The 63,805-nt window shown below is 44.1% G+C and overlaps 1 protein-coding gene across 1 annotated transcript; it reads left to right on the forward strand.

The window, feature by feature from the left end:
- The first annotated feature begins 12,729 nt into the window (after positions 1–12,729).
- Positions 12,730–60,736, forward strand: PSME4 (proteasome activator subunit 4). The gene is made up of 47 exons (XM_029961660.1): positions 12,730–12,795; positions 19,093–19,233; positions 19,671–19,787; positions 24,110–24,154; positions 24,653–24,802; positions 25,420–25,483; positions 27,609–27,683; positions 28,160–28,282; positions 28,695–28,787; positions 29,757–30,022; positions 31,339–31,525; positions 32,182–32,271; positions 33,324–33,388; positions 33,482–33,632; positions 34,772–34,870; positions 35,216–35,285; positions 35,697–35,764; positions 36,283–36,498; positions 37,587–37,744; positions 39,466–39,561; positions 39,851–39,906; positions 40,191–40,247; positions 40,417–40,472; positions 40,555–40,653; positions 40,771–40,833; positions 40,998–41,093; positions 41,507–41,638; positions 42,179–42,388; positions 42,657–42,793; positions 43,117–43,170; positions 43,703–43,832; positions 44,425–44,506; positions 45,033–45,186; positions 45,559–45,628; positions 46,177–46,302; positions 46,643–46,795; positions 47,746–47,850; positions 48,294–48,385; positions 48,776–48,907; positions 49,774–49,982; positions 50,246–50,331; positions 51,017–51,145; positions 51,966–52,121; positions 56,004–56,166; positions 57,374–57,507; positions 58,460–58,594; positions 59,205–60,736. Exons 2-46 carry the CDS (start codon positions 19,193–19,195, stop codon positions 58,592–58,594), a joined length of 5,190 nt encoding a protein of 1,729 aa, XP_029817520.1. The 5' UTR covers positions 12,730–12,795; positions 19,093–19,192; the 3' UTR covers positions 59,205–60,736.
- Positions 60,737–63,805: the final 3,069 nt, after the last annotated feature.

The following is a 63,805-nucleotide window of genomic DNA, read 5'->3' on the forward strand; positions in this document are numbered from 1 at the left end:
TTCTATTTGCTTTCCCCATTAAGCAATTCCCTTCCACATACACATTTCTGTCCTTCAGCAATGCAGCAGAACCCAAACTGTACACAGGTTTGGATCTCAGCACTAGAGGGAAGTTAAAAATACATAAAGCTCTAGAGGAATAATAAAATTACTTTTTCAAGACACAGCAGTTAACTAGATAAACAACCACCCAATTCAGCACAGAACACAAATATTCACATAAATCAGAAAACTCCCAGTATCACAGCAAGTAGGAACACAACAGACCAAGTTTTATCATTAGCTATATGACACATTAACCCCCTGCCTTTTACAGGGGCCATACATTCCATCACCATCATCACATTTCACTACTGTGGAATCAGCACCATTTTGTTTTGGAAGAGGAGGATTCAACAGAAAGAAGAACAGGACACAGGGCAAATAGAAAATGCTTTGTAATTTGCTGCCATCTGGCAGCAGTGAAGAGCAAGACAGGTAAAAAAAATAGATTTACAACAGCAGCCTAATTACACCACAGAGCCACACTCCACACTCTGTCCTGTTTCAGAAAAGTCAGTTTAAGAGATTTTTTTATTTGTCATAGGAACATCTCACCACCTTTCCCCCAGACAAGCTCATGTCTCTCGTTATTTCATGGCAAGCAGCAGAGCCTGAAGAGCTCCAAAAGTTGAGACATTTGAACATTTCATATTTTACAGCCAAAATAATCAATATTAGAAATCAAACACAATTCAAATGCCTTAATTAACACGAAAGCTTTAGCACACACTATCAAGAAACACAGACATTCTGCATGAAGCTTTGAATTCCCTTCCCACTTCCAGGTGTTTATTCTAAAGTGGCAACACTGGCCTAAGGAGGATCAGTTGGTTGCAATTCCTAAAGCTACTGCCAACTGTAAGAGAGTCCTAAACAGCTCCAGCTGTTGAGGCACAGGACACACTCTTTGATTATACTGCAGAGGAATGCAAACAATTATGAACCTGCAACAAACAAACTGTATTTTTGGATGGACAGAATTCGTGCTGCAATAACACAGAGAGATACAACCCCAGAGTCTCAGAGTGCTGCCAGCTTCCCTGTTGCCACATGCTGGACTCAGGTTGTTACTCACTAAATCAGGGTAACCTATCTGTTACTAAAGCAAAGCAGCAACAGTCACAACCAATCAGAGTGAGAAATTCCAGGCTGCAGTGAATTCCAGCAACATCGTGGTGCTAATTTGCCCAGGCCTTTGCTACACTCACAAAAATTACTTCTTTAAGATTCCTCTCTCATTTCACCTCAGCAATTCCCCTTTTTTTGTTCTGATCACTGATCACATCAGGTCTGGGCTAACCAGCTTTTACTCTTCTGCCTCTTGCAGAAGACACTGTTTTGTATTCTCACCTTTGATACACAGATTGACTTTCACTCCCAGCACAGTGTTATCAAGGAACAACTATTGCTACAACCTCAGCTCGTACCCAAGGGTTCCTCTGTTCTGGAAGCTGCCTAGAACAGGCATTTCCCTGGCAAGTTTTTTTTACAATTGGGAAAACTCCATTATAGGTAAGGCAAATTTCACCACTAGGCACTCTGCTCCTCCTCTGAGCATTAAACCTTTAAAAAATTCCTTCCAAAGCACAGAAATATTTCCCCACAATGTTGGGTTTAGCCATTGCATTTAAAAAGGACATAGCAAGGAATACTATTACTGGAAAACACCCCAAACCTATAATAGTGCCATTGCAGCCAAACATTAGGGAACACCACAAACATAGCAATGCAAGGAGTAACCTCAGCACAGCAGTAACAACAATCTCACAGTACCTGGGCAGACAGAGCCAAGGGGTGGCAGCAGAATCCCTCCAGGAGCAGAAGGCTGGGCTGGAAACACAGCTACAGCTTACAGGTAAGGCCCAGCCAAGACAAAAAGCTGAAACCAGCACTGAAGATAAGCCTGCCTGTGACTTGTAAGGAACAGCTCTGCTCAGCCCTGAGCTTAAATACAGCTCCTGCACCAAGGGGCAGAGGGGGTGTGGTCAGGCCCCAGGTGAGCATAGTTGGGTCCAGATGAGGCTGGTTGGGCCCCAGGTGAGCATAGTTGGGTCCAGATGAGGCTGGTTGGGTCCAGGTGAGGCTGGTTGGGGAGATCAGACCTATCGTTGCCCTTGACACTGGCCATTACCAATAAACAATAATTTGATAAAAGAATCTGCCCATGATGGCATTTCTGCTCTCCTGCTGCCTTTTAGTGTGAGAGTCTCTTGATTTATCTTTAGCTGTGCAGCTCTTGTGTGTCTGAACCAAACTCTACACCTGGTTCACTTGCAAATGGTCCCGGTGTGATTTTGGTGAGTGTTTTCCCAAAGGACACCAAGGCCTCTGAATAAAAGAAGCCACTGCTGCCCTTGCCAGGTTTTTGCTGTTACTTAGGGAGCATGGAATACCTGGAAAGAAGGTTAGAAGCTATGCAAGCTTAGCTTGGCCTTTTCACCTTTTTTTTCTACCTCTTTTTTTGCAAACTGTATTGCTCATCAGTTTTTATTTTCTTTCCTTGAAGGTAATGCATTCCCCTTCTTTGATGTTTTCTTTTTCAAGCAAAATCATAAACTTCTTCCCTTTCTCTTTTCCTTGTTCCCATATGATGTTTTCCTCTCCTAAGCTGCATTTTCTCCCATAACTTTATTTCTGAATGAAAGTTAATAGGATTGCTGACTCTGATTCAAAGCTGTACAAGCTTCTTCAGGGCCTTTTTCGCAGTCCTTATTTACATCACATCTAAATACACTGAAAACCCTTTGAAGGCTTAACCTCCCAATTGTTTTTCCTGCAGTTCACTGCTTATCAGTAACTTTCTTCTTTCCAGCACTAAAGATAAGGTTTGGAAGCCTGAAGTGCAAGGCAAACTCACAGAGGGCTTCTCAGAGAGCTTTAGTCTGCCTTCTTCAGTCTAAGACATAAAACAATGGTTTGTTGCAGAATTGCTGAATAGAAACGTTATGACTGTGCAGAAATAAACACAAAATGACTTTTGCTCCATAAGCTTTAGCACCAGACAAGGGAGTATTGTTCCTGGTGCTGTAAGGGACCCCTGTTAGGGGTCTGCCAGCACTGCTGCCAACAGCCATGAGCCAGCTCACCTAGAGGGAATTAAAAACCAAGTGGAATGGATGTAGAAGTGTCAACTCAGGTCAAGCTTGAGGCTTTACATTCATATACCATAGGGAGTCTGAGCACTGTGTAGGAAAAGGGGGTCTGTTAAAAGAAAGCAGAAAGCATCTGGACCTAAGTTAATAGGCCACAAAACAAAGTAGTGCCTGGCAAAAACAAAGTCTCATGTTACAGCAGGACAACGCAGGAGGGAATTGTGTTCTTTACCTGTAGGATAAATGAAAACTTACTCTGTGCGGTAGAACTGCGAAAATTTGAATTCAAGCACTAAAGTTTCATAAAATCTTTGAGGAGGATCTACCTGGTTACTTATGTTTCAATTATTGCTGTGTGGCCTGAAGAAAAACGTCAAAGGAAAGGTCGAAAGGAATGCTGTGTTTGGTTTCGAAAGAGGATTTGATTGCCTTCTGGGCAAATAAAAAATAACAGTGGGGCAGTAACAGTGGGCAGGCAACAAACAACAATTGCTGCAATGCTGGCTTGGGGGTTGAGTGATTGATGACTCCCCAGGTGAATCTCCAGTGTGCCCAGAGCACAGGCAGGTGACCTGCTCACAACACTTGTCTCGTGATCCGTTTGTGAGACAAACTCCGGAGGCAGGAACCCGATCCGTGTGGGAGGACCCCCACCTGTGCAGCCCACTTGGGCAAGTGCAGGGGGAAGTTCTGCCCACACGGATCAGGTGGCAGGGCTGCAGCCAAACTTTGTGTGCAGGGGCCTAAATTTGTCCCTCTCGTGCTCCGAAATCCTGGACTGGTTACATAAAGTAACCCGAGTTCTCCAGTGACGGACACAAAATTGTGAGCCCCTTGTTTTCCTGTGGCCAGACTACCTGGTGTAGGTTTTGTGTTAGTCTAGGTTTATTTTTGTGTTATATCCTGGTTCTGTCTAGGGCATGAAGTCCTGTCAACTCTGTTTCTCTGAAAGGAGCTTTTATTTTTTAAGTTAGAGTAGCAATGCCCAAAGTTCTTTTGCTTGTGACCCTATTCACAGCTCAATAATTTTGTTTGACATCTTCTAAATACATGAATATTTGATGAAACTAAACTTCTGTTCACTTCTCAACATTTTTATCATTGCCTTGTCAAAGTCCTTGGTTTGTTTAACATTTTTTCACACTCCTCTAAGGCAACAAACCCTAAACCTCCACCAATAAAAGCATGTGAAAACAAAGTGCAGATTTTTTCAGTCTAAATTAAGCTTTTGAAAGGGGTTTTCACTGATACATAAAAAGAAAGACTCCTTAGGTAAGTAGTAAAATTTTAATCTGAAATCATAATAAGGAGCTAAACCACTAGGTAAAAATAAATACTTACTATAAGGAAACCAACCCTGGAAGGTTGCATCATCATTTGTAAGTTCTCTTAAACCATGAAGTGTTGGGTAATTAAAACATGAACATGTGAATTGATGTGTCCTGTGGCAAAAAGAATTCACATCAAACAGAAATGTGACTGACAAATTATTGAGTCCTAAAGCATGAGAAGCAGGTGTAACTTGGGGGTAAATCTGTCAGTCCTCTGCTGGCATAAAGGGTCAAGTCAGTCTTGGTTTGGTGATTAAATCTAAACACAGACCTACCTACTGTAATACCTCCATTTAAACTATTTCATTTTAAAGGATTTAAATTTAGTGGGGATAATGGCATTACAGAGGATAAGTATATCTTATTATTTTATGTAAAGCCAACTTTATAAGCAATTTGTGAACAAAGGGACAATTAAACCCTAATAATGCTTTGATTCTGTGAATCCAAGACCTGAGTGTTTTATATTAATTAGATTCTGAACTAACAAACAGGTAGAAGTAATTTTATTCGGGGAAAGTTTATTCTGTGTGCAAACAACGTTAAAATTCCCTCTTACATTTAGAAGGAGAACATTCAAAGCCTTAATCACCTGGTTTGATAGGAAAGCAGGAGAATCATCTGACATTTGATTTATGCAACACCCATTCACAGGAAACTCATTAAAATGTGAGGAGCACATTGAGGTGCTGCTGAAACTTTTATTTCCCCCCCCTTGCACAACATTCTGAGGATGAGATGTGGTCATTTAAGGCAGTGAGTTCTTTATTCCCCTTGAAATGTAGGAAATGTAAGCATCGCCCTTTCCACAGCTGCCAGAACAATACTGTCAGATATGGGGAGGATTTAGGGCTCTACAAAAGATCTAAGAATGCACAAAAGAGCGTGGGCTGGTAAAGGAATGGTTTCTCAGGGAGGTGGGTTGACAGCTATTACATTCTGCTGCTCTGGGAAACCATTTGACTCATTCTCCTTAACTGCATCAGACCTTTATTTCTTCTCACAAGCAACAAAGAGAAACCCTAATTAGTATTTTGGGGTCTTGAACTGTATCACTGCAGCCTGTGCCATCAGGGAAAGTCTCACTGAACTGACTGCTACTCCAATACTTGGAACTGGATAACTTCAAAGGCTTAAGTGACAATTTGTGTTGAACTGGACAAAATGAGCTCTCTGCTGTTATTACAGGATCTCAGATGGTCCATAATTCCCTGGTGCAGGACCTGGCACCAGGAAGAGGACACGGGGAAGAATCGCAGTTCTTCCCTGAAGAAGCGTTGTTTGCACACTCATTGTGTTCACCTTCCCATATCATTCTCTAAGTCTGAATCTGCTGATGAACTCCAGCCAAAAGTATGTTCTAAAGACATTAACTTGTGATGAATTTGGTGAAAATCAGCATCTGGACAAAGGAAGATTCCCTTGACTGTGATTTTTGTGGACAACACAGGTCTATGTAATCACGGATGGCGAAGAAGCCTCGTTATTTCTCCCAAAGGAAAACTCATGGCATCAAAAAAAAAAAAAAAATCACCAGATAAAAATTTTATGACAATCAAAAGGGAACAACTTTTCCTGCTGTGCATGAATCAGAAACTGTGGCTGCAGAACACGATGCCAGAACATAATGAGCTTAAAAAGCAGATGAATGAGGGGTTGGAAAACCAATTTAGCGCCATTAAGCACAACGAAATAGCCCGTGACTCAGGATGTCTGCCTGTGAACTGAAGCAAAGGGAGAATATGCAGGGGGGAAGTGAGATTGTGTGCACAGCCAGTTCTTAATCTTTAGTTCTCAGTTTTAGTCTTATCACAGGAAAATGTTCTTGCACATTTCCACAGCAAAGGCCGAGGTCAGTCTGAAAGAAACTGAAAGCTGTCCTGGAGAAAATAAATGTTTGCAGGGGCTGGAGAGAGAAAAAGGCACAGAGCCCGGGGAGCCCAGAGAGAAAATAGAATATCTAAGTGAATATTCAAGTTTTAAAAAATGCCAGTGAGGCAGCCAAGAGGAAATACCAAACAAAGCCACCCTGATGGGACCTGCTGCTCCCTGAGAAGCTCCTGGAGAGCTGGTGGACGCCACCATACCTTCTGTGCAGAGGTGTGATGGCATTGTTTGCTGGGGATATCTGGGGATAACCAGAGTGACTCTGACCCAGTTTCTTCTAATTTCAGAGCCCGTCAAGCCTCCTGCTAATACCATTCCAGAAAGGCTGATGGCTCCATCTTTCCTGGGCTAAGGGAGCTGGAATCTCCAAGGACAACCATTTCCCCAGCTATGTCTCTGGGTAAGCAGATTAATTCAGAGCACGGTTACAGGATCTGAGCGTGCACTTGGCAAAGCCAGGCAAGCATGAATCAGGTTCTGCATCCGTCCCTTGCAGTGCTACTGAGCAGGAAAACACGTGGGGGTTGGAGATAGTGGTATCACATCAACACTCGACGCCCACTGGATTGTCCTGCAGAGCCCTCTCTGCAGATTACAAGCTGGTTTTTTCTGCTCTTTTTGTTCCAGGCAGATTGTCTTTCTCACTCGAATTTTTAAACCCCCTTAGTTCTTTTCCCCAGTTCTTGGTACTTTGCCCAGCTGATGGCTTTGGATTAAACCCGGCTTTGGACTAAAACAGTTTTCCTCTGGGCTTGGCCTCAAAGTAACAACACACAAACGTGGCAAAACAGACTTTTCCCTCTCCCTGGGGTTTTTCTGAATTTACAGGCCTACAGTGTTCTTTAATTGGAACATTCCTTCTACCCTAAACAGCCTTTCTGACAGTTATATTTCCAAGGCTGTTAATTTACAGTCATTATTTCACCTTGAGCTCTTCTTAATGGGACACCTGAGACAATAATAAACCAATTTAGAGTTCCTTGAATCTCAGTGTTAGTCAGCAGGACTGGCATTGCCATAATCATGCTGCCGACACAATTACAGTTATTATCCCCACATTACTGGGGCGTGGGCATAAACAACATGCCACCTTAGCCCAAATGAATCCTAGACAGCTCTGAGTTTGCTCCATGTGATCCTCTCAGAGGGTTGTTAATCCACAACATCCCAGGAGAGAAGCTGCTGCTTTAGAAACGTGCCAGGAAGTCTCCCGTGCAGATTCCATGCACGAAACCCGGAGCAAAGGATAAGTAATTCTTGAGCAGGAGAGAAAGGACTGATTGCTTAAGGGAATGTTTAAGTGAGCTTGCTCCTCTTCCAGAATTCATAAATATTTTAATACTCCTGATCCACACGTCCAAACAGTGAACACTCAATCCACCCAAAGAATCAAAGCCTGAACAACCACGGGAGCCAAGGCCGTGACAAACACAGCAGTTATTTGTGCTGAGTGCTGCTTGAAACAAGGCTGGAAACCTGAGCAAAGGGTTTTGGCTGTTATTTGATTTATCCTGGCTTGGGAGAACAACTATTATATGGGTTTTTTTTCCTTTAATAGCCATTGCCAATGTCTCCTCTTGATGATGAATAGACAAACTGGAGGACTGGGAACTGCAGATGAAGCTGCAACACACATTGGCCACTGAAAAAACAATAAATATGATCAGCTACTCGGGTAAAGTGTGTCACAATCCTGCTCTGGCAAACACAGGCAGCTGTTTGGAACACCCCAGTCCACAAGGAGCAGTTTCTGTGTGAGTGACTGCAGGCTGCCAAGGGACTGTGCTTCCTTGATTTTCCTAGAACAGCAGAATCCCTGGGATTGACCTTTGGGAGTTCACTGTCATCACATGTTCCTCTGCAGCTGGTTTCTGTTTGGTAAGACAGCGAGATGCAAAAATCCATCTCAGTGGCTCAAAAGGAAAAGGGGGAAAAAAAAAAAGTAAAGTCTCTTTCCCCGAAGTTGGCTGCATTTCTGTCACGTCCAGGGAATTATTATGTATTTCAAATGGCTCTGAATAATTTGGAAGGAGCCTCTCATAATGAGGCTCAAGCCTCTTGCTTTTTCTCCCTGCAGGCACAATAGTTTCCAGGGATATCTTTGGGAGTTTCAGACATGTGGAGGAAACAGACTGTCAAAGGCAGATTCTCTTGTGTGGATTTGAGACAATTTTGCTTTCCAAATCTTGGGCAATAAGGCACCTAAAGAGAACAAATCCAGGAAGTGGAGAGGGAAAACAAGCTTTGCTGTAAATTCATTTATTTCACCCAGGAGGATTTAGGTCCTGTTTTTGTACAAGCAGTGACTGTCCATTGTAAGAACAGTAACCCACTAACTTCAGTTGGGAAAGAGTGGAGGCCAAACAGTACCTTGTGAATGGATATAACTGAGGGTGGATGAAACACTGGGAATGTAAAGTGCAGGATAACAATGTTGCACATATTTGGTCAGCCTTGTCTATGCAGTAAAGTTTTACAAATTATGTAGGTGCCCATAATAACACTTTAATCCCTTCCTAAGTGCCTCTTATTTCTGCTCAGCAGAGGCTGAACTGAGAAATGTTCCACTTGTACTGGAACATGGAGATTTAACCAGGCATTACAGAAACAGCCCAATGTTCAGCCTGTGTGCTTAAACTCCTCCAACATATTCTCTCTGAGAGGGGGTTATCCTATGATGCAGGTAGCCTCAAAGGGCTGTTAAATTGGGCCCGAGATAAGCGGTGTATCCCCACAGTAAATGCTGCCTTCGAAGTCTCGGTATGGGAAAATATAGGGAAGCAGCTGTGGGAGGAGATCACCAAAGGATCTCAGGACGCAGTTCGCTACCCAGCATTGTGGCCACTGTTAACCGATACGCTGCAATCCGTGAGAACTGAGAGGCAAGTTACATCTGTGCGGCATTAGCGAGCAGCGAAACTGAAAGCAAAGAAGGCGGGTCGGCTTCTCAGTTTTTATTCACCATTCCACAGATCCCGCTGCCGGCCAGCTCCAAACCGCAGGCTCCTGCCCGACCGCCAGCCAGCGGCCCCAGCAGTCCGTCCTCAGCCCCGGAGAGCTCCAGCTCCGTGCAGGACGCCGGGGAGCCCACTGCCAGCAGCGCCTCCCCCGCGGGTCCGGCCGGAGAGCCCCCCCAGCCCCGCCCTCGGCCAGGAGCCGCCGCCGCCGCTTCTCCCGCCGCGCCTCCGAGCTGCTGCCCTGGAGCCGTGCCCTGTCCGCCGCCCACCACGCCCGAAGCGCCGCCGGCCCGGCCAGCGCTGCGCGACCGCCGCCGCTGCCCGACCGCGGCTGCCGCTCACTCCGCCACTGCCGCGACTGCGCCTGGCGCTGTCGCCGCCGCGACCCGCGCTGAGCGCCGCGTCGCGCCTGACACGTCGCGCCCGCAGACGCCGACCCGACCGGTGGGAGCCGCGGCAGCGACCGCCCCCCGGCGAAACCCGGCGGGACGGCCTCGGCGAGGAAACACGGGGGCGGGAGGAATCGCGGACCTGCGGTGCCGCTCTGTCCCCCGCTGCCGCCGTCTGTGCCTTCGTCTCCGGATTCCGGAGAATCCGATTTCGAGGGCAGGCAGAGGGGTTCAAAGGACCAGGCGCAGCTACAAGAACTGCTGCGGAGATTGAAAGCTTTGGAGGCATCTGTGGCAGAAAAAGAGCCACAGGAGGGAGAGCTTTTGTTAACTCCTTTGTAAGAAAAGAGCTGAGAGAGTGGAAACCAGGGTTAAGGCTGAGTGACAAGTTCCCAAATCCCTGTGCCAGTGCTGGTGTTGGCTTCCCCAGGCACTGGCCGAGGAGGGGACGTGTGAACAACCCCCGGTGTGCCCTGAGCCACTGTCACCACCCAAAACTGCTCATGAATGGAAAGGTTGTATTTTCTTCTCAACTACAACGCCCAGCTTCATCGATTCTCAGGATTTAGTGCCAAAACCAACAGGTGGCAGCCACATTTGGGTTGCTGGCAACTCGCATTCTTCCTCCTACTTAATAAGAGAGGAAAAAGCTGTTGATGCAAGAAGCACAGACAGGTCCTGTGTTATGAAAGGCCCGTCCTCCATCATGTGACTCGGGAACCAAATGTGCTCTCACACACTGCTGCAGCCAAAACACATTGCAAACTCGAAGAACATGCTTATTTTTGACTCACTTGGCAAAATTTATCATTTTTGTACCCACTTTATGAAGCAGAATGGCAGCATAACGAGGAGGGGGAAAGGATACGTTTTTGAAATAATTATTAAATGTAATTATTAAATTGATCAATATGCAGGAAATACATTCAAAATGCAAGTACTGTATGTCTGCTTACTATTGTAACTGTGAGTAGACTAGGAATCTCCTTTTCCCTTGTTTCAAACTCTGAAAAGAGGAGTCATATTCCTGAGGAGGAGGAGTTAGTAGGATGACAGTCTGAAGGGTACACTTGGCATGTTTTCCCCCAACAGGTAAGTGTTTCATTCTGGTGGAAGGCATTTGTGTGTCTGAGGTCACAGGTGAGGAGGTGGCTTGTTGGTTCAGACAAAATATGCTCCCTGAGGTCAGAGGTGCTCACTCACGTTGCAAAATACTCCAAAATGTGTGAAAAAAATCAAGCTTCAGTTTCAACCTGAGTCAGAAAGGGGAGGAGTATTTTTTTATAACGTGGCTACGAAGCAACAGAATGCAGCTTTGAAGTTCCTTATGTATCTGCCAACTTCGATTGCAGAAAATTGGAGAGTATAATTTGGATTTTATTTTCCTCCAAGTCCAAACAAACTCTACCTGCTTCGAATTTACAAAACGCTTCCACCCACTGGAAATGTCTGCTTGAACAAATCACCCTTGCAATTGCATATTAAATATTAAGAACTGAGTGTGACAGAAAATAGGTAATTTTAGACTTTTCAGTTTCAATACATGCATATTTTCACTTATCCACAGATATTGGGTTTTTATTACAGCTTCTGGGCCAGTTATCCAATTTATCCTTGTGTGAATTGGTGATAAAACTACTCATTTCATATTTATTTTGCCTGTTGTTTTCACCAGCAAACCACTAAAAAGGTGCTCTTGATCCCCACAGAAATTTGACCAGGATCAAGTTTCATTTGTAACTGAGGCCAGAAAAGGGCAGAGAATTGTTTTGCCTCATGTGGATATGAGGCAACAGAATCGTAAAGTCCCTGTGAGAGATGGCAGCAAACACCCTCCAGATCACAACAAAAATGATAACAAAGTCCAGCTATTTTGTAATCATGTAAAAGTTGATGTGTATTCTCCAGGATCACGTGATAGGAGTTCTTCTAGGAATGGAGGGGTGTTTCAAAAGTCTGGGACACTGAACGAAATTACTGAGCTCCCTTTATTAAAAACACAGGTCTGGGAGGGTGAGAAGTACACACGGTGTGAGTGCACTCCTCAGGAAAATGTTGTGATGATGCCTCTGCTTGTCATATTTAGGTTTCCTGGGGCATCTCTCCTCCCCCTAACGTGTTCCAGCATTTAGTTAGCCTTTTTTTTTTTTTTTTTTAATTTTAAGCAGAGCTAGTTTGAGCATAAAGATCATAAAACAGGATTTGCCCTTGTCAGTAGCTTTAAATCTAATCAGTTTGCAGCTGTCGTATGGCCACGACGTAATTCTTGAGGGGAAATTCAATTAACAATTCGACTGAGGACAGCTGGAGATAACAGCTATCAGCAGTACCGGCGGCGTTATCCCATATCCATCAGCGTTTATCCCACACCCACGGCCCGCGGGCGAGAGCTCTGCCCTCCCGACTGGCGCTATTATTTCAAATAAGCCTCTTAGGCGGCCGCGCAATCTGCCATCAAACCCGCGGGGCTAATTACGGAACCGCCGCATCAATTAGGCCGGGAGGGACCCGTGAGCTCTCAGCGGGCGCCACTGTGACCGGCAGGGCTGTCCACCCGGGCCGTGTCACGGGGGCGCTCCAGCGCTGGCCGCGGAGCTCCCGCGGCAACGGGGCGGCTCAGTCCCTGGGGACTGTTGTCCGGGCGGGGAGCTCCGCGCTGCAGCCGGGGGGTGATGCCTCCCGAATTACGCGGCGGGCCGGGGCTCTCCACGCGCGAAGGGCTTCCGGAACCGCCCGCAAGAGCGCCGAGCCCGGGCAGAGGGCTGCCCCGGCAGCGACACGCCCCGTCCCGGCCGCGGCCCGGGCGCTGCCCCGGCGCTCCGGAGCCGCCCGTGGCCCTCCGGCGGCAGTGAGCGGAGCGGGGCGGGCGGGCGCGGCGGCCGCGGGTCACCACCCGGCCTCCCGGGGCAGGCAGCGCCGACAATGGCCCGGCCTGCCGCAAGAAGGAGATCGTCTACAACACACTGCTGCCCTAACGGCGAGCGCCTGGAGGCCGAGGCCGCCGCTTCCTGGGCACATACAAGGCACCTGGCCCGCGCGGTGCAGACTGCAGGAGCTCTGGCCCGGCGGGCTCTTCTGGACCAGTGAAGCTCTCGACGTTGAGTGGCCGGGGCGGGAACGGGCGCGGGCAAGCGGGGCCTCGGCTGCCGAGCGGGCGCGGCGGACCCTTCCCCTCCCTTCTTTCCCCTCCGTCCCTCTTTTCCTGCCCGTCCCCTTCCCGTCCTGCGGGCCGCTCCGCATAACGGCGCGGCGGGCGCCGCTCGGTGCGGGCAGGGCGCGGTGTCCCGCCGGCCCCCCGCCGCTGCCCGGCCTCAGCTCGCCCAAGGGCCCGCACAGGGGCGGCTGCCGCAATCCCCGGAGCGGGGAAAAGGTGGCATCGTCCGCCGCTCGGAAACTTCCCGGTTTCGGCGAATCGGCACTCGGGTTCGTCGTTTTTGTTCCGCCGTTTTTAATGTTTTTTTTGTTTTTTTTTTTTTTATTCTTCCTGCTCGGCCACCTGTTTCGCCTCCTGCCTTCTTAGGGAAGTTGTGGTTGGTGCCATCTCTGTGCCGCTTCTGCTGTAGGGGCACAAAGTCTTTCTGTTTGTTGGGTCGGTGCTGGCGGGATTAAGTTCTGGCTTAATGCTGTGTCAACACCCCCGGTGCCCTTGATATCTTGCTCGGTGTAGCTTATGCTGATTTTGGCTCTGCTGTGCGTGCTGGGAAGGTGGTTTTGATACAGATAAAGCCCCGTTGGTTTCACAGATAGCACCCGGTGCTACATACAGGTTTCTCTTCGTGAGTTTTACGAAGTGTGCTTGGCCCTTTTTCTTTTTGGGCACCCTGGCACTGGATGTGGCATCATATGACAGTGACTCCTGTAGCTTCAATCGGTAACTTCTGTGGATGTTTATCACGTTATTCTGCTGAATGCCGTGCGTGCCTTTATAACCAGCGTTTCCTACGTGCCAGGACCGATGGAATACCTGTATTTTATACCATTTCAAGATCTTCACTTACAACTTCCCTCCTTCCACGAGCCGCTTTTTTGACGTTAGCGAGGGATTTCGTACACATTTGCCAGCCCAGCCTGGCAGAGAGGACTGTATTGAAATGTAAGTGCCTTTCTGTTTCCCAAGAGGCAGCCTTAGATAGAATTACAGCGGTGGTTGCAAAATGACTCACATGTTTGGTTCTGTGACAGTTTGAACCTGCTTGGAACCAGTTCAACGCTGTTTCCCTTCCTACCCACCCCCCCCCCAGCCATCTGCTGCTTCCCACTGGGGTCACAGGTACCTGTTGCCTGCACCTGTGGTAGAGCTAAGTGTACCCCTCGAGTTAAAACGAACTTAGGAGTTCTTACTGTGAGGATAGATGGGCTTTAATTATTGAACTGTGGCTGAATAGGCACAGAAAGCCCTTTCAAAGTGTGCCGGGCTGTGTTAGAATCACCCCGTTACTCACTCTTGTAAACGACAATTGCTGTTCCCACTTCGTGCTCCAGGGCACTGAATTTGGCCCGCTGAGAACGGCTGCTGTGCTGCTTTATGAATCACAGGAAGGTCAGCAGGCTCTAATTTGTGGTTTTTTCCACCTCCTCTTTGAAGTTTGGAGTTCACTGTGTGCGTTCGCAGCTTGTCTGATGCCTGTTAGTACCAAGATCCCTGGGTGGCACATTTAGATGTAACGAGGCTTCTGAGTGTGTTTGGTGTGGGCAGGGAAGGAAACAGTGGGCTTGGAGTGAAAAATGAGCCGGTGTAGTTAATGTGAGAGATGTGTTGCTGCTTGGTTTGACTTGAGAAAGCACCTCTGTGGGATGAAAGGATCAGAGAATTGGGATTGTTCAGCCTGGAGAAGGCCCAGGGATGACTTAATTTGGCCTTCCAGTACCCATAGGGTGCCTGCAAGAAAGGTAGAAAGAGACTTTTTATGAGTGAGAGGACAAAGGGGAATGGCTTCAGACTGACAGAGAGTAGAGTTAGATCAGATATTAGGAAAAAAGTCTCCTCTGAGGGTGGGGAGGCCCTGGCACAGGTTTCCCAGAGAAGCTGTGGCTGCTCTGTGCCTGGAAGTGTCCAAGGCCAGGTTGGACGGGGTTTGGAGCAACCTGGAATAGTGGAAAGTGTCCCTGCCCATGGCAGGGGGTGGCACTGGATGGGCTTTAAAGTCTCTCCCAACCCAAACTTTCTGGAATTCTGTGAAATAAAACCCTAAAAGTTTAGGCCTGGATAAAACACTTCCAGCCATGTGGTGTCCTGGTGTCACACCCAAATTAAATTACAGAATAATGACAATAAAATCCAAGTTTTGCTGTCTCTCGATAGTCGGCGATTCGTCTCCAAATCAAATTGCTCCCTTTTTCCCTTCCGGACAGCTGTAATTAATAAATGAATTAAAAAAAAAAAAAGCTCAGAATCTTCACAGTGGTATGATGGTATGCGGCATTCTGTGAAGTAATTTATGTCTTTGATCTGTTTCTTGTTTAGACAGACAGATACAACTGTTAATACAAACAGGGTGATGTGTGTACAAACACACAACCCGGCCAGGAAAACAAGGGCGTGCAGGTGATACACCTGCAACAGTTACACCCCCCTCGAGGGCTCCCAGCCTCACTCAGCTCTTTGTGCCACGGCAAAGAATGAAAGTGAAACCCGGCTCTTTCTTTGAATTAATAATTTGAGTAGTATTTCACGGTGCCAGGGAGAATTTCTTACGTACCACCTCCCCCCAGCTGGAAGCGTGACTTGCACATGTTTATCTTGAGAGCAGCTGTTTTGGGCTGATGTCACGAGCTGAGCAGGGAGAGGAGGGGGGGAAAGAGGCAGAATTGGAGTTTATCAGGTGGAATGTCTGTAAGCTGATTGGCATAATTCTTTTATGGGTGATTTTCAGCCGTGAGAACCGGTCCTTTGGTGGGGGTGTGTGTGTGGAGGGTGGTGAGAGAACTTTCCTCTGAGGACAGTGAGTGAGTTGTGACTCGGTGAGGCTTCTGAAACAAATAAAACTCCTTGCCTCGAAGACTGGCACTCAAATCTGCAGTCATTACCCCAGGAGTCCTCCAGGTCTGGCTGGTAAAAACTGCCCCTTGTAAAGTGCTACCCCGGTTGTGAAAGCAGAGCAGGGAATCTCAGCTGTGTAACTTGCCCCCAGCATGCGTGGGAAGAGCAGGTGGCAGCAAAATAATTTGCTTCACTGGCCTTGCACCACAGCCCCTCATGGTCTCTAGGTCAGAAGTACACGCTCTTTCAATTTTTCCCTGTTTCGTGTTTTACAGATGGTTTAATTTTTTTATTTTATTTTTGGAACCTAGCCAATAAACTAGCGTATTAATAGAATATAAACACTTCGTACTTACTGTGCCTGGAGTTGACTCTGCAGCCAGGAAAAAACACACAAGTGCCTTTCTGTGCCTCCTGCTCCAGTGGACAGGGGTGTTTGAAGCTGAGGGACACAGCTTCTGTCCCTGACAATGTTATTTTATTGTGCTTGTCAGGCACAGACTTACTACAAAATGACATTTAACTGTCTTGCTGTAAGGTGTGGGGGAAAAATGCAGCTCAGCTGTTTGGAATGGGAATGACAGGACACGAAGTTACAGTGAGGATGGAAACCTCTCAGTGGGACTGCTGAGTGTTTTAACCACTATTGCCTAAAACTCTTGTTTTACATGTCTTTTTTTTCCCTTATCTTTGTCAAAAAAGAAATAGCAGCTTTCCTCTGGATGCATAAGGGATGTGTGTGCTGTGTGCATGTGATTTAAATAGTCCTGCTGAGCGTGATTCATTGTTTTCCATGTTATCTGTCAAAATCTGAGCTTTAAGCTGGTCGTGGTCCTGTCCCATGTGTTGGAAAATGCGAATGGACAGCCAGGAATTTGGGGGAGTGCTCCGTCCAGCTTAAGTGAGGGGAATTTTTAACTGTAGCAGAGCAGCCAACTTTCTAGGGCACTTCAGGGTGGTCACTTGATCCCACAGCACACTGCCTAAAAATAGGCCTATTGTACTTGTGGAGTGAGAGGTTGGATACCCAGCACTCCTGGATTAGGGAATTGGCTTTTTGGTAATCTCCAGAGACCCTGCACTCTGTACAGAAGGGATGGAGCTGAAAACAGTGTTTTCACTTCCAAATCATTTTTTAGGTTGTGTGAGTGGCTTTTGGTTGGTTGGTTGGTTTTTTTCTCTCTCCACGTAGCTGAACTCCAAATCATATCCCATGGGACCAGCACAATGAGGGACAATTAACTTACCCTTTTTGCAGGGCAGGTGGAGGCTGAGAGCTCATAAAACCTCCAAAGATCCAAAAGGGCAGTGGAATTGAGAGTTCAGGTCTCAGTGTAGTATTATCTGCTTTCATGTAACAAATCTTAATTTTATTTTGCAACAGTTTAGTTTTAGAATCATTCCCCCCCCCATAACCCAATTAACTATTTTTTTAAATCCTGAAAAACCAGCATATATTTATAAATATATGATGAACATGCCTATATTCTTTTAGTTAGTAATAGGGATATTTCATCCCTTGTGAGGGGATATTCTGAAAATATCCCAGTTCCCCTCTGTTAGAATTCACTCATTTAATCTTGGAGGAAAAGGCTAAGCACCCCTTTCTAGAAGTATTTATTTTCTGTCATTGCCTTAATGCTCAGCTGGATTAAGACAAATAATTGACCCTTTTAAACTCTGCCTCCCTCCTACATAAAGTAAAACACAGGAGCAATTTGGCATCTGGCCCTGCTGCCTGGGCCCAGTGACACCTCTGTGTTCAGCACGTTTCTGTGCACTTTACCCCTTCTTCTGTTTCTTAGTTAAACAGCATTTTGTGTAACAGAACTGTTGTTAGCAAATGTCAAGGAGGAGGACCAGCCAAACACTTTATTTTTGGTTATAAATAGCAGCTGACAGATAAATTGGATCTCTGTGTTTCTTTGCAGTTAAAATTTACTCTCCAGGCCTCTCCAGTTTCCTTTTTTTTTATATATGTATATATGTGTGTCTCACCCATTTTTCTTTCCCTGAGGATTCTTTTTGCATGTCCATTTTAGGCTTGTGAAAGGTGTAGGTGTTCAGCTGTTGGTGGTGTAATTCTGTAGGTAGGGATGTCTCTGGCCAATCCACATAATTTAGGTTCCTGGGGTGGGAGAGTGGGTTGTCTTGTATTTGGTTTGTTTGAAATAAGTACAACGTGTTGAAGTGAACATTAGTGGAAATGCTGCCCATCAGATGTAAACATTTAAAAATTCCCCTCTTGAAATCACTGGGAAAAGGGAAGTGGAAAGCAGATTTCTTATGAATCTTTAGGAGTAGTTGGAGCAGTAATAAAATTGAAAAGTTGTCTCCCAGTGGGTAGTAATTTATAGTTGTGCCACATGTTAAATGCTGCCCTGGAACCTTATATAGGTTTTGCTGGTGCAGCATATCTTTTAAGACTTAAAATATACGTTTCTTTTCAATCTCAACTTGAAAAGAGCAAACACATCTCCCAGAGCTTTTCCTGAGGGATCAGGAAAAACGAGGGAAGCAGTAGGGACACACCACCAGGAAAACTCAGTGTCTAAATCAGTTATTACTGGAAGCTACTGGGTTTGGGCTTGACTTGGTACTTTTTGGGTTGTGTTTTAGCTTGTGGACTGTGTCCTGTCCGTGAAGTTGCAGTATTTGTAGGATCTTAGGGGCCTGTAAACTTTATTTGGTCGTTCTCTTCCTGTAGCTGCAGCTGCCCATCTTCCCTTGCTGTGTGTCTTCAGGTTCTTCTTTGTTGGGCTCAGTGAGCCAGGTTTTAGTTTCATTTTGTGATAAACTGAGAGAATGATTCGGACTAATTAAAAGAAAAACAGTGTAAGGTCAATATGACCTGGAGAGAGAAAAGAAAAACAAATCGTAAAACTTAATTGGGCCCCTACAAAGACATAAGACAAGTTACCTCCCTTTTACCTTGTGTAAGATTTATAGTGAAGGAATTTCATTTAGTTAGCTAGATAATAACACCTTTCTTAAAAATTTATAACTTTGTGTGGATAACAAGCAAACACCTGCTGAATGTCTGACTTGACAATATATTATGGATGCTTATAGATAATATTCTTGTTTAAGAAAAACATCTGTCGAATGTCTGACTTAACAATGTGTAACGTTTATGCTTATGTATAAGGAATATTTGTGAATTAGCTGGAAATAAATGTAGAATGACTGTCTTCTTTGGGTGTGACAGGCGTTGGGAGTTGTTGAAACCCCTCCCCGATCACCCAGCGCTGCATTTGCTTTTATCGTATAATAAATTCTTATTGGAAATCACCCGACTCTGGGTTTCTATTTCTTACAGTTTCCTTAAGCAGCCCAGCCAGCTGAGCTCTGGCTCAGGAGCCAGAGGTGGGAATGTCCCCAGCCTGGCTGACTCCCGCTGTGTTTGGTTGGCAGGTACATCCGCCTGTACGGGAGGAAGTTCAGCAGGGAGGATCACGTGCTGTTCATCAAACTGCTCTACGAGTTGGTGACCATTCCCAGGCTGGAGATCAGCATGATGCAGGGCTTTGCACGGCTGCTCATCAACCTGCTGAAGTAAGGACACCTTTCTGCCTGCTGGGGACACTTCCTGAGCCCTTGCTCAGTGTTGTTCTACCTGTATGGAACTCAGCGTGCTGGCCCAGGTCACCTCACTCCCCTGCCCCGGGCAGCTGCTGTGGGTTCAGGAGTTCCCACTGTGCTTTGGGAGCGCTGTGGGAATGTAAAAATGGAATTTTTCCCCCTATAAGGAAAAGCAAACGTCTCAGAGAACCAAGTCTCCAGGTTTAATCTCAGCCGGGGGGGAGGTGAGGGGCTGGCTCACAACTCCATAATGTTTATTTCACTTAGCCAGGAAAACCTTGGGAATGCTGCCAGTGGCCAGCTTGTTCCTGCCTGGCCTTCCTGCAGCGGGTGCCAAACTGGGAGCAGGGGCTGGGGTGTTCCTTGTAAACGTTTCATCCTGAAGTGCTTGGTGTTCTGTTTCCTACCAGGAAAAAAGAGCTGCTTTCCAGGGATGATTTGGAGTTGCCATGGAGACCGCTTTACGAAATGTTGGAGAGGATATTGTACTCCAAGACAGAACATCTGGGATTAAATTGGTTTCCCAAGTAAGTTCGCCTTTTGAAACCTTTGCTGGGCCGTGAGTGCCTATAAGGCTTTAAAGCACTTTGTAATTTGCTCCTAATCCCTGGAATCTGATACGTGGGAAATACTCTGGTTGTGTTTTCATGAGCATATTTCAAATAATTTGCATGCAGGGCTGCACTAAGTCGTGGAGCTCCTTCTACCAGGGGCTTGGGTTTGTCATCGTGTTTCTTTATGAGTGAGATGAATTTCTAAATATGCTGGAACAGGGGTCCTGGTCAACTTATTTTGGGGTGGTAACCCAAGTTTTAACAAATTTAATATGGATTATTTAACAGTATTGTCATGGTTTAACCCCAGCTGGCAGCTAAGCCCTGCATAGCCACTCGCTCACGGGATGGGGGGAAAAGTGGGAAAACTCAGGGGTTGAGCTAAAGACAGGGAGGAATGTGAAGAGAATTAAACTTTATCCCAGTCAAAACCAGCACAGATATTAAGTTAAACCTCTGCTGCTCTATAACACAATAAGGGTTTGGGGAAAATATAGAATCTTTTTAAAATATCTGTGCTGTAATCACTCCCAGGATCTGGAATCCACAGGAAGCAAAGTGAAGTACCTTCCATAGGAAATACATGGATATACTCAGAGATGCCATGAGAGGGAGAAATAATTTCCCCCCTCCCCCAGTTAAAAATTTGAGACACGTTCTGGTGATGTGAAAAATGAGAACTTGTTTTCTTTGCTTTCTTTGCCTGTCAATCCCTGCCCATCTGTCAGATTTCCGGGATTTACAGTTTTCCTAATGATTCTAATTAGGAGAGTCCTGCTCTGTAAACCACAGATTATAAAAGGTAGCACGTGGGTAATGCCTTATGTTTGGTTGAACTGAACCTTCGTGTGAAGAAATGCAGGTGAAGAAATGTTTGATTTGCTTTTAAAAAAACAATTTTCTGAATAATCCTGAAGCAGTGATTCCTGAGGGGGAGATCCTCTTGCTGATAAGGGACATTAATAGAAAATATGTGGAGCCTTGACACTTGTTATGGAGCATTTCAGGCTGGATTTCTGTGTAGCTGGAAATGTCACTTTGCTCAGTTGCATTAGTTTGGTGGCTGTAGGTGAAGATGTGAAAGGGCAGAGCCTTCCTTGCTTTATTTTTATTTCAGTTTTTATCTTTGCACCTGCACACCTTGCTCTGGGGGTCACTTCTCATTTACTGTGTGAGGCAAACTTGGTGGTGGGGAGGGAGCTTTTCCAGGAGGGAAAAGGAGGGGTTGGGCTGGGAGGAAGGTCTGGGTTGGGATGGTCTGTGTGCAGCATCCAGCTTTGATTAACTTGATTTTATCCCACTCCATGCAGTGCGATTCCTTCTCATACAGTGCTCCTTCTTTTTTTGAGTTGGTTTTTTTTTTTTTTTTTTGGTGCAAATCAAGGGATACTTTAAAAAAGCTGATTTGATTTATAGCTGTTAAATTAACTCTCGTTTTAATTCTATTTTATTTTTTTTTTTCCCCACATTCAGTTCATATCGACCAGGCTGGTCCTCACCTAAAACGTTTGTGCTTAATGTTTTGCATAGGTGGTAAGAAAGACTTTTTGTTGTTCAGCTCTGGCTGATGTATCTTCTGCATGTTCTGTTGGACTGTAACACTTGGCACACACACAGAGGGGGAATTCTCTGCATAAATGGTTGTTTTGGAAAGCCAGTATTTAACATGACACCACTGGTGATGAGAATGTCGCACTGGATGTGAAATCTTCTAATTGGGGAGCCAGAGAACGTGTGTGAAGTGGCTGATCAGCGGCTCTAATTTAACTAATTTAACCAGCAAATGTATTTCAGGGGTCAAACGAGAGGTGGATTTTAGTCTGGAGTAGTTGTTGTGTCTGGTTAGGGATGAAATCACTGCTGGTGCAGGAGCAGGTTCTGGAGGGAACGTACCTTCCTGTTAAACCAGTGAAATCATGGAAAAGTGCTTTAGCAGTGAAGTCATGGCTGCTGGAAAATCCACCCAGCCACAGCCTTGGGGCTGTGAAGAGCTTCTTTGTCAAGGGTTTGCCAGGAATTCTTGCAGGGAAACCGTCAGGAATTTTTGGTGTGTAAGAAATGCAGAGAACTGGTGTAAGTGGCAGTGGAATCGCAGGGGGTTTTGCTTTGTTTGGGGTGTTTTAGAAAGAAAGGTTCAGTTGTACTGATCCAGTGATGGTAGGTAGGAATTCTCTCAATTAATTTGTGAAACTATAACTGGTTGCTCTTTTAATTGTCTTAATTTAAGCTCTGTGATGAGTGTCCACTTCAGGACTAGAATTTCCCTTACGGCCCAAACCTCTCCTGAAAAACTGAAATTCCTGCTCCTGCTGCTTTTTTCTAACATGAGTCAACACTGTCAGTTCTATGTTAATAATTTTAACTGAAACATGTTTCTCTTTGAAAGTGCAGGAAAAAAACCCCCATATTTGCAAATTGACATCACCATGCCCTTTTCAAAAGAAGAAAATAAATATGCAGTGCCAGAAAGATAACTAATGACAGGGCTTAAAATGGTGTTGGGTGTTTTTTAATACATCTCCCCAGCTGTGTTGTCCTGTCCTTTCCTCACTAGCAGTCCCCAAATGGGAATATTACAGGATGTCTCCTCTAGCTGGGCTGTGCTTGGACTGTCTCTTGGGTGGAGGTTCCTTGGGTACAAAATCATCTTGCTGTTGTTTTTTATTTCCTAGCTTCCTAAATTTGGGATCAGAAGCCAGATTGGGATGTTCCCCTCCTTTCTCCTTTGCTCTCTCACACTGGCAGGTGCTGAGATCTGGCTGAAAACTTGATCTCTGGCCTCTGTGTTTATTCAAACTCCCCTCCTTCAGGTTTTCCTCAGTGACACTCAAGGGGAGTGTGACAGTACAGGCAGAGCTTGTTTGTTTTGTCACACAAACATTTATCATGTTAATTTTTAATGCTCTTAAGGAATGCTGCTGGTTCATGCTTTATTTATCTACTCTTGGAACAACTGTTACCTGTTTTCGAACTCGTTCAAGGACAATATTCGCTTGAACTCAGAATTTTCCTGAGCCTCCCACAGAGTTTGGTCTGATTTTTGTTTAGTGAATAGCTGGTCATTCCTCTCCAAATGTTAGAGTTATCAGTCAGCTCTTTTCTGGGAGAGGTCCTGACTTGACTTTGTCACTGTTGCCTAAAATATCCCTAATTTTACATCTCCTAGAGAGCTCTGTTTGAACTGAAGTAGTGCTGTGAGGGCTGGGTGGGCTTCTGCTGGATTGCACTGAAATAGTGGTTTATCCATATTTTATTCCTCCTGGCTTGGATGGGATCAGTTTATTTTGTGTAGGACTGGAGAGACAGCGTGTGCATGCTCAGTGTTTGTGTGTCTCCAAATTAATTGATCTTTGGTAATAAAGATGATGCGTTGGCATCATCTTTTTCTGAGCAAAATGGCATTTCTGTATGTTTTGGATGATGAGCTAAAGGATGCAGTATTTCTGTTCAGGGTACAGAAAGCATATCTAAAAGATGTAGGAAGTTCTGCCAGAACTTCTATTTTTTTTGTTCAGGGAATGTTTTTGGATAAAAGTGCAATTTAGTCTTGAGGTGGTTGTGTGATAAATGGAAGATCTGAAGAATGTGACCATTTATTACCTTTATGGTTCCACTGGTTGGTCTCTCTGCTCCTCCCCCTTTTATTCTTTATTATTTTGAGATTTAGTCCTTAAGTGTTTTGATGGCATCCTGTGTTGAAATGATCTCTCAAATCATGTTCTTGCTGTGGATGAAAACACTTCTAAAATCAGCTGTTACTTTGTGAGGGACCCGAAAGAAATAACCCCTTGATTTGCAGACAGTTCACTTCTCTTTCTTAGAACCCCTGGGCAAAAACCAAAACCCCATTGCAAAGGTCAGATACGGTGTTTGGAGCCAAAAAATAACAACTTCCTGAAGCCTGCTGCCTTTATTTATCTGATTCATGAAGTCCATAAACCCGTTTTTTCCGTTTGCATTTTCAACTCGCCCAAGAAGTTCCTTTGTTCTGCCGATTGTTCACGGATAAAATGCAGGAGGTTACTTACAAGAAACGATGATAATTCTTCACTTCAAAGCAGGAAATACCAGAGTAGTACATGAAAAGCAGAGCCAGGAGCTGAGCAGAGCAGTTTTGACTGCTATGATTAGGTCTGTGTAGAAGGGAATTAGCTGCTGCATGTTCACAGAAGACAGTTAATTGCATCAACATTATCTTAAGCTCTCGAGAGAAAGGTCAGCAAAGGGTTGTTTGTTTTATGCTGCCACTGAAATTTGGTAATTTGTTATTCCTAATGTTTCCTTTCTTGTTTCAGTTCTGTAGAAAGTGTCCTGAAAACACTTGTGAAGAGCTGCAGACCGTAAGTGTTTGTTTCATGGCTGATATCTATTTTTTTATTTATTTTTTTTTTTTAGCTTTTTAACAGCCTTGGCTGCAATAATTATGTTGTATGAACAGCTGTATCTGCTGTGCATTTAAAACACTGCACTGCATCGGTATTTATTTATTTTAACAGCAATTAAATAACCAGCATTCTTGTAATGTTTCTATAAATGATCCTTGTGGATGGTAGTTGCTGGGTTTTTGTCCAGCCTTCACAGTGGGGTGGTTTTGCATTGTGCAGATTCTTTTCTGGTCCAACAAGACAAGAACCCTTCAATTTGTCTTCCCAAAATGATGCTTGGTTTACCTCTGTTCTGTGAAGGCTCTGTGGAGCTGAGGGCTGCCTGCAACAGCCCCTGGGCATGTGGTTTCCCTGTAAAACTGACATTTATGACGAATTAATAGCTGGTTTTCATTATGTCTAAAAACAGACCCAAACTTTAAAGCCGAGCCTGTGTGTATGTGTGGTTTCCAGGTATTTCCCAGAAGATGCCACTGGGGAGATGCTGGATGAGTGGAGGCCTTTGATGTGTCCCTTTGATGTGACCATGCAGAAGGCAATCACCTACTTCGAGCTCTTCCTGCCCACCACCCTTCCCCCCGAGCTGCACCACAAGGGCTTCAGGTGGGTGTCCTGGGACGTTGCAAACACAAGGAATTCTCTTTTTTAACTCTGAACCAGCAGAAGGGGCTGTGTGGGGCATGGAGGGAGGGATCACTGGGTTAGGTGTGCTGCGGCGCCAGGAGGGGAGGGAATGCGGTTTGGAAAGAGGAATGTGAGCGTGGAGGGTTTTCTCCTTGGCCTCAGGGGAACTCAGAGTGGGAGATGATGCCACTTGTGACTGTTGGTCAACAGGGACAAGTTTCAGGGTGTAAGGCAGAGGGGAATGAGGTGTGGGTTGTTCTCACCTGGGTTGGGATGTTGATACGTGATGGAATGGCGAAGCTGAGGAGGGTGAGGAAACCACTGGTGAAGCATTTGTGTGAAAGGGGGATCAACACAGACTAAGAGGAGGAGAAGCTAAAAAAAAAAAAAGCAAGGACTGAAACTCAGGATCAGACTTGGGGTGGAGGGATGCTGTGGGAGGTGAAGTGATACAAGCATTCCATGTTGATCCCTGTTCCTGCTGGATGGGTTGAGGGACAGGTGAGTTCCTGCAACCTGGCAAAGTGAGGGATACATTTTCAGTGAGGGAGCTGCTTTCTCAGTGTTGAAGTTATTTTGATTCTGTTCTCTTTCAGGCTTTGGTTTGATGAATTTATAGGCCTTTGGGTGTCAGTTCAAAATCTTCCCCAGTGGGAAGGGGTAAGTATTTGCTTTTCACCTACACTAGAAGAAACCCTCATTTAAATATTCCTACAATGTGCTTGCAAGGAATTGAAGCCAAACAGTCATATAATGGATTTTTTTTCTCTTCTGCTTTAACTAGTACAAGAAAGCAGAGACAATAATTTCATTGTTGGTAGCAAGCAATTACTGTCTGAATAAATGAGACTGCAGTTGTGCTTGATGAACATTATTTAATGGCTAGCTCAGACTAGCTTTTCTTTCCAGCCTTGGGAATGCTGCCTGCTGATACTTGGAATTGTTCAGAGTGCTGTTGTGGTTTCTATAAATTATAATTCTGTCCTGTCTTTATCTTAACACATCATTGGTCCCTCGTTTTGAGTGGTGATGTTTTGCCCTCACTGCAATGAGTTACTGTCATCTTTATTTGGGATACAGTGAAGAACCTGTACTCTCCTTGGCCAAAAATTCCCTGGGGCTCTGTCTTCCAGGGAAAATAGTCTGCCATGTTACCTGTGTGCCCTTGCTGTGTGTCTCATGTGATTAGATGCAAACTTGAGATATGAAAGGCTCACTGTTGAGCCCCCCAGCAGCAGCTCAGGTGCTGTCAGTGTGAGCTGGGCCTGGGCTTTGCTGCACTGAAACTTGGCCTATCACCAGGTTTTTTTCCCCATACTCAGTTTGAACATAAGCTCATTGACCATCTGGCTGCTTTTACTAATCTCCTGCCCTTGTCCACCAGGAGAACTCCTCAGTGTCTGTGGAGAAAGCTGATTCCCAGGCCACCCCTGAGCGCTGCCTTTGTCCCACATTCCGTAGGTGGTTTTGGCTTCAGTTGTGTTTCGTCACAAACCCAGGGAGGCAGTCCAGGTCCCAGCACTTGGCACTTGCCCACATTTGAACGTGGGAGATGCCAAAGCTCTGTTTGAGGTTGTCTGTATAAACTTTTCCATCTTCCTGATGGCCACCCCCCTGCCCCCCCAGAAATCCTAATTCTTTTTCTGGCAGAACAATGACAACCCGCACTTGAATATCGTGATTTGGTTTGTTTCTGACAAACAGTTTAACAAATAATCCTCAGCCCTCTTTCAGAAGTTATCTCTGATAACTGGATGCTGACAGTTTGCTTGCTTTTTTTTCCTCTCCAAGCTTTCACTTTTTTGTTTCCTTTGCTGTCTTGCCCACTTCCCAAAGTCAGGCTTGTTCACATCATCAGGCTTGGATGCAGATAATTAGACACATGAGTTCTGACTCTGCAATCCCATTTAAGCCTCTGTGTGCTGCAAGCTCTTCCTCAGCTTGCTGTGGCAGGAATTACACTGGCTGTTTGAAGGGGAACTGTGGAATCAGTTGTCTGTGTGCACAGCAGGGAGTTTTTCAGTGGGTATTTCCTCATACCAAGCGAAGGAGGTGGGTCATTTAAGAAAATGTAACCCCTGTCTTCAGGCTGGGTCAGGTGTGGCTTGTGGAGTTTTCCAAAGCTTATTGTGTCCTTCAGACAGAGAGGTGCCTGTTCCTCTGTGCCTGTGTGTCTCTGAATTAGGCAAGATTCTTTCAGGCCCTTCCTTTTGGCTTCAAGATACTGAAAGAGGCACCAGGAACCTGTTTGGTATGTCCTGACTTGGACAAGCTCCTACAAAGGGACTTGCTGGTTAATGTGCTCTTCCACAGCCAGAAGAGTGAGACTTCATCTCCTTTCTGATTTAGCCATGACAATTCTCTTCCCTGAGGACATCTCTCAGTTCCCTTGGATTCATGAGACTGTCTCCTGGTGATGGAGTGTCTAATTCTTCCTGGACAGAAGCTGACAGCTGATGCTTCTGACCTTTGCAAGCCACAGATGTGTTTAAACCAGAGCACACAAATGTGACAGCCAGCACACGTTGATTAGGATGGATCCTGCAGAGCTTAAATAGTCCTAAATAGCTCAATATTGGGGAAAGCTGAACAGAGGCCTTGGGGGGATTTTCTGCCGTGTCTGTACATAGGAGCTATTTTAGGGCAGTGATGGTTCTGATGGAGTGAAATGTCCCTTTACAAGTGCTTTTGTGCCAAGGGCAGCTTTTATCTTGCCTGTGTGAAGTAGATATATTATTATCCATATATTCTAATGAACATTCCCTGTTTTTCTGGTGGTTTTCAGCATCTGGTGAATCTCTTTGCTCGCTTGGCCACGGACAACATCGGGTACATAGACTGGGATCCGTATGTGCCAAAGGTGAGAGCTCTCATCTCAGGAGGTGACTTTGCTTGCTTAGAGACAAGTCTTCAGTGTTCTCATGCCAGGAATAATTCAGGCTCCTTGTGTGGGTTTTACACTGCACTGGCCCAGTTTTTCAAATTAGGTGCATCCATTGAGCCATCCTTTTGGAAGAGGCATGTTGGAAGGTGTTACTGTCATCACCTGGCTCAACCAAACCAACCACAAACCTCACTGTACAAATGCTGTCTGATTGTGTAATTAACCCCATGTTCTTGTGGGAAGGCCCTTAGTCATGTTCTTGTGATTAAATAATATGTATGACCTTTGGAATCTTTCTGCTTGTAGATTGATTTTTTTTTTATTTTTTTTTTTTAAACACGTTCATGGTACTTACGTGGTTTTAAAAAACCAAACACCTTTTGATTAGAAAATTAATGCCAATTTTATGGCATAAAGTAATTGATGCCAATGTTTGTTTTTCATTCTCTCAGATTTTTACTAGGATTTTGAGGAGCTTAAATCTTCCAGTGGGGAGCAATCAGGTTGTTGTTCCAAGGTTCTTAACAAATGCTTACGATGTAGGACATGCAGTCATGTGGATCACAGCCATGATGGTGAGTAAACTTCTTCATAAAGGGAACCACAAACCCAGGCAAAGCTTTAAGTATGTTTTTAAGATGAATGTTTGTGATGTTGAGCCCGCTGCAAAAGAGTGGGTTCAGGCTTTTTTCCCCAAAGTTTTGTTTTCAAGTACATCATTCCACTGTCAGCGTGGAATGGAGGTGGAATTGTTTATTCCACAGCTGGAAAGGAACAGGCAGCTGCAAATGCCACTGTGGGGACCTGCTGAACCCCTGAATCCTCTTTTAGGGTGAACCTCAGCAGATGGGGTGGAGAAAACTTGCTGTTAGTGCTGAGCTGAGGGCAGGATGGGATTCGATGCTTTGAGGGGAGAGTGCTCCGCTTGTACTTTGTGTGCTGTTACCTGTTCATTTGAACTTGTTCCGTGGTTTATTCCTTCTCCAGGGTGGCCCAAGTAAGCTGGTGCAGAAGCACTTGTCTGGCCTGTTCAACAGCATTGCCTCTTTCTACCACCCCTCCAACAACGGGCGCTGGCTGGTGAGTGTTTGTGTGCTGCCACGAGAGCTCTGGCTGTCATTTCAGCCTGTCACACCTCTTGGTCAATGCCCCATGTGCTCCAACAGCCAGGTTCTGCTGCTGTGTGCTGCTTGGATCTTGAAAATTCAGGTCTCTGTGACCACACTGTCATTCAGACCATGCTCTTATTTTCAGCACCACGGCTGATGGGAGTATTGTACAAACATCTAACCCAGGTGCAGGTTGGAAGTCCAGAACAACACACCTAATTCACGTATAGCCAGGAAAAGAAGTCAGCACTTGAAAGGAGGGTGATGCACAGCATCAGTATTACTTGTGTGGTGTAGCTTTTGTGTTACTGACCTACTGTCTCCAAGTTCCCAAAATATAGGATGAGGCTTGGAGCAACCTGTTCTAGTGGGAGGTGTCCCTGCCCATGGCAGGGGGATGGAATTGGATGGGCTTTAAGGTTCCTTCCAACCAAACTGTTCTGTGATTCCATTAAACAAGGCAAAAGGATTTTTAATGCATCTCTGCTTTGAAGCAAACTTTTTGATGGTGTAACTAGTGGAATTCTCTGCTAGGGAATGTAAGAACCTCCCTGTGATAGCTGGTAGAAAGTAGAGAAGAAAATACAGCAAGACTGGTCGCAGCAGTGCCAGAGGAGCTGACTTGTATTTGCTTACACATGAATGTGCAGAGAATGCTCTCAAAGGTTCCCTAATTACTGGTAAATAATCTTGATTCTTGAGTATGTCCTTTCTTTGTGTTTTTCCAGATTTTCTTAAATCCTAGGGCATAGTGCTGGCAGCATAACCACTGGCATTTTGGGAAATGAAGTTTAATGACAAACGGTGAACGTTGTATTTCAGAGCTGTTGCGAGTTTTTCTGCACTGGGGTTGTGTGATTCCAGGATGTTGGGTTATTAATCGTCCCTTGTACACTGAGGAGCTCAGTGCCACTGCCCAGCATTTCTTGTGTGTTCCCAGAACAAGCTGATGAAGCTGCTGCAGAGGCTGCCCAGCAGTGTGGTGAGGAGGCTGCACCGCGAGCGCTACAAGAAGGTGACCTGGCTGACTCCTGTGCCTGAGAGCCACAAGCTCACGGACCAGGACGTGACAGACTTCGTGCAGTGCATCATCCAGCCCGTTCTCCTGGCCATGTTCAGTAAAACTGGGAGCCTGGAGGCTGCCCAGGCCCTGCAGAACCTGGCCCTGATGCGCCCCGAGTTGGTAATTCCACCTGTGCTTGAGAGGTAAGAGCAGGGGAGGACTTCCATTTTTTATTTTAATTAATTTGATTTGTTCTGGGGCAAATGGACTGGTTTTGGAGGACTAGAGCTGTTGACAGCTCCTGTGCTTTAGGGTAGTCAGTCCTCAGGTGCTGTGCATGTCTGTTACCATTTTGTGTCAGGGTGGATCAGTTGAAAAAGCAACCCTTTATTCATAAGCCACCTGGTACGTTCTCTCTGACTTTAGGTTGGGCCAGATACACCCGAGAGCTGTGTAGCAATGAACATATATTTTATACTTCTGTTTTGTTCAGGGTGTGTTACAGTTACAGGTGGTTCAAAATCGCTGTCATGGCTCTGACTCCATAAGCAAATCACCAGATATGTGCTCCCATGAAATACTTAACTCGCATTATTTCTAATGCCTTGGTGCCTTAAATTTCCAAGGAAAAATGTAGCTCCTTCCTGCTCCAGTGAAAAGCTTTCCTCCTGGTTCCTATCCACGTTCCCTGTGCAGTCTTTTGTGCTTTTAACAACCATGTATTTTAAAACCAGTGGAGAAATGAGTTTGACCGAAGAGCGCTTCCTGTGTTCCACACCTCACTGACTCAACTGTTTGTAAAAACTTGCTAAATCTGAACCATTTCGAGCACAGCAGTTCCAGGAAGGGCAGCAGTGCTGGGTATGGCTGCTCTGTCTGTTTTGAGAGCAGACTCCACGTCTGCTCTGCAGCTCAAACTATCCCTGGAATGTTTGCCTTGGCTGCAGTTCCACGTTCGCTTGGGATGACGTAGGGCAGGGGTAGCACTGTGACTCTTGTCTGAACTGTGGGTTGGTGGTGACAGCAGGAAGTGTTGCAGTTTGCTAAAAGGCACTGAGTGTAAAAAGAAAATGTTTATAAATGGCAGTAACCTCCCAGGTTTTGGTAGAAAGGTCTGGACTTCAATGTAACATGGAGTCATAGATCCCCTCTATTCAGAGGCAGCCAGGGCATGTTTCTGTGCTTGCCACAAGAACCCTACACTTGAAGCTGGTGCAGGCTGTGCACTTCAGGTTCCAGCAGGGAAATCATTGTAGCTTTGAATGTGGGAACCCATGCACTAATTATTTAACCCTGGGTTGCTGGTGGATAGCACTGATGAAATGGAAGGAGCCTGGTAACAGATCAGTGTTGAGTCCATCGGAAAACAACGAGAAAACCATTTCAGAACCCTTGATCAGCTTGAATTTTTCACACAGGATTTTTCTTTTTTTTTTTTTCTTTTTACCCTTTCTGCAGAAAGCTTTTATTTGCTTTGTGACATTATCCTTCCTAACCTGACTGTCCTTGATTTTTACAGAACATACCCTGCCCTGGAGACCCTGACAGAGCCCCACCAGCTCACGGCCACCCTGAGCTGTGTCATTGGGGTGGCTCGCAGCCTGGTGTCCGGGGGGAGCTGGTTTCCTGAGGGTCCCACACACATGCTACCTCTGCTCATGAGAGCCCTGCCTGGGGTGGATCCCAACGACTTCAGCAAGTGTATGGTGAGTGGGCAAATATCTCCTTTTTTTTTTCTTTTTTTTTTCAGAAGATTGTGAGCCAACCAGCCAATATTTTCTTGTATTTTATAGAGAAAAATTTTTATGTTTCTGTGTGGCCAGAATTTCCTAGCCTTTTTTTTTCTGCACAGTTTGAAGTACAAAAATTTAATATTACAGCCCTCTGATTTGGGATAATGCTTTTGGCTCACTGATAAGCATTGTGCTGACTTTCTGGGCAGCTCTGCACAACAAGATTGACTAGGTGCTCCACAGCTCCCAACAAATATTCCTAGTCTTTTAACATCAAAAGAAAGACCTTTATAGTTAGGTTTTCATTACATTAGGTTCTGAAAGTCTACACCTTCAGGAATTCATATTAGTTTACTTAAGACAACGTAAACATTATAGGGATTTGTAACTTTGAAGTTTGGCACAAAATAATAGTTATTTTACTTAGAAAATTGAGAATTTTTGTGCACTGCTGACTAGTAAGTTCTATCTATGAAATCTGAAATAACTGTTGTAAGTTTTGGGGTGTAAGAACTGGGCTCTGGTGTATTTTTGGTTTTAGCATGATTTGCTTTAGCTCCTATAAATGACCAAAGCTTTTTAATGTGTAGAATACAATACACTAAAGAGCTGTTTGCAACTCCCAACAGATCACATTCCAGTTCATTGCAACATTTTCTACTTTGGTGCCTTTAGTAGATTGTTCATCTGTATTGCAAGAGAGAGATGATCTTTCAGAGGTAAGTTGTGAAAACAAAGCTGTCACTTAGTTTTCAATTGAATTTCTAGCAGTGTGTGATAAGATATGAATCGTGTTTGCTTCTGGGCAGTGTGGCAGAGCTGATACCAGTGTGCAAATCATGTGTTCTGAGCGCTTCTTGTTGTAGGGAATGTTAAATTCATGCAATTTAGTATTTAAATGTCAAAACCTAGTTGCTCAAGGGCCCTGTGTAGTGTCATTTGACTCTGAGCTTCCCTGCTTTGAGCAGGAGGTTGGACTGTGGTGTCTCCAGAGGTCACTTGCCATGTGAATTTTTGTATTAAAATAGCTTTATTACTCTTAATTTTTTTGAAAGTCCTTGTCACCATAAAACACAAAACAACACAAAAAAAAAATCCCCAACTTGCTAGTTATTTTAAATAGTGCATTAGGGGGTTGTTTTTTGTTTTTTTTTTTTCCATTTTCCAGAGCTGTTTTCCTCTTTAAATAAACACCTGTTCCTCTTCCCTTTCCTGACTGGGATTCTATTACTTTCTCTTTGGATGCTTTTTAATCCCCTCCAGCCAAGAGACAGTAACACCATTAGACACTAAGTCTTATCCCCCTTATCACCACCCCTGTTTGCTCCCAGAAGGCTTTTTGTAGCTCAGAGAGCAGCAGTAGCTGCAGTTTGCCCAGATCAGAAGGTGGGTTTCATTGCCCCAGAGCTGCAGCACCCCAAAAATCAGGAGGGGTTTATACCCTGAGGGTTAAATGTGAATACAGGTGAGGTCTGTCCCCACCTCTGGCACTCACTGACCTCCTGCTGCCAAGGAGGATCAGGAGCAAGGCCAAAGGTTGTATCCATGAAGGTTACAACCTGATTTCACCACAGAGGTTCCTTGGATAGACATCCAGGCCAGGAAAGTGGGACAGGACAGGGCAAGGAACATGCAATAATTCTCTCATGGAGTGTCCTCGAGCCTGTGCAGTGGGAAATGTGCTGTAGTTCATGTAGGAAATATGTTCTGTGTTTGTGTTTCCTGGAGAAAAACCAACCTCTTGTGTTTCTTCTGTGGTGGCAAACTGCAGGTGGAAAGAGAACTGTGCTCTGCATCTGCTGAGTTTGAGGATTTCGTGCTGCAGTTTATGGATAGGTGAGTGAGCTGAGCAGAGGGGAAAGCTTGACATGAAGAACTCCATTACAGACTTCCAAGTTTCACTTGCTGACCTTGTTTTGCATTTTGTAGGTGTTTTGGACTCATAGAGAGCAGCACACTAGAACAAACCAGAGAGGAGACTGAGACTGAGAAGATGACTCACCTGGAGAGTCTGGTGGAACTGGGGCTCTCCTCTACTTTCAGTACAATCCTTACCCAGTGTTCAAAGGACATCTTTAAGGTGTGTAGAACGTGGGCTTTCCACCTGATTGAAGCAGCTTAATTTTGTGTGGTGAACAACTGGGGTGTTGGAATTCTTCCCGTGGTGAACTTCCACACTTAACCAAGGAAAGGCTGGGGGTGGGGACAGGAAAACTTTATTTATATTCATCAGTACAGAGCTCTTGGGTTCTTTGTGCTCTCTTGCAAACTGATGATGAAGTCGTTCTGAGAGCTTATTTTATCCCTCTGTGGGTTCAGGCTGTGATTTTTCACGTCCTGATCATTGCTGACCTACCCAGTCCCCTGCTTTCCTTTTCTCCCTCTCCCTTCCACTTCTTCAACTGGGCAGAAGAAGCTGTTCAAGGAGCTGTTGGATAATGGGATCAGAAAAGTTATCTGGATTAAAATAACTCAGAGAGAGGGGGTGGAGAATCCGTGTTGTTACGTGGACAGGTTCCTTCCTTGTGGGTTGGGTTAACACATTTATATCTGCGCTTATATATATATATATATATTTTTTTTTTTTGGAGATGGCAGATTTTGTGCATTTTGAACCACTGCATTGGGTACTTTGGAATGATTTTTGTTCGGAATCTTTTGCTTCATGTAAACTTTCAGTTAATTCTGCATCATCATTAAGTATTTAATTTGTATTTTCCCTGATTGTTCTTTATTAAAGTACTCATGGGATCCACACTGTATAATTCAGCTTGCCTTGCAAGGTACTGGATGGAAATAAGCTGCTTTAAAACACGCTGAGTGCTTAAATAGTTGTTAATTTAATTCCCTATTTATTTGCTAAGTAAGGGATGTCTTGACTTTCCTTCACTGTGACACATGAAATACCAGTTTTCCTTTTGGAGACTGGTTTATTATCTATGTAGTTTCTCAGAAGCACCCTAAACTTACAGTAGTCAACAAGATTTTATCCACCTCCTCTCTTCCCAAAGGGAATATTTTAGGCATTCCACAGAGCTGCTTTCTCTCTCTGTCTCTTCTGATTGTTTTAAAATGTGCTTCCCGATTGCAGTCCTCTGTTTTAGAAGAGCACAGATGCTGCCTTCTGAGTAACATCAAACATTTTGGGATACCTAGTTTTCTTTTTTTTTTTTTTTTTTAAAAAAAAAGTAACCTCCATGTCTTTGTGCTCCCTTTTAGGTTGCCTTGGAGAAGGTTTTTAACTTTGCTGTTTCGAATATATTTGAGACGAGAGTCGCCGGTCGGATGGTCGCCGACATGTGCCGAGCTGCAGTGAAAGTGAGAGAACATGCTCTGAATCCACTCCAGCTTAAAAAGGGGGAAAAAAAAAAACAGTGCTGCTGCTTTTTCCTGTGTAATATCTTGATTTTTAGGTGGTTCTTAATATTACATCTTCTCAAACCAGCTGGTTGCACACAGGCAGATTCCAAGGGGTTAATTCGCACGGTGTTTTTCTGGTGTTAAATTTAGGTTTTATTGAACGAGAGTCACGAAGTCAGGCTGCCTGTAGGTTGAATTGGAGCTGAGATACAATCTAGTCTTCTCTCTTTTGTGGTGATATTGTTAGATTTTTATCAAAGTGTGTGCTGAGCTGCCTCTCATTCTAACCTGGGCTGTTTGCAGTGCCGCCCCGAGGAGTCCCTGAAGCTCTTTGTGCCCCACTGCTGCAACGTTATAACTCACCTCACAGTCAGTAAGTTTATCTCACTTCTAGTGTTAACTTGCTTTCTCTTGGGTTGGCTTTTCTGAAACGTGAAAACAGCCTCTAAAACTTGGCTGTGTTTTCCCACAACTTGGTTTCAGCGATGGAAAAGTCCAATGTTTTGTCTGAAAAAACCCAAACCACTGTGTGATCTCAGGGCACAAATCTGTCAGGTTGCAGGGCCATGATCCCTTAAAAATGTGGCAGTTTAAAATGTCTCCAGTTGCAGGATGTTACATTGGCTAAAGTGACTTCCAGCTGGACACGGGAGTTGGAGTGGGAAGCTGGAAGGACGCAGTGGGAGGGTTGGGAGTCAGCTTTTGGAGTGGAAGGATCTGGTTTCTTGTGTGGAAAACTTGGCTGCAGTGTGGTTACAGCAGAGCTTGTCCCTTGTTCCTCTAGATGATGATGTGTTACATGATGAAGAACTAGACAAGGAGCTGCTTTGGAATCTTCAGCTTTTGTCAGAGGTATTGCAAAGAACGTTCTTCCCAGGCTTATGTGTCACTGAATCTTCTTTAATGCCCCTGAAAGAAGAAGAAAAAATTCCATTAAACCAAAGCAAATGTTGTATGAATGATGCTGCACAGCTTCTGTTTCTGACTTTAAATGGGACGTGAGTGGCCATTGTTTGAAGAAGAGAAACACAGTGTGCACGGGGAATGAAATTAAAGCATTTAATGCAATTATTGAGGGAGAGAGAAAGAAGAGGGATCAATGCAGGGGGAAAACATGAGATGCTTTTGGTAGATATGAGTATTTTTAAGTTAATTTCTAAATGTATGTGAGTATTGCTAGGAAATTTTGAAGGAGGTGGATGTCACAGCCCCTTCTGTGTCACTTAAACCTGTCCAACAGCCGTGGCTGTGGCAGTTCACGACCAAGTCCAGCCTTCCCATTGAGTTCAGTGTGGCACAGGGGATGGCACAGGCTGGGCTGAGCCCCTCCAGCAGCACTGATGGTTTGCCATGTTTCTCTCCCCTCCCAGATCACCCGTGTGGATGGAAAGCAGCTGCTTGTGTACAGGGAGCAGTTTGGGAAGATACTGCAGCGCACCCTCCACTTAACCTGTAAGCAGGGTTACATTCTGTCTTGTAACCTACTGCACCACCTTCTTCGTTCTGCTACACTTATCTACCCCACAGAGTACTGCAGTGTGCCAGGTGGCTTTGACAAGCCTCTTTCTGAATACTTTCCTATCAAGGCAAGGATTTTCATTTATTTAGGATTAGAGGATTTGACTTTTTTTTTTTTTTATACAATCATACACTGTGTGGCTTGGTTTTATTTGGAGGTTTCTGAACAGAGGCAGCAGCAGTGGAAAGTGTAATTGCAAGATGCTTTGAAAGCAAAGTGACATTAAGTTAATTAAAATTACATTGGTAGCAAAAAATGAGTACTGACTGTTTGAGTATAGTTTTATAGTGGGTTGTGATGTGTGTTTTACCAGGATTGCATGACTACAATAATACACAGCAAGGAGATGGGGCATTTTGCAGGTCAGCAGAATAACCAATAAACAGTGATTCTGCTGAGCTTGAGATAAATGAAAGCAGAAGTGGCAATATTAAAAGTGACTGGAACTGTCAGAAGTCATGTGCTTGGTTGTCTGTTAAGATCTGAGGTCGATCTATCAGTGTTCCACACGAACAGTGCAGCAGTTTCCAGCTGGCCTGTTTGAAAATACAACTGCATTTTTGCTGAAAAATGTTCTTTTGCATAACTTCCCAACTGCAGATAATCCAGTGCTTGTTGCTGAAAGCCAGTACAGTTTTATAACTGCTGGGAACATCCAGTTGGGCCAGTTAATCGTTTCAAAACAAACAAATATCCTGGGTGCCCCAACACAAAATGAAACAAACAAACAAAAAACCCCACATTTTTTTAAATTCCTCATCTGAAATTGGAAAAAATTCACAGTTACTTTGATGTTCTCTACATGACTCTCGAAAGTCTGAGTTGTACTTAAGAATGTGTCTGAATTTGTATCCAGTCAAAAGAATAATCAAGTTATATTTCAGTTAGACCTGTGCAGTCCTTTTCCTTTTAGTGCTTTCAGATATGTGGTTGTTTGGGGTTTTTTTTCCAGGTATGTGTAGACATTATAGAGGTTTGAGGTTTCTGTGTGGTTTTACAGTATTGTTTTTCCTAGAATTGTCAGGATAACTGTGTTACAGCATTAGCTAGTTCACATTTGTTTGGTTTTTTTTAATTAATATTAAATGCTGATTTTTTAAAAAACATAATTTGTTTCGTAGATGGAATAACAATAAATATCTGTATTTACTACAGGACTGGGGTAAGCCAGGTGACCTGTGGAACTTGGACATCCAGTGGCATGTTCCCTCATCTGAGGAGATAAACTTTGCTTTTTATTTGCTGGATACTTTCCTGCAGCCTGAGCTCACCAGGCTGGAGCTCTATGCACTTGGAGAACTGGAGATGTCCAGGTGAGATGGAGAAGGTGCATTTAGCCACCCACTGGGATTATTATTGCCAATCATACTGGCACTACAAAAATTAAGGAGTCAAATACTGTAATGCTACACTGTCTTTAATGTTGTTCTAAGATCTCCAAGATTTTTAACTTAAGAATACATGAAGCTTGGCAATGTGTTTCATGAAATGGATAACGTGATTTTAAACATAAATAAATATATAGGCCCTTTACCTAGGTATTTAAAACAAATTCTGGAACAGAATTGGGATGGATCCTGATTCCATTGAACTGCAGGCAGCAGTAAGGAAGTCCTTCCTCTGGACTCTTCCCTGGTTGTTTTGGCACAGCCATTTATTTGTGTCCCTAAGCCATGCAGTGGAACACATGGCTGATGTGACTTGGGAATGTGCCTTTTCCACTCCCTCCCTGAGAACAGATGGATCCAGTGCCTGGTGTGTCCCTGCAGGGCTGGAGCTGAGTCAGGGAGGTCACGAGCAGGAACCCAGGCAGGAACATTGTTGCCCAATCTTGTTACTGGACCAGATGTTGCCCTCCCCTCTGGGTAGCTTTGAGGCTTGGCTTCAGGAGGGAGAACATCTGCAGGCAGAAGATTTGCCTGATTTGCAGGACCCATTGGAAGCAATGTCTCTCTCCAGAGAAAAAAATTGTAATACTTAAGAGTTTGATGGGTTGTTTTGATTCTCACTTGGACACCCTTCAGTCATTTAAGAACGAAGATGAGAATAATATGCCATTGGTCTTGCCTGAAAGATGAGAGGAAATGAAAAGAAGATTCAGCAATATTCATTTCACAAACTGCAGCACTTTTCTTGAATGTCACTATGGGCTGTGCTCAGCTATTGCCAGTGAGGTGATGTTAAAGCTGAATATCTGGAACATAAAATATGGATCAAAAGAGTCTGTAGAATCACTGCTGAAAAATTGGAATAATTTCATTGAAGGAAAGAATCTTGAAGCACAACTAGAAACTGCTACTCAGATCTGTGAAGATTTGAAAAACAAAACCATGTGTGGTCCTGATTTAGGCAGAGACCCTCAGGAAGTTAGCAAACCTTTTAAGACAGTGGAGTAAAAGATTTCCACGTGCAAAGACTGTATTTCCAATGTAAATACCACCTTACAGAAAGTCCTGGAGTAATTATACAGAAAACAATCACTTTGTTAAAGACGTGGCTGGAAGAAAACAGAAATGAAAGAGATCCTGAAACTCTCAGTGCAGAGCTGTGGCTTCCTGCAGTGTGAGACAATCACAAATTTAATGTGTGCTGGGGCATTTACAGGTGTCCAAGAGCCCAGGCTGTTTACAGGCCTGACATCCCAAGCATTGTTTATTCCCCTGCCTTGGGGTGAGGAGTTATTTCGTAGGTTTATGTCTGAGGTTTAGATAAAATTTGTCAAAGAAGTTTTTTTTTTTTTTTGGAGCAAAGCTGCCTGTTTTCACATTAGCTGATCTCATTACCTGTGCACTCGCAGACTGTGAAATCCCCCAAGTTTTTCAGGAAATGAAGTTAAATCTTGTGGTTCTGTGATAGAATTAAGTTGGATCAAACGAGCACAGCTTGATTTCTGCAGTGCTCCCTCCTGTGTTTAGAACTGATGTAACTAAAAGAGAAAAGCTTTCAGAAAACTTCACAGAAAAGATATGGTACACCATTTGTGTGTTTTCAAGGATTTAACAGAGAAGTAACCAGGTTTTCCTCTTTGTTTAAGAGATGATGTGCAGCAGAGTCTTGCCATTGTGCATAACTGCCTCATTGGTTCTGGGAACATTCTGCCTCCTCTGAAAGGAGAAAGGGTGACTCATCTGTAAGTAAAACTTATTTTTATATCCCTTATGTCATTATTTTTATATTATTTTTATTTTTATATATATATTATTTTTATATCCTATATATGCCCCTGTGGTGTCCCTGCCTCTGACAGTCTGACCCACGTGGGGATGGTTAATTTATAAATGTGAGAACTGAGACCTATTATTAGTAAATCCAAATACCTTTGGGCTGCTAACTTTTAAATTTGACTTGTTAAAATGAATTAAGTGGCAGTGAAATGCACCTCCTCAATGATTTCTAACCCTTGGTTTGTTCTCACGCAGGGTCCCAAGCCTGGTGTCTTTGGAAGAGACAAAACTGTACACTGGTGTTGACTATGGTGAGCAGATCCCAGTTCTGGTCAGACAGGTTCTAGGTGTTGTTTTCTTCTTTCTTCCTTTTGGAAGAAATGGTCTTTTGGAGACCATAATTTTGATTCTTCTCTTTGCATTACGTGGGCATTGTTAAAACTAATGGGAGCAGCGTCCTCAGAAATATTATTTTTACAATGGTCCATACTGCCAGTTCTGCACAGTCTGCTCTGGCTTTCCCTTGGTTTACTTGTCTATAAACTGCTTTTTATGCTATCATATAATAAAGGCAAAATGTTTAATTTTCTTCCAGATTTCTCAAGGGAGAATTACCGAGAAACAATTGCAAGGGTTACAAGGAAATTGCTGCGTAAGTCCAGCCTCTCCTTGAGTTAAAAACTGCTGTGTTTATGATTTTACAGATGAGAAATTTTGTTTACTTTACCTTTAATTCCTAAATTGAAGCTTTGTAGAAACGTTGTTAATTTTGAAAAGCTCTTTGCCTGTCTGCTAATAAGCTGCTTTTCTCCCAATTGCAGGCTACATTCTTGATCATTCAGAAGATGACACCAAGTCTCTGTTTCTAATAATAAAGGTATACTTTTAATTTTTAATGCTTAAGGCAAGGTGGCTTGTTTTGCAGAATAGTCACTCCTGCCCTCTCTTTCTCTCCACAGATTATCAGTGATGTTTTACAGTTCCAGGGGTCTCACAAGCACGAGTTTGATTCACGATGGAAAAGCTTTAATCTGGTGAAAAAATCCATGGAGAACAGGGTCAGTGATTCTGCTGTGTAAAGCTTTGGGGAGGGATGGAAATAGTTCCTAAGTTGCTGATATGATCCTGAAATCTAAACCAAATTATGGTGTATTTTTTTATTTTTTTTTTTACAGCTTCAAGGAAAGAAACAACATATCAGAGCTCTGCTGATTGACAGGGTTATGTTGCAGCATGAGGTAATTCTTCCCCCTCAATCCTTGCTAATTGCTTTCCTCGAAAAAACTGATTTGCACAGTTTTGCTAAATGTCATCATAACAATAATCCTGCTCTGGTGTTTCTTTGGGATGTGTGAAATGTAAAAAACAATCTGTCCTTTATTTGTGTTCTCCATGGATTCAGCTGAGAACACTAACGATGGAAGGCTGTGAATATAGAACTTCCCACCAGGAGATGATCAGGGATCTTCTGTGTTTGTCCACGAGTTCCTATGGTCAGGTGAGGAACAGCCCCTTTAGACTGAAATATGAACAGTGTTTTGTTGATCTCTTCAGTGGCTATATATTCCAAACCTGTTATTCCATCTGTTTGCTTTTCAAATGACCTGAAAAACACGTTGTTTCTGGCAGCATAAAGAAAATTTTTTAACTTTAGCTGTTCTCAAATAAACGCCAAAAACAAGAGGTAGGTTTTTATGAACAGCTCTGAGAAGGGTGAGGTGTTCACAACCTCCTGCCAGTAATTTTCTTTCTGTGCACAAATACTCATCTTTGAGAAGGGTGAGGTGTTTATAACGTCCTCCAAGTAATTTTGTCTTTGAAATGGATGAGGGTGTTTTGTTTTGTTTTTTTTTTCAAGTCCTTGTGTTTTGTTTTAGGTGATTTCCTAGTGATGTCTCTGTCCCCACACAGGTCAGGAGTAAAGCTCAGCAGGCATTCTTCACAGCTCTGGGGACCTACAACTTCTGCTGCAGGGACATCATTCCCTTGGTTCTGGAGTTCCTGCGTCCCGACCGGCAGGATGTCACCCAAAAGCAATTCAAAGTACTGGCTCCTTCCCTTTGTGTTGTGTCTCTTCAAAGTGCCTTTATGGGGGAATTTGTAATGGTGAAAGGGCTTGTTTATATCAGCATCACTAATATTTTCATGGCTTACGCATGACAAGTGTAGGGAATTACTTGTGTTGGATCTGTTTTCAGCAGGAATTTTGTGTTCATATTGGGTCCTGATTCCATTGTTTGCTCAGGTATCACCAAAACGGGTGTTAATGCCTATTTTTAACTTCTGGAATGGGAATTGAGGAGCTGCAGTCAAGGTGGCAGCGCTCATGAGGCAGTTGTGAATCATCTCCTCTAATGCAATTCAGAAATCAGCCATTCTGGGGATAAATTAATTGGCAGGGCTTCCAATCTCATTAAATGAAGAAGAATCTGTGAGAAATCTTCAGTGTTTCGACAGGGAGGCCACGGAGCTGAGTGTTTATGGGACATTTAGATGAGTTGGGGACTGCAGATGAATTTTTATTCCATGCTATCACACAGGAGCAAGGCTTTAACCTTCCAAACTCCCTCTTTTGTTTCCCAGGGTGCCTTATACTGTCTCCTTGGAAATCACAGCGGGGTGTGCCTGGCAAACCTCCACGACTGGGATTGTATTGCACAGACGTGGCCAGCCATTGTCTCCTCTGGGCTTAGCAAAGCCATGTCCTTGGAAAAACCATCCATAGTCAGACTCTTTGATGACCTGGCAGAAAAAATCCATCGGCAGTACGAGACCATTGGGCTGGATTTTGCAGTAAGTTGCTTGGGGTTAATTAATAGAAGCAATCCTTAAACGACTTTTTTTCTTAATGAAATACTAAAGCTTATTCTTACCTTTATTTTTACAATAGAATTAAACACGTACTGGGAGAAATAATTCTGCTGTGTGGGCACAAAAGGTTGTGTTCCCTGCTTCAGGCTTGGCTATGTGGACAAAGGAAATTCTGCTCTCTGCTTATTTCAAAACAGACATTAAAAACTTTTTAAGTGAAGTCCTAAATCTTTTTGTTCCCCGTCCACAGGTCCCAGAGAAGTGCATGGAGGCAGCTGTTCTGCTGCAGAAGTCAGTTCATCCAGAATCAGACTTCACAGGTCTTGGTTCAGAGGAAATCCAGCTGGGAATTCAGCGACAGAAGGAGAAGAGTGCTGAGGCTCTACGGTGAGTTCAGCTTCCCTTCACACCAGCTTGTGCTCCTTGGATTTACTGCACATTAAATGGAGTCATCCAAACGGGCTAAAATGAGAAATCCACAGTGCCCAGGGACTGGTGGGCTGTCTTCTCTCTTGACTTGACAGCCTCTGTCTTCTGGGCTCATCCATCCATCCTTCCTTCCTTCCTTGGCAGCCTCTGTCTTCTGCCCTCCTGCTTCTTTTTGACCTCCTCCTTTTTGCCTTCGCTCACCTTTTGTTGAGGGGCTTTTATCCTGTTTTAACTGGTTCTCTCAGTACCATCTGGCTGATGATTCCCTCTCTTTCTCTCAGAAACTACGAGAACTTGGTCAACATGCTGCTGGACTGTGTGGAACAGAGAAACCTGTAAGTCTCCCTTTCTGTGCATGACAGTTGTTTTGGGGTGGGCTGGGGAGTGGCTACATGATTAAATATCCATGGCATCCAGGAGGGCAGTTAGCATGGTCTTGGATTCATTTCCACTGGGAGCTTGATGTGTTAATATAAGGCATCACCACATCTTGGAGTTAAGCTTTTTTCTTTAATTAGTCTGGCCCGTTACTGGGGCTTTTAACTTTTTTTTTTTTTTTGTCCTGGGAACAAAGCTCTGACTCTGTCTGTGCAATACTAACACTGACATCCAAATATATTCTAATTCTTACCATAATATTTGTGTTTAAAAGCTTGTGAAGGGATATCCCTGTAGGTCTGTGTTTTATTGAAATGCCAAGATGAACAAACCACCGTGAACTCGAACGTTTGTTGGCACTTGTGTGTGGAAATGTTAGTCCAAGTGTATTTACATCATCTTAAGACATAAAATAATTTCTGAGCAAGCCCTGTACGTGCAGCTGTGGTCCTTAACACTGTGTTTTTGAATATTTGGGGGGGTTTTTAGGCCCTGGAAGTTCGAGCACATCAGCATTGGCTTCCTGTCGCTGCTGCTGAGGGATGACAGGCCCCTGCCCGTGCGGGCCATCAGGTTCTTCGTGCAGTGTCTCAACCACGATGCCATCGTGGTCAGGAAGGTAAAAACCCCCAAAGAACTTCCTTCCTTTGCCTTGCAGCTCCTTGGGGTTTGCTGGGATAAAGCCCAAAAAGAGGGAGGTTGGATCTCCCTCCTCCTCCCCCTTCCAGCCGCGCACGTGCCCGACGCTCCTCGTGCAGGGAGATGAGCCTTGGCAGCGCTGTGGTGTGACATATGTAAAGTCTGTAAACTGTGAAAGTGTGGGATGGAGCCAGTCCTCCTTATTTATTGCAGAATTTCTTTTGCAGATGGCTGCTTTTTCCCCACCTGCACTTTATTATTTGAAGGGAGCCATCTCTCTGTGTTTTGTTCGTTCCGTTGTCGCCTCGGCGAGGCTCAAAACTTAAACCTTTCTTCCCCCCCCTCAAATTATTAAAACAACATCAAATTGAAGTTATTAAACCCAAAATTATTATTGGGGAGATTTTTCTGGGCTATAGGGTTGTGTATCCCCTGAAGTAACCAGGACTGGTTCCTTTTGGTTGTGACCAAGCTCACTCCAACATTCACTGGGTTTTTGGGGATGATGAGCCACATCCTTGTGGGGGGAAATGTATGGAATGGGTACATTAATGGCCATTGCTTCCTTTCAGGTGGCCATCTCAGCTGTGGCTGGGATTCTCAAGCAGCTCAAGAGAACACACAAGAAAGTGCCCATCTGCCCTTACGAAATAAGTAGGTTTTATTTAATATAAGCAATGTCTTATATTTATACTGAGACATTTCAAAAAGCTTTTCTGGTTAAATTAAACATAGAATCTCAAGCTTTTAATTTTTCTCTTGTGGTTAATGTCCTAAACAAATAGGCATATATATTATGTAGGTAATATAATTGGTCATTTTTCAGTTTTGGGTTTTTTTTTTTTAAACAGTCCTGCATTTGCAAGGGTGTATATTCAGCTATTCACCTCTTAAAAGTGAGTTAAAACTTCAGAGATTCTCCTTTCAGAAAGCCTTGTCACTTGTGAGAATTTGTATATCTCCTTTTTGATTTTTTTTTTTTTTTAAATAATTTCAAATCCCATAAATTAATAGAGGGATCTCTTCCATTGGTGTTCCTTTGTCTGCTGAAGCAAATCACTGCCCAGATTTGGGGCAGTGGGACACAAAAGCTCTTCAGAATCTTTTAGTAAATCACACTAACATTTGCTGGGACTGTTAATGAGCGAGTCTGATGCTGAATAAATTCCTGTGGGAGCAGGTGGGAGCCCAAAGCCTTCCAGGATCCAGGCTGGTGACAGACCCGACAACCAGTGGCTGCACTACAACAGCCAGAGCTTGCCAAAGACCAAGGAAGCTTGGGAATCCTGTTGTTTTGTGGAGAAAACACACTGGGGGTATTACACCTGGCCACAGTGAGTACCATCAGAGCTGGGAGAGTCAGCAGGAAAAACCCTCTGGGAAATTAAAGGATGGTTTACTATGATATTTAGTTTTTTTAATTGAACCATCAAAAATATGTATATTTTGTCCTATTTGCTGCTTGCTTGTTTGTAATAATTCTGTTGTGTGGCAGAACTTTTGATAACAAACTTCATTCTTTTGTCGTAAATTGTCTTGTAAATGTTGATCTTTTGGGGCCAAGTTGTCCCCCAACTCTAAAATATTTATCACCCTGTTAATCGAGAATGTAGGAATATTGAGAATGTAGGAAATAACCATAAGCTTTATTTTACTTTGGGAAATGTGCTGCTCTATTTTTGTTTTTTTTCATTTTTCATCTTCAGAACCATGACAGTTTATGCCCCAGCTGAGCATCAGCCAAAGCTTGGGCGAAGGAGGGATGAGCTGACAGAGGTAAGAGCTGCAGGTTTGTGGGGGTTTCTTTAATACTGTTTCTCCTCCTTTCTTCTTTTAATATTGCCCACAGGTCACTGTGGAGATCTCTCTAAACCTACATCCCCACAAGACACTTTGAGTTGTATTTTTCTACTTCATGCTGTGTCAGCATGCGAAAGAAATTATTTTGATGTATTGCAGCTTTTCTGTCAGGGGTCATGGAATAACTGCATTAATGAGCACTTTCTTGTTCCCTTTCACATCATTATTGGGGTTTAGGACAAGGTAATTAATGACAGTGGGAAGGACTAATTTGCAGGGGTTGTGAGTGAAAGGAAAGACAATCCAAAGTCATTAATAAAGATAATCAGGAGTCTTGGAAAACATCACCTAATATTCCCTATAAAATGAGGGAGGGAAATGGATGACCAAGACGTGATTTTTGCCAAAAACAGACTGAAAATGAAACATGGGACTTGGAAAGATTGGGATGTCACTGTGACAAACACCTCAAAGCTAATCTTTTTTTTTTTTGTTTGTTTGTTTTTTATTTCTTCCCGTTACAGGCAGAACAAATTATATATGATCACTTTTCTGATCCCAAGTTTGTCGAGCAGTTAATAAAATTTTTGTCTTTAGAAGACAGGAAAGGAAAGGACAAATTTAATCCTCGCAGATTTTGCCTCTTCAAGGTAAACCAGAGTTCAACAACCAAATTGCTTCCATTTAGCAGAGCGTGGAAAAGCCCCAGACTGCCCGGCTTAATACCCCACTGTTGCAAAATGTTGATTTTTAAAGCTGCTCTGAGTAATCCTATTAATCCTCTCTTCTGATTAACTGCTTAAGGGAAACATATTTGGAGTGATATAATAGCCTGCAGGACACTGGGGTGTAATTCTGTTAAAGCAGCAAAGTCATTTCACTTTCTGCATGTCCAAACCTCAGTAATTAATTCACCAGCTCGTGTTGTTGGTGGGAAGGCAGTGGTTTAGATGATTCCTGAGGACACTTTTTCCCCCTCTTGTTTTCCAGGGCCTTTTCAGGAACTTTGATGATGCCTTTTTGCCAGTTCTGCAGCCCCACCTGGAGCAGCTGGTCTCAGACTCCCACGAGAGCCCCCAGAGATGTGTGGCTGAGATCATAGCTGGGCTCATAAGGGGTTCTAAGCACTGGACCTTTGACAAGGTGCTGAACTGGTGGTTTTTGAGTGATTCTTGGAAGTGAATTATTAATTTGAATTATTAATTATTGAATTATTAATTATTAATTTGAATTATTAAACCAGTGTGAAGCTGGGGGCTTTTGATGTGTCACCTTGGTTTGAGAAAGGACTAGAAAATGCTGCAGCATTTGGTGCTTCCTTGCCAAACTTGGGAGCACAACTCATAGCTTGGCTTAGTGCCTGCTATTATTTGGTGTCAGTAAAATGTTTCAGTGTTAAAACTGAGAGCAGTTTGCAGGTGAGGAGATGGCAGAGCTGCCATGGTTTGTAATTTCCAATGGGAGTAAGAGCTTGTGATGAATAGCTATGATTCGTGAAGCAAATGGGTGGCTACATCAAAATAAAACAAACGGGTTGTAAAACTTAATTACACCCCCATAAAGAAATAAAACAGACCCTTGCAAGGTCAGCAAGTTCTAAACCTCCCTGCTATCCTAAGGATAAAATAGGGTAGAACTTTAAATCTTTTTAGGCACCTGTTCATCCAAGAATGCATGAATTAGGACTGGTTGTAGAGATAACCATTTAGCTTTAGCTGTAAGAAAACCCGTATATTAAATACTGAGCTGTAAAATGTGTATGTGTATGATATAATTAATATGCATGAAGTAGCTAAAATAAATGCCAAATGTACACTGTAGTAGGTGTGCAGATTTGGGGAATCAGTCCTCATTTCTGTCACCCAGCTGGCTGTTTGCTTTTTCCATATAATAAACTCCAATTATAATTTGAGACTTTGTTTCTCACAAGCTTATGTCCCCTTAGACTTTACTTAGTCTTAGACCTTGCTGAATTTCTGTGCCAAAAATAATACTGAGGGAATCGGTTCCTTGATCAAACAATAAAAAAGGCATTTTAATATCTGAGCTGGGTTTCTTAAATAGAAAAAATCTTGGCTTTTGCCTTTGTGCAGGTGGAAAAACTTTGGAAGCTCCTGTGTCCCTTGCTCCGAACAGCTTTATCCAACATCACAGTGGAGACCTACAATGACTGGGGCACCTGCATTGCAACCTCCTGTGTAAGTGCCCCATTTGCTGTCCAGTAAATCTGGATCTGCTGTGGAATTAGATTCCTGGGAAGCAGGGTCAGGGATAGGCCCCAAATATCTTGGGTCAATAATTCTGTCAAATCGCTCAGCAGAGCTCAGTGCAGTTTGTCAACCAGAGCCCTCATCAGCAAAATTCAGATGTACTTATTCATATCTGTCAAAAACAAAGCTAAAATTCTGTCTGTTCCATTTACCAATTAATTAAAGCCAGGTATGGTTTTATTGGGTTTTCCTCTTACTGAGGTTCATTGTGGGAAAAAATATTTGTTGTTGCACTTGCTTCATAGAGTAAACCCAAGGAATGTAAAGAAAATCTCTATCAAAACTTTTCTTGTTTATAGATCTTTTTATCCATTATCCACATTTTAAAAATCTCCCATTTCCTTATATCTCTGTTCCCTGTTCCTTTCCAGGAGAGCAGAGATCCCAGGAAACTGCACTGGTTGTTTGAATTGCTGCTGGAATCTCCACTGAGTGGGGAAGGAGGATCATTTGTAGATGCCTGGTAAAATTACTTTTACCTGTTTTATTGTGGCTGAGTGAAGAAGGAGATGAGGCAGGGGTGTGTTGAGAGGATGCTGTGCCAACTGCCTTGGAGTGGGGAACAGAGGGGCTGCTTCCCAGTTAGCTTCCCCATAAAATGGCAGGTTCTTTGTGATTATTTTTTTTAATCTCATTCAGACTAGTTAATTAACAGGCTGTGAAGGTTTGGAGCTCGTGTAGCCCCAATACTGTTGTTCCCTTGGGTGGTTTTTACCCCTCTTTGCACTGAGCTCCTTCCCAGGCACTTGGATGTGTTGGCACAGGGGGTGCACGTTCCCCAGGCAGAGTTTGGGGGGGCTGGGGGAGCAGGAACCCTTCTGTGTGACCACAGCTGAGCTCTTCTCCTTCCCAGCCGACTGTATGTGCTGCAGGGGGGCCTGGCCCAGCAGGAGTGGAGGGTGCCAGAGCTGCTGCACAGGCTGCTCAAGTACCTGGAGCCCAAACTCACCCAGGTTTACAAGAATGTCCGAGAGAGAATAGGAAGGTCAGTGTTCTCTTTTCTGCACTTCTTGCTGGTTGGGTTTTGTTTGAGTTTTTTTAACTCTTTGTTTTATTGGGGTGGTTAAGTATGTAAGTAATTACAGTGGAAAGCATTTATACTGGTAACAGAAATTAGATAAACTATTAATAGACTTGCTTCAGAAACTTCAGATGATTTCTCTGTTTTTCTCTTCTATTCATCGAATCACAGAATGATTTGGGTTGGGAGGGGCCTTAAAGATCATCCAGTGCCACCCCCTGCCATTGGCAGGGACACCTTCCACCATCCCAGATTTCTCCAATCCCCATCCAGCCTGACCTTGGACACTTCCAGGGATCCAGGGGCAACCACAGCTTCTTTGGGCAGCCTGTGTCAGGGCCTCACCAATTTATTGCATGTGGCCTATTATGTTTATGTCTAATGACTCTGAAGCTCTTAAAAAAAAACCCCCAACAAACAGCCCACTCCCATAAAACCTCCATAGAAAACCCACCACACCCCCACCCCCCAAAAAATCTCCAAAACCCAAAATTTCTGTGTCTAAGCCCTAATAAGCCAAAAATAACAGGGACTCCTTTAAAGAATTGAAGTCCTTTTAGTGACTCAAAAACTTAGTTGCAGATCACTTTGGAAGGGAGGAGGGTTGTAGCTTAGTGATGGTCTAACCCTGATTATTTCAAATATCTACAAAAGAGGGTGTCTGAGGGACATTTGGGTTTAAATAACTTTGAAGCAGAGATGAAATTTTCTGCGAGTATTAAAGGTCACTGAATTGATCTGGATTCACTTGTGGCTCACAGATCACCCTGTTCTCCAGGCAGGAGTGGTGCTGACTGTGTGCTCTTCCCTTGCTCTGTTTGCTTTCCCAGTGTGTTGACCTACATATTCATGATTGATGTTTCCTTGCCAAACACTGCTGCAACTAAATCTCCTCGTGTCCATGAATTCACCGCCCGGATACTTGAAAACCTCAAACCCCTCATGGAGGCGGATGAAGAAATTCAGAACCACGTTATGGAAGAGAACGGGGTTGGGGAGCAGGATGAGCGAACTCAGGGCATTAAACTCTTGAAAACAAGTGAGTGCCTGAGGTTAAGGGATGGGGTATTTTACCACACTGGGTGGTTGCACCACAGGATTTCTCCTCTTGTGTCTGCTGTGACACTGGAGCTGTTGGGATTTATAAGGTCGCCTCAGGGGTCAAACTGAACCACTCTAATGTGTGAAAAAACTCACGGGGGAGTCTTGCAGTAAATAAATATGGTCTGTAACTTGTTTGGGGGTTATTACTGTTCTTGATCAGTGATCATTTTATGACATTTGTTAACTCTTTATTAACAGTTCTGAAGTGGTTGATGGCGAGCGCAGGACGGTCTTTCTCTACAGCTGTCACAGAGCAACTCCAGCTCTTACCTTTGTTCTTCAAGGTACACCTTTTAACTTCTCCTTTATTAGTGGGGGCTTGCAACTGGATCATCTTCAAGGTTCCTTCCAACCCAAACCGTTCTCGAGGGACCTTGAGTTGTTTGCTTTTGTTCCCTGGTTACACAATTCTTTATAAATGTGATATTTCTCCTGATTCTCATGTTCTTTGGTGAAGCTGGGTCATCCAGTGCCACATATCTGAAATAATCCAGACTTGCTTACATGTCCTTGTGTAAACATCAATCCATTATCCAACAGTAATGTGTGTGACCCCAAAGGGAAGGTTTATTTAAGTGAAAGTGAGCTTGATAAAGCTTTCTCTCAGTTTTGGACTTGGATTTAACATATGAAACCAACTGGATTTGATACCAAGAGGATTGCAGTGGGGACCAAAGTCTTAATGGCACCCATTTAATCCCCCTAAAGGGCTTCAGACCAGCCATACTCTTCAGATGAATAAGAAATGGGGCAAGGAACAAGGATCTCTCAATTATTTAATCTTTTTCAACAGCTGAGAATATTTTAATGTTACGTTGATTTGTTTTTCCCAGTTAACTTCCAGCAATATATTAAATGTATTTTGCCTAGGCAACTGTCCTTTCATGGGATTACCCTTCCTTTCAGGATTTTGCTCCTGCCAGTGGTTCCTCACTAACCCTGCCCTTGGATTTTGTTCCCTCCCTGCAGATTGCACCCGTAGAAAACGACAATAGTTACGATGAGCTCAAGAGAGATGCAAAGATGTGTCTGTCCTTGATGTCTCAGGGTCTGCTCTATCCTCAGCAAGTGCCTTTGGTACTTCAGGTGCTAAAACAAGTGAGTGTGGTCTGAACAGCCTAAAGCTTCTTGTTCTCTGCCTTTTCTTTAAGATTATTCGGTAGCTGTGATTCTAAGAGAATCAAACACTGATTTACATGTGAAAGGAAAGGGTTTATTTCAAGTGTTTTAGAACATTCCCATAAACAGCAAATGTGTTTCGTTTTGTTTCCTGCTTGCAAACATTTAAACCACTTCGTTTTTGTAAGAAATTGAACTGCATGTTAGTAAATTCACATTTGGCTCAGTAGTGGATCAGTTGAAGTCCAACATGTCTCCTCATGAGCATAACAATTCAAAATCCAGTTTCAGGATGAATCTTCATATAAAGGAGTGTCCTTTTTTTTGTAATTTTACAGTATATTTATATTAAATAAATATTAAATATAATTATATTTAATTGTAATTTAATACAATGTAATTGAATTATATTATAAATATAATATAATTATATTAAACAAGTCTGCTTTGGAAGTGGAGACTATAAAAATTATGACTTAAGTAACAATTGCATGCCCACAGTACATGAGTTTATATAAACATCAATCAATTATCCAACAGTAACACACATGACCCCAGAATAAAGATCTATTTAAGTGTAAGTGAACTCCAAAACATTTTCTCTCAGTTTTGGACTTAGTTCTAAAGTATGAAATTAGTTGTATTTGATCTCTTTGGATCCCAAGGGTGTATGAAACAAAACCACCTGAATAAGGGAAGTTCTTTGCTAGTGCTCCAGAAGGTTTTTTTAATCAAATATTGCTGGTTTTACACCGGGCAGCTGCTTTTGGTCTCACCCTGATTTTATCCCTCCTCGCAGACAGCAAGAAGCAATTCTTGGCACGCCCGTTACACCATCCTAACCTACCTCCAGACCATGGTGTTCTACAACCTCTTCATCTTCCTCAACAACCCTGAGGCCGTCGATGACATCAGGTGGTTGGTCATCCAGCTCCTGGAGGACGAGCAGCTCGAGGCAAGTGCCCCCTTCCCTGGAATGCTTTCTCCCTGGAATGCTTTCTCCCTGGAATGCTTTCTCCCTGGAATGCTTTCTCCCTGGAATGCTTTCTCCCGGTGCTTTGTGGAGTTTTTTTTGTGGAAGAACTGCCAGGTGGGAGTCAGCACAGCAGGTTATTTCCAGCTCAGCTGGAAAATCAGCTTTATGGGGTTTGTTTCTGTCGGGCTCCAGTCCAGGAAAACAGCTGTTCATAAAATGCTCCATTAGTGGTTTTTTTAGAAGTGCTGTTATTTTTACTTTTTCACAGAGTTGGTGAACCAACCACATTGCTTGGTTTCAGTGGAGCTGAAATAGAGATAATTTCACTGTAAATATTAACATGTGTGTCTTGGGAGAAATTCAACTTCCAACAGGGTAAAATACCTTCCTGTGTGGACAGTGTGTAAACCCACTATTTATTACTCCATAGGCCTGCTTCCCATTTAATCATGTCAACTTAGCAATGGCAAAAATACTTTTCCCATATACATCAAGCTCACCACAGCTGAGGGTTTGCATTAAATGCTGTGAATTTAAGCCATGCTCAAGCACAGTGAAGAATCTTTAGTGTTAACCTCCAGTCTGGTCCATCTCCCCTTCACCATCGTTCCCACTGGTGTTAGTGCAGTTGGCAAATACTAATGAAATGCTGCTTTTGGGTGCTTTTCCCTCTCCAGAAGAAAGAGGAGGTTCTGCAGCACCTTGCAGTGCTCCCTAGGTTGTTTGTCAGAACACTTACCTCATAATCTCCCATCATTTTGAAAAAATACCTTTTATTCACTCGAATGCAATTTATCTTGTTATTCTAAACGTACCAAATGATTCCTCTGCACTACAGAGACGTAGAGCTCTGGGTTCAGAACCACTTCCAGTCGTGTTGTTGCCATGGAAGCTTTCACTTTTCTTTGAAAAGTAATCTTGTTCTTCCTCGATAATAACTGACAGGATGCAGTATCCTGCAGAGTAATTCCTGTGCAGCTCTTGGGTGCTGGATTTTTAGGATGAGCATCCTCATCTCTAGCTAGGATTTGGTGTGTTTACCCTGCAGAACTGAGGGTTTGGTTCTTGAGTTTTAAGACTTTTTTTTTTTTTTTGCTTGTTTTGATACAAAGGTCCAGTCCTGATGATCCAACCCATCCTTTTGATTTAATACACAGACTGCACTCATGTCCTGATGAACATTTCTTATATTACACCACAGTTTTACAGGAATGGGAGTATTTTCTCTCTGCTTTAGCACCCCTTGCAACTTCTTCAGTTGGGTTTGGCCTGTGCTGCTCAGTGGTTTTGTTCTGATATTGTTGCAGTTTTACAGACCCATAGTCAGTTCTGACTGAAAAACCCAAATCCCATAGTTGATTGGAAGATTCCTGTGCTATTCCTGTGTAGCTTTTGTATTCTATAAGTCACCCTGTGAGTGTGATGATTTATAAATATGTATATAAATATATAGTGTTAGATGTGATGAGTGATCAGCTGCGATGAGGTGAGTGATCAGCTGCTTCATGTATGGTTTTTAAAGGCTTTGCTTCTAGGTGCTCCTTGCAGCAAAGTGTTCCTTCTTAGGTAGGTGATTAATTTAGGAACCAAAGTGGTTTTAATGCAGGCAGTAGTGATGTAAATAAGCCCAGCTCACTCGGGGCCTCGCTCACTTCCCAGCCGAGCTGCTTTGTGTGTGCCGGCTCTGCCATTAGCACCGTTGTGTTTCATTTAATGGCTCAGCTCCTCGGGGGCTCACAAATTGCCGATAAACAACACTGGCAGGCTCTCACCTCGTCCTTCCCCAGCCATTAGCAAAGTGGATCAGGTTTGAATAATACCTGGTAGAAATTGAAATGGAGCAGAGCGAGGTCCCAAGAGCTTATTCGAGCTTGCCTACTTTAATTATGGCAGCACTTGCAGCTGTACTTATTGTTTTGGAGGAGGCTCAGAACATTGTGTTCGAGGATATCATTTATTATAATCTGCCACCCTGGATCCAGGGCCCTGGGATGGGGTTGTGCTCCACAGAGACAAACGTTCTGTTTGCAGTTACTTCCCAAAAACCTGGTGGCCGCTGTCAGCCTTTGGTTTGCAGGTTTGGAAACATGGGGGAGGTTTTTGGCAGCTTTGGATTACTGGAAGTGGGAGTGAGAGTTGGAGGGATTCCCAGTTTCAATGTGGCCTTACAGTCCTGTGACTTGGTGGCTTTGGGAGCTTTGAGGAGATGAGAGAAATTAGTGATCCTGAGAAATTAGTCTGTTTTTTTTAAAAGCAGCTCTGAGTTGGCTTTCCTTGGAATCCACTGACAAGGTGCTGTAGCTGTTTTAAAAAGGAATGGGAAAAGAGATCTGTATTTTGAGTAGTTTGGAAATTAGGTGAAAACTTAGTTGAGTCTTGTTCTCTGGGGTTTCTGTGTTACCCGAGAGAACATTATTTTTCCGACCTGGAATTGTGTTTTTATTCAGGTAGTGCAAAGGTCTGGTACTTGGGGCAAGGAAGTTTATCATTCTGGGGTGTTATAGAACTGAATTGTTGACCATAAACCACTGAAGTTATTTATTGTGGCTTATTAAACCAGCATCTCTTGTGTCTTTCAAAGAATTCTCGTACTACTGGTAGAACAAAATCAGCTGAGCCTTCTGAACATCCCTTCTGCCTTCTCTTGGAAAACCTCTTCTCTTTTTGTCAATTCTACATTTGAAGGGGGAAACTAAATGCTTTTGAATAAAGGACTCTTTGAAACTGATATTAATACAGAATGTGTCAGGGATGTTGTAAAGCAGGTCGATTCTTTGTGGTGGTGCATCTTGGTCTCTGTCCAAGGTTGTTTTTAAACTTTCTGAAGCTCCTGTAATCTGTGTATCTATGCTATCATACCTATGTATATCTGTGGTATCATAGGCTATGATATCAGCTGGTTCTGTGATAACTATTTACATCTATGGTATGTTTATTAACAGTGGAGTTAAATTACATCGTTTCCTTGAGTAGCAGGTCACTTTATGACAAATTACTTGAAAGCACTTCTGTATTACAGCAGAGCTGTTAATTAATTTGTAAAGAGCCCTCTAAAGAGCAACTAATAACAGCATAATATTGTGAGGGCTTTTCTTGCGTGGAGTTTGGCCACTTGGCCCAGCTGGATGTCCCAAATCCCAGTTTGCTGCCATGCTCGTGGAGTTGTTAATTGTTAACTGTGTGTGCTGGTGTGCCTGATGCCAAAACAGCATAAAATGACTGCTCAGAGACAGTTTTGAGTCTTTAAGCAGCAAAGGTATTTATTTCAAGCAACACTGGGGTGCCAGCCAGCTCACGCTGGACAAACTGGCTCCTAAGTTCTCAGTGAAAAGCCAGGTAATTGATACAATTTTGGTGAGGGATTACAATATTTTACATGAATATTTATTACAATTACATCGTCTAGTTATAATATTCATATCAGGCGGGGTTCAGGTGGAACTTGGGGCAGAGTCATCCCTTTGGGTAAATTCTTGGGGGTCGTTCCGTTTTCTTCGGCCTCATGGGGGGGTCGTTTTCTTGCTCCTCATCTTCATGAACTTTTCAACTCTTCCTGAGTTGAAAATCTTACTAAAAACCTCTTTACTCAGCTCTCCAACCCCCCCCCCAAATGTCCATCTTGTCTAATCCATGACTACTAGGCTAACCTTTTTGTTATATTTCATTAGGATAGAGCACACCAGGGACAAACAGGCCTCTCAGAGCCTGATACCTTCTCTCCCTTAATTAATCTCATAACACATGTTTTCTGTCTCTGTCGTTCCAACCTAAATGCAGCACATTCCTCAAAGTGGTATCCGTGAGCCTCTTCTCGGAGAGGGATTTTAGCCTCTAAAAACCCTTGCTCTGTGTCATGCCCAGGTGAGGGAGATGGCAGCCACCACGCTCAGCGGGCTCCTGCAGTGCAACTTCCTCTCCATGGACCAGCCCATGCAGACACACTTCGAGCAGCTCTGCAAGATGAGGCTGCCCAAGAAGCGGAAGAGGGACCTGGGCTCCGTGGGGGACACCATTCCTTCAGGGGGTAAGGGAATCAGGGGAGCAGGGTGGGGGCAAACCAGTGGTTTGTGCTGCACAAAGTCTGCCAGCACTGCAGGGGTGGGGGCTAAGCAGTGTTTGGAAAATTAATATGTACCTGGTAAAAGATAACACCAGGGGGATGTTTTTCCTTCCTAGGCATTTCATAAACCATGATGGCAAATCACTTGTCCTTCTGCACCTTATAGAATCATAGAATCAGCTGGGTTGGAAGGGACTTCAGAGATCATGAAGTCCAACCCTTGATCCTCTACTGCTGTGGTTGCCAGCCCATGGCACTGATGCCACATCCAGTCTCATCTTAAAAACCTTCAGGGATGGAGAATCCACCCCCTCCCTGGGCAGCCCATTCCAATGCCTGATTACCCTCTCTGGAAAGAATTTCTTCCTATGCTCTGTTTCTGTCCGTGTAGTGCAGATCCCAACCCCTGCTGCACATCCTTGTCCTTGTCAAGTGCTTCAAGAATTTGATGTGCAAGCATAAGTGATGAACAAGAATACACAGCAAAAGCAAATATTTTACTATGTATTCTTATGTTAAACTAATTTCTTAGCTCTTTTAGAATTAACACTCAAGATATTTTCCCACTTCCCAGCTCGCAGAGTTAAGGATGCAGATGATTAAGGATAGCAAGTTCCTCAGTAAATAAACTTCCTTAGCTGTCATAAGACATGTTTTTACCTTCTGTTTTTCGTAGTGTGGCTTTTATTCTTAAGAAAAAAAACCCACAAAAACCCCCAACCAAACACACACAAAGAAAACCCCACTGAACAACCAACCAAAAAAAAAAATAGAACAAAAAACCCCCTTAGCCTTCGTTTGCAACTCTGGCTTCTGACTGGACATTTAATGCACGGGAGTCACAACCATTTGACTCAGAAGTCTGGGTTTCCATATTTTCTGTGGTGTATTCCTGAGCTATTTATGAGTTTCCTTGAGAGAGGGAAGCTCGCTGGAAATGCTGCTGGAGCGTAGAGCTGTTGCAGATGAATCCCTGAGACGTCCTTCCGTTAGAAACCAAAGACAGAGGACGAATCTGGGATTCTGTGTGAGAAGGCAGGAGCAATGTGGAGATCCGTAGGTCTGTGCCTGTAGAGCTCTCTGGGTTTCTGCAGAAGGTGGAGGTCTCTGTCCTGGGGGGGGGTTTTGCTGCTGTTTTGTTTTCCCTCAGTGTGATTTCCTGTGCCTGCAGAGCTGGTGAAGCGCCACGCCGGGGTCCTGGGGCTCAGCGCCTGCATCCTCTCCAGCCCCTACGACGTGCCCACCTGGATGCCCCAGCTCCTCATGGATCTCAGTGCCCACCTGAACGATCCTCAGCCCATCGAGGTAAAAACACAGCGTTTCTGTGTTCAGGAGGACACAGCTAAAACACACTTGGCTTGCTCTTTGTTCCCCTTTCTCAGAAAAAAAATTAGGAACCTATTAAGAAACTCAGTGTCTGCTGCCTTTACTAAATGATTCCAAATAATGTTAAATCATGGACTGCTTTTAAGTCTTTTTTTGTGGTAGATTTGTCCTTGTTCTCAAATTTAAAACATCAGCTGAAAGCTGCAGGAACTGTATTTAAAATGTGTGTGTGTATATATTATTTTGAATTAAAAATGCCCCTTTTGTGGATGCCAGAAAACAACCTGAACCAAAACATCGGTCTGAAATTCTTAAAACAAAGATTTATAAGCAGCCCTAGAAATAAGTTTTTAATGAAACAGTTGCCCTTAACTCTATTTTTTGTCCTGTATTGGGTTTTGTTAACCTTTGCTGTTTTAGAGGATTGAGCTGCAGAATTCCTTAGATTTAGCAAACTTTGCTGTGGTGTGACCTCCTGAAGCAGGGAACTGAACTGATGGGACTTTTCTTTTGTTTAATTTAATAATAATCTTAATTTTAATAACAGAAGACAGTTTTCCTTTGATGTGTTTCTATGAGCTTACCATCCACTTTCCCATGTTTTGAGACCCAAACCATTGGTTTCAACACCCCAGGGAAAGGCAGCAGGGAAGAACATTTTGCTTTTACCTCATAAGAATCTCTGAATGTTTTCCAACTCAGAACTGTAGGTGCAAGAATCCTTTTTATGAGGGTGTTGGAGTCACACCACTGGTCAAAAGAGCCGTGAAAATTAAAATACTGGGCTGAATTCCTCTGAGCCCTCCCGACCTTCAGTTCTGCTCCAGCACTTGGTGATGCTGAGCAGTTCTGTTTGTAGTATTCCACGTGTTTTGGCGTGGAGCTGGGATCCATGGGGGCCAGGGATCCCTCCTGACTGTGTGTCCTGCAGATGACTGTGAAGAAGACGCTGTCCAACTTCCGCAGGACCCACCACGACAACTGGCAGGAGCACAAGCAGCAGTTCACAGACGACCAGCTCCTGGTGCTCACCGACCTCCTGGTCTCACCCTGCTATTATGCATAGGTGGGTGAGCTGATGTGTTGGGACATCAGCTGACAGACGTGTCAGCCTGAGGAATCCTGGGGAGAGTAGGGGGAATCCCTCACCGTGGGGCAGCCAAATCTGCCCTCCTTACCCCTTCCAGTGGCCTCGGTCAAGGCCAGATTTGTCTTGATTAAATATTGCCCTGTGTGTCCCTGTGTTACCCCAGTGCTTTGCTAAGACATTTACACTTGTTTTCTTGACTATTGATGTGCCTTTTCTCCGTTTTCTGCCAGTTGGCTGCCTTTTAAATGCCTGGCAGTGTCCCCAAAGGGGAGGTACATGCTGCTTTGTGCTCCTGGGGCCTGTGAGGACTTTAGCTGCCACCCAGCCCAGTATGTCACCTACACCTCCGATGGGGAATGGCTGCTGCCACACGGTTTCCTCTTCCACCCTGCCAGGTCTCCTCACCACAGGCACGTCCCCAAAGAGGGAATCCATTCCTGGAGTTTCTCTTTGTTGCACTACAAGACTCCCACCTCTCTTGTGTTGTGGTGTTTTGTGACAGTATTCCAAGAGAAGTTTTAACGTATATTTTCATACATATAATAGCTTGAGGTAATATCTGTGTTTTGAATTCCTTCTCTTCCAGGTTTCTCCCGGGACAATGAGGATGCAGGAACTTGTCTGCGAAATAAAGGAGACTCAAAAGCAACTGATCATGTAGAGAACTTTGTGTTGGAAATCCCGATGCCTAATCAAACCCACTTTTAAAATACAGACATAAGGACCTGGTTCTACCCAAAAGGAATTTCACCTCCCCAGGGAGCAGCTGTGGGAGCCCCCACAGTCCCCTCGTGGCTGCGCTCGCGGGGCCCGATCGTGAGTTCATGGCAAGACCCTCCTCCTGGGCCCGCACCACCCATCACTCTTGTTTCTGCTTCCTTGCACACGGTGACCTCCACTGCACACTTCCCACCCTCCTTTCCTGACCCCTGTTCCCAGCTGATTCCAGCATCACGGATATGCAGAACCGGAGAGTGCCGCGCCCCGGAGTTCTCGCAGCGGAGCTCTGCACCCCTCCCCTGCTCAGCACACGATCCCGGGAGCCTGCCTTCCTCAGAGTTTTATTTTTCACTCCTGGGATTTGGGTATCATCCAGCCAGCTCAGGGCAGGATTGCCTTTTTGTACCTTTCCTTGTGCAAATGTAAATAGCTGATCCCTGTGTGGTGTGGGTGGTGGCGGGGCAGAGCGCGGGGAGGGACGGCTCTTCCTGCCTGGCCAGGCCTTTGGAGGGAACTTGGCCACAGGTGGAATAAAAAAAATCTATGATTATCTGCGTATTTGTGAGGGGAAAAGACTGGTGTCTCCATGTAATTAGAGCCCAAGACAGGAAATGATGGACTGTAAGTAGTGGTTGAACTCACGGAATGATATTGTATGCACAGTGTGGAAAGGCAGTTTTTAACAGTGTATTCCTATAAAGATTGTCACTGTTTGAGCAAACATATCTCGTTTGAAGATTGTGGAAGCTCTGTGTTTTTTTTGCCTGAAGCTTTGTTCAGAGACTGGTATGAATCGGCTGTGTAATAACCTGTTTAATATGTGTTACATAGTTGTAAAAGACTGTATAAATTGTAGAGGCATTGCATTGACAAAACATTGTACAGTTTGCAACCTTTTACATAACACCATTGTGAGATTAATTTGTAAAGATTCATACTTAGATGTTAATACAGTAGTGGTTCTGGCTTTTGTATCGAATCAAAATGCCATCCTTAGTTTTTTTAAATTATTTTCTTTAATGGAATCTCTTCCGTGTCCGAGAGGCAAGAGAGGGTTTGTTTTGGTTTTTGCCCTTATCTCATTCTGGCCGTGTCTCACTCAGATCTCACTGCACCACATGTGTGCTGACATCACACACCCTGGTGTGATGCCCTCATGGAACGGGAGGTACATGGGAACAGCCCATCAGCTGGTGTGTGTTCCCTGTTCCCTGCCTGGGAGGGAGCACCGAGACCTTTCTCCGAGCGTGTGACCGATCCCAGAGCTGGGAGCTCCCGGGGCAGCGTGGGAGCGGTGTGGGCACACAGATGTACCCCTGTATAGTGTAGTGCCAAACTCTGAGCTCAGCTGTGTACGTAGTGAAAGACCCAATAAATGGACTGTTTGTAACACCTGCAGCTCGCTGTGTTTCTCAAGTGGAAATCGGTTGTTTCGAGACTTCAGGTCGTTGCCGTGCTTTTGAGCTTTTTGGGTGAGGCCCGTGTTTGTCCTGGGATCTGGCAGTGAGTCAAGGCAATGCTGAGGGTTAATTGAAGACCTTGTTCTGATGGCTGGGAAATGAGCTGCTGCATTTATGGAAAAACACCTTGTACCAGGAAAACACTTAGTTTCTCCAGTTCTCAGAAGTTACTAGTTTGTAGTGGAGATGGGTTTGCTGATAGAACGAGGAACTTTACAAGTGATGGAAAGCATTTGGTGCAGAGGATCATCTTTAGAGGATGTGTTGGCTGGTGAGCTGTTGCAGCAGATATTGCATGTGTTGTCCCGCCTACCTGGAGGGCAGGTCATGGTGGGATCCAGCTCTGCTGCTTTGTGCTGTGTTGGGAGTTTGTTTCCTTATTCAAAGTGCAGCTGGAACTGGTTGCAAGACCAGTAGGTAATTCTGTGATCAGAGGTGGTATTAATTCCCAACAGCTGGCTGTGAATCCACAGTCAATTCCTTGATCCAAACTGATCACCCGGTAAACAGAGCACTTGTTCAAAGTATACCTGTGGTAGTGTGAGCAAACCTGTCCTGACTGAGTTTTGGTGAGGGAAGGGTTGTTAGTCTCCTGTTCTGGAACTCTAGGAACAGTTTTGAGAGATCTTCATCAAAGACCACAACTCCACTACTGCTTTTATTCCCTGACTTTCCCCGAGCAACACACACATCCTGAATTCAGAGCTGCCATCACTTTGTCTTCTGCTTTCTCTTCCCTAAAGCCTTTGAGATGAACCAACTGCAGGACCTCAGTCTGGAGAGGGAGACAGCTCTAGCATGAGAAGAGAGAATTTTTCCCCTTGGAACAGGAAGGGAGATGGAAAAACACCTTGGAGATGGTCTGGTAGACTTGATAGCCTTAGGGACCTGTCAGTCTGCACAGATAACCTGTGACCACACTGTGAAGCACCAGGGAAGGGCAAAAATGTAAGGTAGAATTCATTTGTGGGAGGTTTTTGGGTGTTTTTTTGTTTGCTTGGGGGGGGCTTTGTTTGCTTGGGGGGGGCTTTGTTTGCTTGGGGGGGGCTTTGTTGTTGGTTGGTTGATTTTTGTTTTGTGTTTTTTTGCTCAAGTTGCCAGTGAGCTAGTGCTCAGTTATTCTTGTGCTAGAACATTAAATGGTCACATTAAGTGGTGTAATCTCCCATATTTCCATAACCAAGTATATTTGATGCTTATTTTGATAAAAATATGTGAGAAAATCATCCAGTAGGTGAATAACACTTTAAACTTGTGCTTTTGGGTGGTACCACAGGCTCAAAATTGGATGTGTTACTGACAAGTCGAACTAATTTGTGTGGGGGTGGTTTGGGGTTTTAATTAGTGAGTAAAAGGGATGAAGGTCCTTATTTCTGATGTGTCCCTTTTACGTCCAGATATGTCCCCTTTCATCCTTTGTATCCTTTCCCAGACTGCTGGGAGCTCTGTGCTGTGTGCACTGGCTGATGTTTCCTGGCAGTTTTTCACAGTTAGGCATCCCCAGCATCCCACACTCTGCTCAGTCTCACACTTTCCTCCACAGCTTCAGGCTCCCTGGAATCCTGCAGCAGAGCCTCCAGCTTCCCCTGTGCTGTGGAAAACACAATGATCTGGTAAAGATGTAAGAGGGAAAATAAACCCACATGGCAGCAGAAGGTTTTGCTGGCCCCTGTCCTTGGAATGTTTTAACTTTAACCCTGCTGTGAGTTACCAGCTGACGTTTTTTACATCCTCACTGGCATCCTGCAGTACCTGGAAGGCAACTTTTTGGGGATTTCCCTGTCACAGGATACTCACTGTCCACAGCCACCTTGGGGCACAGGCTCTGCAGAAGAGAATTTCTAATGAAGGTGCTTCTCAGAGATATTAAGAGAGATTTAGGAGAGAAAGTCCCTGAGGTGAGAGGGGAAAAAGGGTTAGTTTTCTCTCCCTGGGAGGGAGAGTGACTCTGTGTAAAGTGGTCTTGCATGAAGGGTGTTCTCAGCACTGATAATTCTGCTGATAATATTTGTAAGCTTCTACCTTTGATTTCTGATGGATTAAAGGTGAGTTGTTGCTCTTGTGATTCCTGCCTTGCAAAACAGGCTTTGTTCCCATGCTTTTCTCCTCCACCCCAAACTTTGGCAGTTGTTTTAAGGAGTTAAAAAGCTCTTTTGAAAAGGGACAGTCCAGTGAGACACTTTGCTGTGCCAAAGGGGCTGGGCAGGGGTTTGTGCTCCCACGGAGATCTTTTTTGCCTCAGCTCATTCCCTTGCTCCCTGAGTACAAACCCTTCTCCCTGTTTTCTGCTGGAATGTTTGAGGCTCTCCGACTTTAACCAGCAACACTTTTCCTTCATTTCAAACTGCAGTTAATAACTGTAGTTAGAGGGGTAAAACATCCTAACTAAACCCACCCTTGCCCCTTACAGACCTGTTAAACAGTGTGTTAATGAAATGAGTGACAATCTAAATTTGTTACCAAGAGAAAAATCAGACTTTTCTTTGGGTCTTTTGCAGGTAACTAGTTCTAAAGCAGCCAACTTGCTGTAAAGCCCAAGGATTACAGTTTTGACTCCTAAATCCATTTTCAGGCGTTTCAAAAGCATGCATGAGTTCAGAGTCTCAGCCTTGCTCACTCCTTTTGCTGAAAACAGTCCCATGAGACAGGTGCAGCTTTATTTCTGTGAGTGTGTTTCTGCCTGCTCTTCTAGGAACTGGAATCTGAACTGTGGTCACCCAGGGCTGAGCATTTGGCCAGAGGACACCTGGAGTTACACAGACCTTCCCAACCTTTTAGAAGACTCTTGTTATGCAAAATGTGTTGTTACTCCTGTGGCTTTGGCCTCAGGGGTTAGACTTAGTGTGAAGCTGAGGTCAGATTTTATGCAGGGTCTTGTTTCCAGCTGAAGTGAGGTGTGTTGCCTGCTCAGAAAGCAGGTGAGGATCTTGTGCTCGTTGGTTTCATGGGAAGGGAACAATCCTCAGTATTTCCTCAGCATTAACCACTTTGAAGTAATTCGCTCTTG

This window comes from Manacus vitellinus, unplaced genomic scaffold, assembly GCF_001715985.3.
Source record: "Manacus vitellinus isolate BGI_N305 unplaced genomic scaffold, ASM171598v3 scaffold_38_pilon, whole genome shotgun sequence".
NCBI classification, from domain to species: domain Eukaryota; kingdom Metazoa; phylum Chordata; class Aves; order Passeriformes; family Pipridae; genus Manacus; species Manacus vitellinus.

Coding starts and splice junctions, on each gene's coding strand:
- PSME4 (XM_029961660.1), top strand. CDS start 19,193: ATGATGCAGGGCTTTGCACGGCTGCTCATCAACCTGCTGAA. Junction 28,788..29,756: donor CCAACAACGGGCGCTGGCTG/GTGAGTGTTTGT, acceptor GTGTGTTCCCAG/AACAAGCTGATGAAGCTGCT. Junction 35,286..35,696: donor TATAACTCACCTCACAGTCA/GTAAGTTTATCT, acceptor TTGTTCCTCTAG/ATGATGATGTGTTACATGAT.